Raw genomic sequence first — 72,089 nt, 5'->3', positions numbered from 1 at the left:
CTTGAAGACATTTTATATTTCCCCAGATCACATGAGGCCAGACACTCTTGGATTCTATTAGATTCTAGTTTCATGCTATCAGATACGAGAGGAAATGGCACAAATCAGTTCTTCTATATCACCACTTGACCGATTCTCTGATGAGAGAAATGAGGGGACTAAGTTTTCAGGAAGATCCTGAACACTTGATGAGGAGGATGATGCTTTGGTTCTTTTCAAAAGAGCACTGAAGAGGATTTCTCCCCTACTAGGGCCATGGAGAGCAAATTTCTATATCCTAGGATATGGGCAGGGGAACAGAAGACAAAGTAGACACACTGGGTTTAATTTGACTCTGTTTTAAGAGTAAGGCATTGGGAGAGTGTTGTTTTAACAGACCACATGTCATTCTTAGGTATTCTCCTTGCCTTTTTCCAGGTACTAAATGTCAACCCTTTTTTCTCTAAGATATTTATGATGGTATCACCTCATGGCATTTGTTCAAGTCCTTGTTTTCAGGGTTATATATGACCTCAGGCTACTTCAGAGCCCTGGCAGTTTCTCAAGAATTGTCTCACTCTTCTTTCTAAAGATGGGATACTTGATTTGAGGGGGATTGTTATGGTGTGTGTGTGTTTGTATATTTTCAACATGGATGAATAGCCTTGGCAATGTCTTACATTATGTGCATTTTTGGCAATTGTGACTAGGGTTTATTTATATCTATGTATTTTTTTTTCTTTCCCAGGGATGACGCTGTGTTTCAGAGGAATTCATAAGCAGAATTGAATTTGTTTTAGTTAACTCCTTATTTGATTGGAATATTGTCGACTTAACAAAATAGTAGAAAGAGCATTGGGCTGAAGTGAGAAGATTTGAATTCTAGTCCAAAATCTGTTACTAACCAGCTCTTTGACCCTGAGAAGTCATTTGACTTGAATTATAGTCTTTTTCTTATATGGGAAAGGTGGAGTATACTCAGAGTCTCTCCTAAGTGCTAAGATTCTGTGATTCTATGAAATCAGACCATCAGAGAGGAATACTGCAGTGTTCTCCTGCATGGGTTGTAAATGGTAAGTAGAAGGTTAAAATGTGCTGTCAGATTACTTCTGTAGGATTATATTTATGCTTTACTTTAGAGATTTTTCAGGAATTTGATAGAGAGAAATTTTGGGACATGCCTCAATTTATTGGAGTCTGCTCCTGATTATCCACAGCTATTTGAAATAATTTGAGCTCATAATTCTGTGGAAATGTTTTATGAGTAAATATATTTGATATAGGTATAGATATAGAAATTATAGATAAGTAGGAAGTTATTTGTATAAATCAGATTGTATGTGTGGAGGAAATGGGGGCAGGAGAGAAAGAAAGAGAAAGAGAAAACACTAGTTTATTTATGTAGATTATCTAAGGGAAGAGCATTAACTTAAAAATATGTTGAGCGTAAGATGGGAGCTTAGATGGTATCTGATGAAAAGTTATCTGTAATGTAAGTTACAGCCATCTGTCAAGATACGAACTGAGAGAACAGAGCAGATGGATGGGAATGAATGTATAAGAAGACACAATTCTCACCCTAGGTGAAGGTCTAACAGGGTAGATTCATATTTCAGGCTTCTAGTAATCACTTTGTTAATAAACGAACCATACCATTTCCAAACTTAGAGCAAGACACCCAAGATAGAACAGCTTCACAGACAACTCTAATCTCATTTATCATCCTTGCCATTTGCTGATGAGTCTAGAAATTTGTCAGACCTATTTTGTTATGCCTGGGAAGGCATGGTTTCTTTATCAACATCAAAATAATAGGAAGCCAGTCAAGAGGTTGTTCACCTTTCTCCAGGAAAAGAGAGTTTGGGAGGGAGATATTTTATAAGCATTTTAAAGAGACAAGGGCCTCTGACTATGTTTCTTAATTTGTCCCCAAATAACCTTGTCTACTATACAATCAAGTTTAGAAAACTTATTTAAGGTTTTGAGATTCAAAGAGAATTAAAGGAATGAAAGCTATCTGTTTCTGAAATCATTAGATCTTTAAGCAAACAATTGTATTCAATGGAAGGTAGAGATGCTCTTTCATTTAGATGGAAAATCAAATTATAAAGATCATTCACTACAGGAAGGCAGCTGCAATAAACATCCAACTGATTCAAATGCAGAGATGTAGGGTAGGTAGAAATCCTTCGAAAATTTGATTTCACTTCTTTCTTATGTTCCATGTAGTCTTTAGCTGTAAACACAACTGGACACATTTTTGTAATTGTTACATATCCTATAATAGTATAGAACTGGGATATAAATTGACTATTTGGCTATCTTCTTGATAGAATTGATTTAATAAATTTATAAGAAGCTCCAAATATATAACTCAATTCATTAAGTGTTACTTAGGAGAGAGTGATAAGAACTGTAAAAATAAGGAGAAATTTGAATTTAACTTGAAGGTGACCTTTATGATATTCTAGGATGGATAGTAAAGTTGCCAAAGTAACATCTGAAGAAATTCAAAGTTATAATAATAAAAGCTATTTTTTAGTCCAGATACTGTGTCTAGTATGCCATAGACATAATATTGTTTAGAAGAAAAGGAATCTACATTATGAAGTAGAATTAGTAGGTGAAGCCTGCTTAAGGCAGAGAAGCTTAGATTTGAGATTCGAAGGAACAGTGTAGGGTAGATCTCAACAGGGATTTGAGAAGTAGCATTCTGGATTGGGCTATAGAATAAGCCAAGACCTGCAGGCAAGAAAGAACAGAAGATAAAATATATGTGTGGGAGAAAAGGGGCCCTGGCTGTGACAGAGTGGGAAGAAGGTAGGTACCTAAGATGAGTACAATTAGTCAGCCTAAGGATTTGCTGTTAAGTCTAATTCAAAATGATTTTACAGTATAAAATACCATCTTGTTAGTGACAGACCTTTTGTTTCTCCTTTCTTTTGCTATTTAACTGTTCATCATGAAAAATATATGAGAGAAAACAAAGAATTATAAAACAAAAGATTCTGCTTGTGGATATGTCAATCAGTAGAGAAAGAACAGAAGACAACTCTAAAAATTATCCAGAAATTCATAGTTATTATTTTGGGAGCTCTTTTCTTAACAGTCAACACAAAGGCTGCTGTTTTTTTTATTTTCCTTCATAGCATTGCTCAGTAGACTAGCATTCCCTCAGTCAGGTTGTCTGACTTTTCAGTCACATATTTTGTTTTGTTCTGCCTTATTTCTACCAGGCATTATGTACTGTATTCAGGATGTTAATGTTTTTTTTTCTGGTTATATTTTTTCTTTCCAGAGAAAAAAGAAAGAAGGAGAGCAAAATGACTTAAAGACATTTTCAAGAAAAAAAGAGGAGAGAAGTCACTGAAATGGAAAAATAAACATATTATATAACTATTTATTGCACTATGCAATAAAAACATCTTCAGCAACAGCCACACAAGTGAGGGTAGAGGGTCTGCTTTGAAGAGAGAAAAAAGGCTGCTGCAGAAAAAACAAACCTCAATTCATAATTGGAGCTTTTGTTCTTTCTGGATTGTTTTGTGAAGAACATGCTGCCAAAAAACATTTTTCTTCTGTAACCGCTTCTTTTGAAACTCCATTCTTTTTTATTTCAAGGATGTTTATTATCTACTCATTTCTTTTTATTTATTTTTGAATCATATACCCCAATGTCTAGATGACTGGGACCACTAGGTTTCATATTTCCCAGATGAGATTAGTTGTACAGTTCATTTTGCAGGTTTATTCAGAGCATTTCAATGGCATTTCACCTACAGTTCACCTATATTGAGTCCTAAGAAATTGAAGGTGTTTCTTGATAGTTCTCCTGCTCCATCTTCTTCCAGGGGATTGATTTGGCTTCTTATGTTTTTGTATTTGGTTGCTCATTAGAGATAAGCCTGATTATTTGGCATTGTGTATTTTCTCTGTTTTAAAAAGGGAAAATACAACATGTTATTAATTATTATGATATAATAAAAAATGGAGAGAAGGAAAAAGATTTTCATCCTGACACTTTGAGTCATTTTAAGAATTTTCAGCTTGCTTTGTCATTTGCTTCTTTAAACTCAAGAGATTTGGTTTCTGAATTTGAATAATCTTCAATACACTGCATGCTGATTCACAGGTCTCCAGTAAAACAACTTGAAAAACTAAAAAAAGGATCGAGTGGCATCATCTGTGAATATAATGCCCCAATCATCTACAAATTGCCTTTTAAAAAGAAAAGCCATTTCAAATGTATATGAGCATCATGTAACAAAAATATTAATATTTTAGCTCTGTGCTCATTTCAACTTATAGAAAACACCTCATTCCCCCCCCCCCAAATTATTACTTAGTTCTAAAGCTAGATATATAAAATTTTAGGATGAAACCAGATTGAACAAATTCTGCATCCTTGAAAATACATGAACACTGCAAATAATGATACAAATTCTCAGCATTACAATTTGTTTCTAGCTACTTAATAATGACCTGGATTGAAAATTAAAATAGTAGTATAGATAATCAAAATAGGGACAATGTAGTGCTTTTTCTCTAATCAGTTTAACTGAATAATGCATAGATTCAGTATCCAGAAGGAATATCATCAACAAAATTGCAAAGTTACCAGGCTTCAGGGCACAATAGGACTTAATTGTTTCTGGATATGAAGCTCCTGATAGCATCATAAGAACTTTTAACTAGCATTTTGCTTATTGCAGTGGAAATTTAACTGTACTGTATAGGTATATATCACTAAAAATAAGATGAAAAAAAGACGAGATGGCATATACAGAATCGATAGCCCTCAGACATTTGAATGCAGGATGCAGCTGCTTTCTTGCAGAAGAATATGTGGTGGTATGATTTATGGTCCCCCATTCCTAACAGTTTCTTCTATTAGCCTGTTATTGATAGTTGAAATGCAGTACATTAATTAAGATGGTTTTGAACACAGGTAATAGAAAGTCCAACTCAAATTATTTTAAATGTATTATCCCATATAGAAAGTGCAGCAGTACGGATAGCCATTAATGTTGGTTGATTCACAGGTTAACTGTGTGATCAAGACCAGGTTAACACCATCATTCTGTTCTGCTTTTCTGAGTCCACTTGGTTTTTGGCCTGTCTCATCAATGATGTAGGATGACTTTTTGGGGGGATGCTGGCCTTTGGAACCCAGCCACCTGGGGAAAACCACCAGGTGGGTGTGGGAAAACCCAGGCTGCGTGGAGAGGCTACATGTAGGTGTTCAAACCAACAGCTTCAGTAAGTTTTAGTTGATAGCTAGCATCAACCACCAGAGTGAATAAGCTTTCTACTAAGTCCAACTCCCAGCCTTGGAGTCTCCCAGTTGAAGTCTCAGATATTGTAGAGAAGAGGCAAGGCATCCCTCCTATGCTCTGCTGAATTCTTGACTCACAGACACTCTAAGAGATGATAAATAATTGCTCTTTTCAGCCCGCTGAGTTTTGGGCTGATTTGTTATACAGCAATAGATAACTATTGCTATTGCTATATGTTTCATTGTTCATGTGCAGTGTGTAGGGGGGAGAGAGGAAAAGAGAATGAAACTATGATAAACCATTCTCCACTATGAAATTACAGTCTTTCTGTTCTGTCTGATTGAGTCAACTTGGTCTTATGCCCACTCCTAGACCAGTAGCAGTTATCAGAGAAAGCTGTGCATTGGTTGGTCTGGAATATTTGAGGTCTCTCTCTTGAAGCTGCGAATGGAGCCAGCTTCCTTGGCATCACAAGCTGTTTAGGGGTTAGTTACATACTTGAACCAAATATAGTTAAAAAGGAGAAAGAGGAAATGAAAGGTGAGTTAGGCGAAAATGCCCACTACATGCAAATAGAAAAGGGTTTACAAATGTTAAAGTACCCTGACGATTTTGCTGCATTACTATATGATAAAAATTTAATTACAGAAAACTTTTAGTATTGAAGCATAAATCAATATTTATAGAGTAGCTTTTGTATAGAGGCACTGTAGCAATTTCAAGGAGTTGATGATTAGTTAAACATGAATCTTGCTCTCCAAGAGCTATATACTAGAGTTGAAAAACAAAAAAGTGAAAGCAAAATACAAATTAAGTTACAGGGTAGTTTAGAAAAGAGAGGACTCACTTCAACTTAAGGTCAATCAGGGGAGGCTTTTTGGAGAAGCTGGCCTTTGTCCTGAGAGAATGAGTCAAATTTGGAATTATGGAGAATGATAGAAAAGGGATTCTAAGCAGAAGGAAGAGCACATGCAGAATCGTGGAAATGGGAAATGTATAAAGTCTGAGAATAGCACAGACAAATTAGAAAATACAAGTGGGGCCTTATATTGACTTCTTATAGTGCTTTCATCATTAAAGAAACTTGTATGGTATTAGTGCAGGAAAGGGGAAAAAAAGATCTAATGAACAAATAACCAAACAAGCTAACCAATCAAAAACAAAACAAACAAACAAAAAAAACCAGAAGCACTCATAGAAACATTCCCATATATATGTGGAAACTTGGTATATAATGGAGGACATTAAATTTCAGAGGAGAAAAGGACTATTCAATCAAGAGTGCTGAAACAGTTATCCAAAGTGATGGAAAAGGATACAATTAGGTCTCCATCTCATCTCACACACAAAAACAAATTTCAGGTGGTTTAAAGACCTAAGCACAAACTGTGAAACTTTAGAAGAAATATTGAAGCATCTCTGGATGATACCAGAACAGGGATAGATTTTTTAAAGATGTCACAACAAACTAAAAGAAAACACTGATAAATTTGACTATTTTTATAAACTTCTAAATGAGAGGAGACGTCACAAGTAAATAGACACTGCAAAGCCAAAATGCAAGCCTCAGATGGGAGAATACATGTGCAGAGCATATAACTAAGAGTTGGTTTTCAGAATGTGAAAAGAAACTTTAAAGTCATTGTAGAAAACATAGTCAACTCGAGTGAAAAATAAAAAAATCCCCAAGACGGGCAGTTCACAGAGGAATAAACTGAAATAGCCATTAACATTTGAAGAGCGACCTCACTAGTAAACATAAAAGCAAATTAAAGCAATGAGATTTATTTTATACTTATGGAATTGGAAAAAACCCAAACATCTGATGACTCTATGTGTAGGTGAAAACTACGGCAAAGTGGAACTCTTACACATTGTGGACAGGAGTGTAATGATCAAGAACTACTGAGGAATGCAATTTGGCAATTGTTAGTAAAGTTCAAGATGTACACTCCACATCACATCTGGAAATTCCCCTCATATATATAGGTGTCTCTGAGCCTGGCTCAGACATGTCCACTAGAAGAGTTGAACGAGGATGTTCATTGCAATGCCATTCATAATAGTATGATGGGCCTCCATATCTATCCATAAAGAAATACATACATTATGATTTAGTTATATAATAAAATGCAATAGAGCAATTTAAATGACTGTACTAGATCTACATGTGTTAAATTGGACAAATCTCAAAAATATACTATTGATTGAAAATATCAGTTGTGTGCTCACAATATATTAAGTTTTAAACTTGATACCTCAGCAATATTATATATTGCATATATGTTAGGTAAGGCACCAAAACAAGCATGGAATTATACACACTAACCCCAAGATGATGGTTACCTCTAGGACTGAAGGAAGGAGAGAGCGGAGTATGTATTTGTATGTGTATAAAAAGTCTGAAGTAATTGTGACAAAATATTTATACCTAGTAAATCTGAACATTGGGCACACAGATCTGTTATATTTTCCATATATATTTTTCTATGTTTGAAATACTTTAAAGTGAAAACACATTAAAAAGAATAAAAAGGGAAGTATTTAGATATGCCTTTCCCCTGTCCAAATGGCTATAGATGTACTGAGAAATTCTTTCAGTATAGAACATTTAAAACTACAAAAAAAAAGTTCAAAATATATATAGTTGAGACTGTAAGAAATGAATGAACTCGAACAGAGATAGTTGGCAAAACCTAAAACTGGCATTTCCCCTGGGCCATCAGCCAGACTTTTATAACCTAGAGCTTGAGTTATAAAAGGCTACAAGGGTCATAGAAAGCCAATACTGGATCCACAAAAGGTGGAAACTTGTATAACAGACCCTTACATAAAGGTAGGTTTCCTCAGACAACATCACCACAAATGAATGGTCTAGATATAAACTTGCCCAATAGATGCAATGAGGATTTATGTCTGTCACAGAACTCTCTCAAGTTTAGAAAGAAGGGCAGGAGCCAGATCATTGAAGTCTGATGTGACAACTAACAATATATTCATACAGATTTTCTGGGGGGAAAAAAAGCAAAAGGAAAAAGAAAAACAGATGGTATGGCACTCCCCTAGAGGGAAAGACTTCGGTAGAAGTAGGCATGAAGACACGTGAGTAGGGCAGGGTATGAGATTGAAAGGAGAGGAGAGAGCCAGGAAAGAATGCCACCTCCTTTCTCATGTTTCATATGGCCATCTCTCACTTGTAAGGGCCAGGACAAGAGGCAGAAGTGATGTTCAACCGAAAGAGAATGAAAATAATGCCTTTGTTACTGATCCCCTTCTAATCCTGCCATAGATTCTTAACTTAATCTCTGCTTTTTTCTCCACCTTCCTAAAGCCTACACATCTTCGTAAAGTCTAGCTTAGACTCACTTTCCCCATGAAGACTTCTCAAACAACTCTTCTTTGAATGCTATAGTCTGTATTAAAACTTGAGCATAGGTCATCTTATTTTACAACTTATCATTACTTGGTTTGTGTTTTTCTTGTTTTCCCATTTGGATTACAAGTTGTTTTGCAGTCATACATATCTTATGGAATACCTAACACAGTGTTAAACATTAACAAATTCTTATTAATTGCTAGAAGGATTATAGTTTCAATAATGAGTGGCAAATCTGAGGGGAGAATTTACCTGTAAAAAGTGTGGCCATTCCTGCTATGAGTTCTACCCTTGAATCAGGCATTAACTGCTCTTTTTAACCTCAGTTCTGTTAGTACTATAATGGTGAAATATTGAGTAATAATCATCTGTCATAAGTGTGTGTGTGTGTGTGTGTGCATACTAATTACTTGAAGCTTTTTTTTTTTTTTCTTAAAGCTATATGTTGCTCACCACTATTTGATCTCAGGCTTAACAGTTGAGGTTTGGGGTTACAAAAATGGGATCTATCTATACCTGATTAAGCAGAATCAGATATTAATTGAAGGACTTAGGGTGGCTTAAAGAATCGATGAGGAGTTTGGAGAATCCAAGCTGGACCTGAACCACGGAAGACAAAAACTTGAGATAGAATACTGTATGTTAGAATCTCTTTTGTCGACACTGCTGTTGCTGGACTTTCTTCAGCTTACCATTGGAGTCTATTGCCTATACTTGCTCCACAGCACTGGGCTCTCATCTCTGTGGAATTCATTGGAAGACAGGTTGTGCACCTTTGCATCTCATTCTTAACACTAAAAATCTTGGGAGTATCTGTTTGGGTGGGCTGAAATCGCCCCTTTAAAGGGTTGGGGAGATAATATTAGTTCCCCTTTGGCATCAGCAGTGGAAGGTGCCTGCCATCCATCTTGGAATTCTCTCTGAATATGAAGAGTGCTTAGATGCTGGGAAGACAAAATGAAATGAGGCTATTGCACAGGAAGAAAAAGGGGAAATTAAAATCAAATGCAAAATGACACTTCTAATCCATAAAATATATTAAGCATATTTATAGTGCCATGTTGTTTATAATATCAAATACATTGAAGAAAAGATATAGTTCTGTATGTTTAATCAAGTTTGTAAATTTTGTAAAGGTACTGCTGATTTTGTCATTTCTGAGCAGCAATAATTTTGGCTGTAATTCTTACGTAGGATCCACACAGTTCACCTTTCTATAAAGCAGCAGCGGGATGAGCTCTTTTAACTTGGGACATCTGAAGGCATCGAAAGGGTTAGTTGAGAATGACTTAACATGTCTTAAATGAGAATATATTAACATATACACATATGCATTACTCTTGAGAGAACTCAGGTATACAGATATAGCACTAACTGTGGTTTACAACAGTGTCTCTGTATAAAAATCTCAAATTTCTCCTTGTTAATAAACTCACGACTTGCTATTACCTGTGAGAGTTGCTTTTATTCTGCTTCTCATTGGTCTTTCCCCAGATTCCTCTGGTCTTCTTTTGTGTGTCCCACACTGCTGTTGACACACGCTTGTCCTGGGAAGTGACTTTGTTGTTTCGGGGCACTATTACTATTTCCAGAAATCTTGGAACCTATTTCTACAAACTTCCTTGAAAAGTCTGTCTATGAGCAGTCTTTATTGTTGCTCCCCCAAATAGTGGAATAGAGGCTGTTTATTATACCTATTTTCTCTAGCTGATGCTGTTTATGTTCTGATTCTTTAATCAGCCTTCTGTGTTTGATGTGCTCTTACAGTGATGAAATAGGTTAAATTCCAATTTAATTGCTCAAAAGAATGACTCCTTAGTTGTGATCTTAGCTGAAAAAATATTTTGTGATTGGACAGTTTATCCATATTTGGACTCCAACACCTCCTATGCACCACTGTGAAGCATCCTTCCTGGGTGGGCGTTCACAGTGGAGGCAGTGGGGGCAGAGGCCATGAGGACACTGAGCAGAAGGGCAGCACACCCAAAATTGACTTCGGAGAGGAGGAAACTGAACAACCTACCTCCTAATTTTTCTACGTGCCTATTTTTTATGCTTGAAATTTTGGGGGATGGGGAATAATGGTTCTATAAAGCCTAGGCAACATATTATAGTCACAGAGATCTCAGTGGTTTTTTTTTCTTTCTTTCTTTTTTTTTTAATTTCTGTAGGTTTTGGGGGAACAGGTGGTGTTTGGTTACATGAATGAGTTATTTAATGGTGATTTCTGAGATTTTGGTACACCCAACACCTAAGCAGTATCCAGTGACAGTAATATTCTTTAACACTTAAGTGACTGGCTATCTCCAAACAGTGGACTTTTTTTTGCAAGTAAGTTGTGTGTGACCTTGAGTAAGTCTTCCCACCCCTCTGAGTGTCAATTCTAGAATGTGCAAAATGAGGACACTCAAGGAACTCTGAAGTGTTTTACCATTATAATTATAAATTGAGTGAGTTGTACCCTCAGTGAAAGATATGGCATTGAAAGTTTAAACTTGTTAAATGATCTATAAATCAAATACAATGATAACGTAAGTTTGATGTTTTATTCCTTTATGCAGGTCAACTCTTAGTAAAGACAAAGCCAATGACGTGGAGTAGATGTTAGCAAACCATGACCCCCCACCAGCCAAATAAGCCCTGCTGTCTGTTTTTGTCAACATTTTATTTGCATACAGTCAATCTTGCTCATTTATGTATTGTCTGTGGCTGCTTTTGTGCACAATAGCAGAGTTGAGTGATTGTGACAGAGATAGGGTTGCCGGATAGAATACAAGAAATCTAGTTAAATTTGAATTTCGGATAAACAAAAATATTGCATGGGACGTACACTAAAAAAAAAATTTGTTGCTTATTTGAAGTTCAAATGTAACTAGGAGTGTTGCATTTGTCTTTGCTAAATCTGTCAGTCCTAGACAGAGATGGTTTGGCCCACAAAGCCTAAAATATTTTTCACCTGGCTTTCTATAGCCAAAGTTTTCCAACTGCTGATAATAGAGGACAGATTTCTGAGCTAGTAAGAAAGAAACTCCTGACTTTCAGACCTGGTTTTGTTACTAATTTGCTGTCTAACATTAGATTAGACCTTAGTTTATATATCTACAAGTGAGTCAAATAATACCAGCTTCTCAGGGTTGTTTGAGGATTGCTGACATTAAGGGTGAGAAGACACTTAGAGAGGAACACAAATGGAATGGAGATAGGGTTCATGTTAAAGTTCCAGAGGGCAAGGGTACATTTCCAAACATTGCACTATGGACCCTTAGTTTATACTCCTCCTCTCATTGAACCCTATTGTTTCTGGTCTCTGTATTCTTCCTGGATACAGAGCCAAAAGGAAATAGTAGCATAAAGTATGGTGTAGCTAGAAGGAAGGGTGATAACCAGATACTCTTCACAAAAGCCAGTTGACTAGATGTTAGATGAAACTTCAAACACATCTTTTTATTTATTTGATATAGCTTTATTGTAGATAGCATTTTAATCTATGGATTAGGAATGCGTGTAACTGTTTTTTTCCTGTCTTAAAGAAAATATCGTTATTTAGGAATCAGACATGGGAGTGATAGTTCTTATTCCTCATTTTGACAGCTCTAGCATTAGTGAGAGCAGAGGCTATATTTCAAAGGCATGGTGACCCTAATTTTATTTCTGCACAGAGGCAGAGTGAAACAATGTGACGAAGTGAAAAAAGGAAGGACATTAATGCTACTGTTATGCCACTTTAAGAGAATTATTCCAGTCCGCTTGGAATAATTAATCTGTTGTACAACATTTGATGAGGTGCTCACCAAATTACTGCTACATGCTACAAAATTAAAAATTTTGTCAGCTTTGTTCTACTTTGGAATCCTGTGCTTATGAGAACTTTACCTTAGGCAGAGGTGAGTACTATCTTCTGTGCTCTTATAACACTTTAAATATAGTTTTATTATGGCCTAATAATTTATTGTTTATTTGCTTTCCCAGTGGGTGGTGATTATCTTGACATCAGAAGTTTCTATTCATCTTAATGTCCTTAGCACATAACTTGGTGCTAGTAGACACCACATAGATGGTGACTGAATGAGCTGAGTAAATATGAAACTGATAGAATCACTTTTATACTCTAAAATGCTGTACTGCTTCACCTCAGCTTATGTTATCGAATTAATTTTTTTCAGTGGCTCAATCATTATTTGTTGCATATTTGGAATTATGATATGATTACTATTCCTCATAACTCTTATCTTTCTCTCTTTGGCAATCTGACCTGCCAACGTGGATTCCACTCTTCACTCAATGTAAATCTCGATTGGGTAACTCTAAACCCTCCCTCCTTTCCAAAGTCCAGTCCTGGATACCTCTACCTGGACATTCCGTCACACTAAATATTCCATATGCAAAGTCTACTAAAAATATCAGAGGAACTGGAAGGCAGAAGATAGACAGCTAATTCTAGCTCTTCTACTAACTGGCTGGGTAAACTTGTCAAGTCATTTAACTTCTCTGCCTAACATGAGGCAGTAGTTGCAATAATAGTTTCCAAACTGTTTACAGCGCAGCTTTGTAGCATTCTGAAACAACAAAAGGCATCATAAGCATTTAATATTGGCTATGCATTACTTGTACTCAGTTGTGAAAATATAGAACTCAAAGGAGATTGGTGAAAAATGCATTGTAATTTTTCAAAGCATTTCTCTTAAGCAGTAAAATAGAGGCTTTTTTTCAGAAGACAATCTGTTAGAATTTTGCCACCACAGCTCCACTGCTGATGAAATAGAACCTGGGTATCACAGGAATGCTATGGAAGCCAATGTAAACCACACAGCCAACTCCTCTGGGAATGACTTATATTACTGCTTGGGCCAATTTTAAAGAAAATCCTGTGTCAGCACTTTCTGTGATGGTCACTGGGCCTTGCAGAGCTGCCTCGTTTGGAACAGACTGCTTCAGGGTATATTAATGTCAGAACACACTGCTTCTCATTATAGCTCCCACCAATCCAGGTGCCAAGGCCAAGATATACTAGAATGTGAATACAGGGCCCACTTGGCAAGAAATACATGTTGTCAGAGCAGAGGTCTAAGACTACACTGTCTTTGGGTGAGAATGGGTGGTCTGACTTGAATGGGACTTGAATGGGACTTGGCATCACTACATGGAAAGTTATTAACTACCTGGAGCCATAAGTGGGAATATGATGTGTTTGATAACAAATATGTTAAAATGTACCATTTGTTTTTATGTATAATTTTTTAAGGTCCATTTCCTGATTTTTTTTCTTTAAATAAATGAAATGGAAAGATTTCACTCAAGGATAACTTCAACCTTTCTAAACATGATTCGATTCTTGTCCATTGCATATCTGGTCTTTATTATCAGGCCAATCACCCATGCATTATGAACCCATGAAATTATGAAGGCAGGTCATGAATATACTCTGATGTTCATGGACAGTGGGTTTATAAAATCTCACTTATCTCCTCCTGCATGGTTACCACTATGATCTTAGCACAGCTCCACCCCAATTTCTTAGCTATTATGACTTAAATTTGAAAATGCCTCTGGCTTGAGTGTTGTCCTAGATATGTGGATCTGAGGCATCTGTGAGATCTACAAGTGGGGTGCCCAGCTGGAAAGTGTAGCCATATACTTTCAGTTCAGGAAAGAGATCTGAGCTGAAAATACGAAATTGAGATTAATCAGCACTAGATAGTTATTGAGAGTATTGAAGTAAACGAGGCAACCTAGGGCATGAGTATAATGAGAAGGGTGTCTGAGGAAACTTTGAGAAACATTTAAAGGACTTAGCCTGAGAAGATTGAAGGTCATCCTGAGAAAGGTCTCTCTGTTTCTTCCTAATGAGATGTACACTGAGAGCTGTTCTTCTGCTTGCTTTGTTAATGTGGCATTGACGACTTTTACCTCCTTTGTCCTTAACCACAGCTTTAGATTGAGTCATGTTGAATTTGTCAATAACTCTTGTTGACATATTTTTTTAGTCTATAGATAGACAGTTTTCTCTTTATTGGCCAATTCAGTCATTTGACTGGACTTCAGCTAGTATTTTTTGAGATCTTCCTTAGAGGTTTGTAGTCAGTAGCAGTTAAAAGGACTTTAAATGTGAAAGTTTAAATTTGTCATATGAGAAAACCTGTGGTCCTCAACCAGGGGTGATTTTGCCCTGCATGGGACATTTGTCCAGGCCTGAGACATTTTTTATTTTCGCCACTGTTTATGTGGGGATGCTACTGGCATCTGGTGATGAGAAACCAGGGATGCTGCTAAGTATCTTCCAATGCACAGGATAGCCACCCCCAACAGCAAAGAATTAGCTGGTCTAAAGTGTCAGTAGTGCACAAGAAACCAAGGTGTAAAAAGATGATACTAAAAGATTTTTAAGCAAGGAAGTTGTATTCCCAGGTTCATATTTTAAAGACCACTTTACTCTAAGGAAAATAGATGGGTGGTAGAGGTGGGAAGGGAGAAGAATGGAAACCAGGTAGGATGCTATGGTGGTCTCCTAGACAGGAGCTGTTAGTTACCTGAGTTATTGTGGTGGGAGCAAAGATGGAGAGAAGCAGATGGAATCAAAATATGTTTTGGGGGAAGAAATGTTAGGACTTGTCAGTGATTGAATATTAGTATTAAAGCAGGGGAATAAATCATTCTGAACTGTCAAATTTCTGTCTTGAGAATCTAGGGAATGCTTATTTAATGACTTGAGGAAAATGGGCAAGAAGTAAGCTTGGGGGCTGAGTTAAGTTTCAAGTCTATTAAGTTTGAGATCCTGTGTGAATTTCAAATGAAGCAGGCAGCTGGATTTATATGAGTTAGAAAGTCAGAACATTTAGAATGTGGCTGCACACACCATATTTCTATGTTGTCAAAGAAGATATAACATGGTTGAGAGGTAGATACCTTGAGTAAGAGCTGGTTTCTAGCTCTGCCACTTACTTGCATAAATCTAAGCAATTTACTACTCCTCTATGAAAATACCAGTTCCCCTGTGAATGAAAGAAATATATTAAACTAGATAAGGTTTTTCAACCAATTCATCGCCAGCAATACCTTCTATTAATTTTCTCTCATTGAGCCCATGTTTAAAATTTTTTAATCATCTTAATGTACCACATTCATCATGAAACAATATATTAATTTTATCTGTGCCATCAATGTTTTTTCATTTTAATGTTGGTTCAGATTTTAAAGGCTTGTTAATTATGGCTTATTGGCTATAATAATAAGGGATCCGAGAAATGAAGTTCAAATGCCGACATATGTTAGAACGGCTGACTGCTACTGATAATTAACTTCTGCTCTTTTTCATTTCAGGATCATTTCTATACCAGATATATGCAGTTTGGGTTCTGAGATCTCTTGACATATGATTATGTTAACAAGTATAAACCAGCTATCATGTATAACTAGTTAAAACTTCTGATCACAAATAGATAACTAGCACTGTATTATTGTATTACAATTACAGTATGTGATAAAACAGATTTGATAAAATTTCATGCAAAGCAAATATCCTGACATTTTAGTTAGTCTGATATCTTCACTGTAAGTAAATATTTCCATTCTTCAAAAAAAATTGAAATTAGCTCATGATCACTGTTGTGACATTTATTGATCTGAGACTGAAAACCACTGGACTTGATAACGTTTAGTGCTTTAGCCTTAACACCTTTCGATTCATGTCCTTTTTTATATTGTATTCTGGTTGCTACTCATAATACTTCTAAATTTAAAAATCATGTAGCCATGTACTTGCATTTGCTACTAGATATTTTTAGCATTGCAACTCTTTAGCAGTGGGACCAATCAATAATTTCAAGGTGGTTTGTCACTTTCTTCTTAAGTCAAGGTTTTATGATGTAAAGTTACATAAATTTCTTATGAAGAGAATTACAGAATATATGTGATATATCAAACAGGTATGGAAGAGTTAACTGCAGAGAGATGAGCAAGAATTTTATGACTATGATCTGAAAATAATCATTGCTTGGGGAACAGGCAGGTGCTGGCAAGACAGCAGGGAATCACAATCACAGACCTTGCTGCTGTGAGGAGTCCGAGTAGGTAGAAAGGGAGAACATGAGAATATACAAACGGATAATAGGCAAGCAGGCAGCACAAAGAAATCCCCAAACCAGGTGCTAGGAACATTGAATAGCAGATCTTTGACTTCTAAGTACTACTACCAGATAGGTAGTAGTCATTCAGGGAAGCTGGAGTGTAGTTATGAGGGACTGACCTCTGGGCATTATCAGCATTGGGGTTTTGGCAAAGGAAAACAAAGGAACAGGAATATCAGGTGGCATCTCAGCCTCTGGAGGAGGCTCCACTTAGTAGAATGCAGAGTCAAGGTCAAAGCTGAAGGAGTGAGTGTCATACTGCCAAGTCCCTGAGGGTTAACAGCAAGTGGCAGAAATCCAGTCTAATTTAGTTTAAGAAAAAATGGAAAGTGTAGGGCCATATAATTTAGAAGTCCAAAAGGTTGTGTAGTGGTTTTATTTTATTTTATTTTAGTTATTATTATTATTATTATTATACTTTAAGTTTTAGGGTACATGTGCACAACATGCAGGTTTGTTACATATGTATACATGTGCCATGTTGGTGTGCTGCACCCATTAACTTGTCATTTAGCATTAGGTATATCTCCTAATGCTATCCTTCCCCCCTCCCCCCACCTCACAACAGTCCCCAGTGGGTGATGTTCCCCTTCCTGTGTCCATATGTTCTCATTGTTCAATTCCCACCTATGAGTGAGAACATGCGGTGTTTGGTTTTCTTTCCTTGCAATAGTTTGCTGAGAATGATGGTCTCCAGCTTCACCGATGTCCCTACAAAGGACATGAACTCATCATTTTTTATGGCTGCATAGTATTCCATGGTGTATATGTGCCACATTTTCTTAATCCAGTCTATCATTGTTGGACATTTGGGTTGGTTCCAAGTCTTTGCTATTGTGAATAGTGCTGCAATAAACATACGTGTGCATGTGTCTTTATAGCAGCATGATTTATAATCCTTTGGGTATATACCCAGTAATGGGATGGCTGGGTCAAATGGTATTTCTAGTTCTAGATTCCTGAGGAATTGCCACACTGACTTCCACAATGGTTGAACTAGTTTACAGTCCCACCAACAGTATAAAAGTGTTCCTATTTCTCCACATCCTCTCCAGCACCTGTTGTTTCCTGACTTTTTAATGATCACCATTCTAAGTGGTGTGAGATGGTATCTCACTGTGGTTTTGATTTGCATTTCTCTGATGGCCAGTGATGATGAACATTTTTTCATGTGTTTTTTGGCTGCATATATGTCTTCTTTTGGGAAGTGTCTGTTCATATGCTTCACCCACTTGTTGATGGGGTTGTTTGTTTTTTTCTTGTAAATTTGTTTGAGTTCATTGTAGATTCTGGATATTAGCCCTTTGTCAGGTAAGTAGGTTGCAAAAATTTTCTCCCATTCTGTAGGTTGCCTGATCACTCTGATGGTGGTTTCTTTAGTTTAAAGAAGCTCTTTAGTTTAATTAGATCCCATTTGTCAATTTTGTCTTTTGTTGCCATTGCTTTTGGTGTTTTAGACATGAAGTCCTTGCCCATGCCTATGTCCTGAATGGAAATGCCTAGGTTTTCTTCTAGGGTTTTTATGGTTTTAAGTCTAACATGTAAGTCTTTAATCCATCTTGAATTAATTTTTGTATAAGGTGTAAGGAAGGGATCCAGTTTCAGCTTTTACATATGGCCAGCCAGTTTTCTGTGTAGTGGTTTTAAATGTCTACATTGAAACAAATTCTCCTGTCCTTGACTGTGGGCTGGATTTAGTGATTCAGTTCCAGCGAATACAATACAGTGGAAGTACAGTGTGTGACTTTGGGAGACTAGGTCATAAATGGCTCTGTGACTTCTTGCTTGCTCTCGGTCTCAGATCACTCACTCTTGGGGACTCATGTCATGAAGATACTCAGAGAGTCCTGTGGAAAGACCCACATGTCAATGAACTGAGACCTTATCCTGCAATCTCAGACAATCTTCAGATGACATCTTCGGATGACTGTAGCCTTCTATAACTTTACCACAGTGCATGAAAAACCCTGCACTAGAGCCACCCAGGTAAGCCACTCCTAGATTTCTGACCCTCAGAAACTGTGAGAAGTAACCCACTGCCGTTTTAAGTTATTAAGTTTTGGGTAATTTGTTATGCAGCAGTAGATAACTAATAAAGGAGGACCCAGTTTCAGATATGGCTGGATCCTGGCACTCAAATGTTGTAGTCAACAGACCATGCTATTCTGTTTTCTTATCTCTGTTTTCCCAACTTATTTCTTTGTCCTTGAGCTAGCTCTCTGTATGTGGCATAGGAGATGGCTACAGGTAATCATAAGCTTGCATCCTCATGGCTCATAACTTAGGAGAGGGATTCTATTTTCCCCAGGGTCCACATAGGACATCTAAAGAAAGGATTCTTATCTGACTCCATTTAGTCATGTATCCACCATGTGCACTCTGTCCAGGGAGATATCATAGAGTGACTGCTGGAGTTCACTCTTGTGCTCACCCTTTTGGCTGCATGTGAAGCCTCATTGTCCACAGCCATCTCCCACTGCATGAAATGTGGAGAGAGAATTCCCTCATAGCAGGTACTAATGACAGAAGAAAGGGGTTAGGAGTGCCGGTGCAGAGAAAACAAAAAAAGTCTGGCACAAGTGGAATCAGGTGGAATCTGAAGATTCCACTTCTGATTTTGTTCTTCTAAACTATCCACTCGGAGCAATCTCAATAACTTTAAATAACTGACACATATGTTAAATAATTGTTGACATCAACTTTTAAAATATAGTAGCACCACTGTTATTATCTAGCTATCTTCTCTATCCTAAACAAGCTCAAGAACCAAGAAGTAAAGAGGCACAAAATATAATGGGTTTTATTAATAGATAGGCCCTTTGGTCTTCCTTCTGAGGGCCAATTTTCTTTTTTTATTTTTTACTCTACCACTTTAAGAAGTCGAATGTATAGCTCAAGATGGGATATCCTGGGAACTCACCACACCCACAACCCAGTGCTTCAGAGGAGTAGCTGCCAGTGTCATCTTATGCATAGTTAATAATAACAATGAGTGAAATCCTTTGAGCACATAACTATATGCTCCAAGCCCTGTTCTAAGTGCTTATATCATCAGTCAACATTCAACCAGACAAGCAGAACCTGTAGGAGAGTATATAAATGTTACACACACACATATGCACACACAACACACACACACACACACACAAATTTATTTCAAGGAATTGGTTGTCATAATTCTGGGGGCTAGCTAAGCCAGCCCCAAGTTCACAGGGCAAGTGGTCAGGAAGGGAAAATTATGAGCAGGCTAGAATCCACCAGCATGAGCGAAAGCTCTTATCCAGGTAGGAGTTTCTCTCTTTGTCTCACCAGAGAAAGCCTAAGTTCTGTTTGAAGGTCTTCCAACTGATTAAGTCCACACACCCAGGATAATTTCCCTTTCGACTAATTAGTTCATGCCCTCACAGGATGATCTCCCTAGATTAGTGTTGGAATGAATAACTGGAGTCTGTAGTTCAGCCTAACCAGTTGATGCATCAAAAAACCATCAGTGCTTTAGGTGAATATTCTCTTTTACTTCTTGCAGCGATAATAGCTATTATTATTTCCTTCTGTAAGTGAATAAGTAGGGACCCAGAAATGTTCAATAACTTGCCCAAAGGCTCAGAGTATTATAAATGGCATAAGCAGGTTATCAAACCAGGCCTTCTATCTTCCAAACCTGAGCTCTTTCTAAGATGCTATTTGACATCAATCACATCTAGTTAGATGTTATTTAGAGAGCAGAACTGGAGGCAAAGGCAGCTATCCACAGAGGTGCAATGACTTATGAGGTGGTCTGGTGCGATATCTATGTTCAGGTGGAATGGCCCTAGACTGGTTAGTGATTAACATGCACAGTCAAATTCTCTGTGTTGGGGAGTTTGAAAGTGAGCAGCACAGAGAGGGACAGAGACAGAAGGGTTGTAGCAGCCCAGATTCACTTAAAGAGACAAATGTTAGCAGAAAAATGGGGAGCGATAGAAGCCATGTACAATCAGAACCACAGAAAAAAGAAAGAGGGAGTGGGCGGGTGGTAATAAGAAAGTGAAAGGGAAAAACAGAGTAAGGAAGACAACGAGGAGGAGATTGTGGGAGTTCAGGCGGTGAAGGCCAACTGCTGAAGGCATGGACTGTTGGCGCACTGGCTCACTCCTTGGATCGCATGTATATGTGCTTCCCCTAGCTCACTTTCTATTGGCATGGCAAACACATGATTTCACTTTAAAAGCATGAGTTCTGAGTTTTAGGGAGAGGCCTAAAAGGATATTCAGTAGCTGAAGAAGCCACTGATATCATCTTGACTGTCCTGGGGGCCTATCCAGCATCTGCATAGTCCACAGAGGCCTGATCCAGTCTGTGAAGCTGCACTTTAAGACCTCAAAATGGATGTGAGGCACAGGTAGTATTTATCACTCCGACAGGTGACTATTGAACATACTCAACAGCCTTGCTACCGGGATGGGATCATAGGCATCACCTGGGAGCTTGTTGGCCATGCAGACACTCAGGCTTCATCCATACTTCATGAATTAGAATCTGTATTTTAATAAGAGCCCCAGATAATTTATGTGCACATTAAAATTCAACAGGATATATCATTCAACTATGGCAGGCTACCTCTGAACATGTTCCAAGTCCTTTTTTTTTTTTTTTTTTTTGAGACGGAGTCTCGTTCTGTCACCCAGGCTGGAGTGCAGTGGCGTGATCTCGGCTCACTGCAACCTCCGCCTCGCGAGTTCAAGCAATTCTCTGACACAGCCTCCTGAGTAGCTGGGATTACAAGCACCCATGACCACGCCCGGCTAATTTTTGTATTTTTAGTAGAGATGGGATTTCACCATCTTGGCCAGGCTGGTCTTGAACTCCTGACCTTGTGATCCACCCACCTTGGCCTCCCAGAGTGCTGGGATTACAGGTGTGAGCCACTGTGCCCGGCCTCCAAATTCTTTTACCTGGTGATGATTGCACTAGGGGTCCAGTTTTATCCCATCCACTCTATGAACTCTCATTCTGCCTCCTCCATAGAGAATAGGAGAAGTGGGTCAGAAGAGCTGTCTGTGTGCCCTGGACAATGTTTTAGTTCCTCATGCGGGCTGGCTTTGTGAATGCTAAGGCTTCTTAAATATTTTGTGTATTTTTATATCACCCTCCATTAACTGAGGATCCTGAGTGCATGACTGTTCCTTGCAAGCTAATGGGCTGTAACAAATAGACTGAGTGATTTAATTTGCAGAGCCACAAGGATTGTAACAGCAGTAAATTAAACATGAGAGGAGGGGCTTTTAGAAATACGCACTGGAAGCTGTTGACAACAGACAACCCCAAAATGTAACAATCTGTGCCATTATTTTGTGGGTGAAAATAGCCCCAAAGACCTCAAAGGGATTGGAGGCTGTCTCTGTGTTGTAGAATGTATTATACAATATGTGGTGGTTATAAGGATGCATGAGTCATAAGAGAAAGGTTTAGTTGTCTATAGCACACTGATTAGAAAGGGAGGCAAGCTTAAAATATATGTTTAAAAGATTTTCAATAATATGATGTCAACAGTACGTAATTTAGGGTTTATATAAAATCTCAGCACTATGAAAAATAATTTTCTAGAATGACTCATCTGAGACCTGGGTCTCAGAGTGCAAGACATATTGGAGATGCTCATCACTGCTTCCCACCAAATTCAAATTCATGCTTCAAAGAACCAACAAGTTGAGACGCCATATGAAGATGGGCCTGGGTCCACTAAAGTTTACCAAAACAAGAGAAGTTGGGAGCAGAAAGAAAAAGACATTCAGGCCCATGGACCTGGAGAGTGAAGCTTCTTTTGTTTCCTCTCCCTCATTCTAATCTTTCCTGAGGCCCTATCATATTACCTGCTTTGAGTACCGTGAAATACCTATGTCCTTCCAGAAGATCTTACTATTTTTAATTAAGCTAATTTGAAGAGTGTCTATTCCTTGAAAACAATTGTTTCTTGTTCAAGATAAAAGACTTTAAAATTCATGATAATTCCTAATATTTTAGCAGTAACATGGGACAAAATGGGGTGCAAGGACAGAGCATAGAGAAGGAACTCATCATAACCAGTTGGTCCAGACTGGCAGTAGAAGGAATGAGGCATTATGGTGACTAGATAGGTCCAGGATGCTAGGCTTTACTTTCAGACAGTGGTCAATGGCTGAGGGTCTAAGATGGGCAGAAGGACGCAGGTGTGGGCCTGGACTCAGGATATAAGCTTGGTGAAGACAATAGGCTGAGGGAGGTTTGGTACCGGTCTTACCTGGTTGTTTGGGGAGCAACACTTTAGGATCTGACACAGATCCTAATTACATTACATTCCCAATCAAAAAAGGGGCACAGCTTTGCCCTGATTATAGGAGCTCTTCTAGTTTGCATTGCATAATAAGGGATCCTGCAGGCACTGGTAGTCATGGCTAAGGCCTTGGCCCTCTCAGACCCACCAGAAAAATCAGAAATCATAACTTCTACTTCCCTGATCTTCACTCCTTAGTGGTTGTCTTTGGAGTACAGGCATTTTATTTTCCATCTACTTGTATAGAAGCCATTTATTAGATGGTTAGAGTCCGTTCTGTAAATTTGAACAAAACCAACATGCTGTTTTTTACACCTTTTCCAAAGTACATCTAAAACTTATTTTGGCTCTTTCTGATCCATTTGGTCATACCCTCCAATTGGTATCTCTCAAGCCAGGGCTAAGGATGATCAGCCATTTTTCTAAAATGCTAGAATTGACCCATATAAGTTTTGGGTACTTATTGACAGCCTATTTAAATCAACTGTAAATTGCTTCTGTAAATTCTCAAGTATTTTTTTTCTATGGTGTTTTGCTTAATTCTGAAGAGAATGTGAATGTGCTGGGCGGTGTGTGTATATATGCATTTATTCAGAGAACCCACGATGGTGTGTTTTTAAAAATTTCCCAGAAATTTCAAATTTATGTAACAGAAAATTTAATATATGGGAATGCTCAATGTTATGACATTTATTAAGGGGAAACTAATTTTAGCTTTCTGATGTTCTATTCAGTTCTATTCAGATACTTTAGAATTTTTCTGTCTGCCAATTTTTGACAACATTTATTACTCTGATTTTCATGCAATAACCAACTAGGTTTTGACAGTTTTTCCACATCCTCCTCTTCAGAAGCATATAACTTTGAAGTTCTCTGGCAAACATTTTTCATGTGTTTGCTGTATCAACATCAAATATCTATATAAAAGAGAAAATTTATTAACTTCAATGAAATGGCCTTCCATTTCTTAAATTTTATTGCAAAACATTCATTTATCAAATATAGATTGAACATCTACTATGTTGGTGCTATGTACGGAGACTGGCCAACGAGTATTGAAGTTTGTCATGAGATGGTTCCCCTTGAAGCAGATTTTGGGACAAGAGCTTGTATGCAAGCAGTTTAAGAAGGAAGTATTCTTATGGGAGACAAGTAAGGAAGTTGGGAAAGAAGGCCGAGGAAGCGGAGGAAGCCAAGCAAGGGTGTAATCTCAGACAAAGTTCCACACAAGGTAGCTTCACCCTTCACACAGGAAACCACTCACCCCCCAAAATCAGTAAAAAGACATTTCAGGGGAGCTGGGCAAGGTATGAGTATTAGTCCTTAAAGACTTACAGCTTAAATATGAATGAACAGCCAAGAATATTAGGTAGTAGAGGAACATCTCGAATATGCATGTCAAAGTACAAAGCAAACGAATCAAAACAAATTTAAAAAGAAGGAAACATAGAACAGAAGAAAAAACACTTAATTTTTCAATTAATATCCAAGAGATAAGCAAAGATATTGCATCTATGGAACAGGAACAGTAGGCTATAAAAAGGAATATTCAGGAATAGAAAAGAACACTTTTAAATTAAAAAAAAATAGTGGCTTGATATACTTTGAATGTTGTCTCCTCTAAATCTCATGTTGAATTATAATCTCCAGTGGCGGAGGTCGACCCCAGTAGGAGGTTTTTGGATCATGGGGTTGGATTTCTCATGAATGGTTTAGCACTATCCACTTGGTGCTGTCCCTGCAATAGTGTCATGCAGTGAGTGAATTCTTGCAAGATCTGGTTGTTTAAAAGTGTGTGGCATCTTCCTTCTTCTCTCTTGCTCCTGTTTTTGCCATGTGACATGCCTGCTCCCACTTCACCTTCTGCCAGAAATAAAAGCTCCCTGTGGTCTCAGAAACCCAGTAGATGCTGTTGCCGTCTGTGAACCATGAGCCAATTAAACATTTTTTGTTTATAATTTACCCAGTCTAAGGTTTTCCTTTATAGCATCTCAAGAACTCACTAACACATGGCTCAAACAATTCAGTAGAAGTGTTGATAGGTAAATTTGAAAATGTTTCCCAGAAGGGAGAACAAATAGAGAAATGGTCAGAAAATTAGATAAATCCTGATTGTCTATCATCTAATGAATTAGAATTTTTAAAAATGTGAAGAAATAAACCAAACTTTTAAAGAAATAATTAAGTTAATTTAGAAGAGCAGATAAATATGAGCCTTTATATCAAAAAGGTCTTATGGTATACTTAGACCAATGAATAAAAAGTAATTTACAATACAGCATATCATTTCAGGAAATTGGAGGAAAAGAGAAGTAAAATATTTTTGATAAAATAGAAACGGGGAATAGATCACACACCAAGGACAATGAATAACGGTATTGACCTCTTTATGGCAATGCTGGAAACAAAACGCCAATGGAAAAATGCCTTTAAAATTTAGAGGGAAAATGTTTTCCAGTCTTATTCCAGATAGGACACTACATCTAACCAATCTATCAATCAAGTATAAAGGTTAAAATAAATTCATTTTTACATATGCAAAGCCTTAAGAAATGTGCCTCCAATGTACCCTTTCTCAGAAAGCTATTTGAGCATATATTCCACCAAAACAGCTGAATAAACAAAGACAGAAATTTTTTATCTAAGCAAAGAGTATGCAGTACAATAAAGAGGCTAAGAAAGTCTCCAGGATGTTGGTGGAGAGAAGTTTTGAATGGCAGCTGTGCAGCAAGTCTAGAGAGCAACTGTTCCAGATTGAAGAAGCAGGATAGAAGTTTCCAGAAAGAATGTCTCTCCAAGTAAAAGAAGAAACTCATAGAATGTCTGACATATCTGAATATACTGAAAAGAATCATATTTTTGGCAGAGAATTTGGGGATATTATAATGATAGATATACAGAAAAGCAAGTCAATAACAACAAAAATATGAGGCAATTAATAACTTCAGAAAAAGGCAATTGTACAAGAAAGGAAATATAGTCATTCTACACTACTAGGCTCAGATATTAATAATATTTAGGTATTATTACCTATAAATATATGCATTTGTATATAATGTATAAACTGAAGATGGATTCAACAATAACAAACCTGTGATAACATTATATTGAAAAGACACAGAGAGAATGTGTATATGTCTATGTTTGAGATGGGATGGGGAGAGGAAAACTATCAAATACTTATCTTCTAAAGTGAGAAGTCAAAAGATAATGTCTAAATTGACAAATTCAGCAACATCGTAGTCATTATTAATATGGAAGTAATTATTATACTAAAGAAAGAAGTTAAAGCAGCTGAAAGTGCTTCCTGGGCTTGAGTCAAGGTAGAAAGGAATAGAGCTGGAGACCAGTGGTTTTATTATAATCCTTGTGGTGTTACTATGTTCTGTTGCATTTTACATTTGGTGCACATATTACTTTGGAGCTTAGAGCACATTTGGCCAAAGCAGGACACTGTGCATGGTGATTACCATCATTGCATGGTTCACAGTCCACCACCATTACTGTCCCCACAAATGATTTTAGCTATGACATAGCTGGGAATTGGTTCTCATGTTTCCATAACACTCTGTCATCACACAGAACAGCATTTGAAGTAGTATCCCCTCTCCATTTGCAGGATCTTCTTCCTACCTTTCATTAGAGCTGAGAAGTTTGGACTTCCCCAGCTCAAATTTACTGTTAGAAAGGGTTGCAGTTTTGAAAGAGCAGATGCTTCAGGAAAAGTCTGGCTCTGGGAGGAAAGGGGCAGGAACTTAGGGAGGAAATGCTGGAATAACAGCTTTGTGATGAGAAAAGGAGCAAGACTGGCTGTGCAGAAGCCTGAGGGGGTGAGGAGCCAATTTCGGGATAAAAAGAAAGGTGAAGTTTTTCTTCTCTTCCTTCCTCTGCCCCCAACTTCCATGCGCCTCCTTCCTTTCTCCCTTCTTTCCTTTCTGTGTTTGGATGAGAGAGGCAGAGAGACCTTAAAGTGGTGTCAGAATGGGGCTTATCCTCCTTTCCTTTTTCTTTCATCTAACTTGGCAACAATGAAGTCAGCAGTAAGTGGGAGTTAAGGGTTGAGCCTTGGTGCCTGGAGAGGGAAGCATGGGGGTAGTCTGATATGAGAGGGGTGTCCCCTTCCTACCACTTCAAAATTACAAGTCTTTTCATCAAGAACAGCTGGATGACAGAGAAGAAAGATTTGATGCTAACTTGACTAGAGGGACCTGAGGACTGCCGAATTTGTATAATATGCAAGAGTATGTATTTCCTCAGCAGCTTGGCAACCATCAACAGGTGGTGAAGGAAAGGCTATTTCTGGTTTTAGCTGTCAGATTGGGATATACCTTCTTACATAAGCAAGGTACCTAAAGAAGAGGTAGGAAATGAAATATTATGTCTCTGAACTCCTCTTCTCCATCATCCTTCTTCTCTTCCTTCTTTAACCACTGATGATAAGGGCACATTCCTGAGTTCTTCATATATGGTATCATGTGAAATCCCAGCCTGGATAAAGGTATTCCTCTTCTTAAAGTAGCTTCCAAAATAGAGTACACAAATCATATGTCAAATTCTCAGGCAGGTCCCAAACACCTAGCAGCTTAAGTTAGTTCTTTTTTTCTCTTCAACCCCATGCAACCGGAAATTGTTAAAATATTAAACACTGTTCTAACTCACAAAGTATTCCATTTTTCCTTCCTCAGCCTTTGTCTCCCAACTCTGGTTTCATGATGGGGGTGGTATGGAGGGAAGGTGTATTGAGGTAGGAGGTGCAGGCAGTCTAGAATTTGATATTTTAAGTGTTCGGTATTTCAGAGTATGGTGCTCCCACATCATGCTACTTCCTAGTCCTACTCAGCTTGTGTAAGAGTCCAGGGCAATTCCATGGCCATAATGGAATTATGGGGTGGAAGAGAGATAGTGTGCAGGCTTCCTTTAATGGACTGCAGATTGGTTTCAAAGTGTGTTTGCAAGTGCTGAAGAGTAGGGATAAAAATTTGAGATCTTCTAGGGCTGATTTTTTCTGTGTTTGAATAATTTGATCACAAGCATGTGTGCCCAGATACTTTCAGGCAGGAAGTCATTGCTTTGGCTGTGCCTCCTGTACCCTACCTTCTTTGTGGTGTTCTAGTTTTCAAGGGGTCATGGGGGTTTTCTGACAAGACATCCCCTTCAAAATCAAAATAATAATTTTAAAAAATCACATTTCATGTCTCCTACACTAAGAAGGAGGCACAATACTTGATAGTCTTCCTTGGGTTCTGGAGTCAATGTATTCCATTTTTGGGAGTGGATTTGAGTAGTACTTATAGAAGAACAGTGCTCGGCAGCAGGTGCAGCATGTGGTTCCAGCAGCACTGCCTTATTGACCTTATACACTGCAGAACCTCTTGTGTTAGAGATGTCTTTGGTGACAGAGATGCCTGGGGATTATGGAAGCCCCAGTGGAAGAAGTGCAATATAGATCCTGTGATTCCAGAACAGGACCATGTCATTTGCACCAGGCAGTCACTTATTGGAAATACAGCTTCTGGACATGCCATGGGGCCCTTGTAGAGAAGGAGCATGGGACATTCAGTGACAATGTGGCCCAAACTGCCCATCATGAGCTGAGTTCTAACAGACCATGTTGTAAGTTCAGGCAGGCCCAGCAGAACCTACTGTGAGGTAGACTTGGTACCTCCAGGATAGGGATAACCAGGAAGAAAGGACATAATGAGCTGCACGAGCAGGTGGCCCAGGCCCTTTTATCATTTACCATAGTCTTGCCGGCCCTCATTGCCTTGCCCTCAGGTCACCTCAAATCAGGAGCCTCCCTGCTGACAAGCTGTTGGGAATAACAAAGGCTAACCTTGGCTCACAATGGATAGGCTTGCTATGTGGGTTGTACAAGTGAAAGCTGACTGCTGCTGCATCTCATCCCCTTGCAGGAATGACCCTGAAGCAAAGCGGTTGATGGGAATCTTCCCAGTGTGTGCTGGATGAACTGTATGTTCAAACCATTTGATTAATCATGACATTTTACGGGCCAATAGAAGAAAGTGTATGCATCAGGGGTTGGGATTTGGACAGGTCATTTTTGGAGGAGAGTAAGAGGATGGCAAGATGGTGCCAGAAGCTGCTGTAACTGAGGCGGTTATCTGTACAAAGAAGTGGTCCAAAGGGTTTTGGAAGTAAATTTATCTTCCTTCAGTATGCTGCACATGGCCAGCCCTTTAACATAGGGCTGTTTATTACTCTAGCTCCCCTAGGTCCTTTTGGGAAAGTGTAGAGATCAAGGTAAAATATTTTCCTGCAATGGCATATGTCATCTGAAGTTAGGTACCTTATGAAACAAAAGATGCAGGAAACACAAAAACAGTTATGGCTACTTAGCAAAGAGGACAGGGCATAATGGAGGAAATGAGAGAATTTAAAAAGAGAAAGAGAAAGGAGAAGAGAGCAGAGGAGAGAATTTGGGAAGTATTAGGTTGGTGCAAAAGTAATTGCGGTTTTTACCATTACTTTTAATAGCAAAAACCGCAATAACTTTTGCACCAACCTAACATGTAGCACTCAAATGTGTACCTATATGTGGTATTGATTAGATCTTATTTGGAAAGATCTCAAAAGTTTTCAAGGTTTTTGTTTTTCTTTCTTAAGAGAACCAATAAAAAGGAAGAAAATCATTTTTTTGAAACGGAGGTAGCAATATATTGGAAGTCAGGAGACTTGTCCTTTCATCTTTACTTTGATACTCACTGATTTTGTGACTTAAGGTGATTCCTTTTTGGCCTTGGTTTTACTGTTTTTAGACTAACCAGTGGATTTAATGAACTCTGAGGTTCTTCCTAACGTTTGCTTATTTTCCTAACTTCTTTGAATAAAGACTCTGGAACAACGGAAGTACTGAAACAAATAACAATGAAAAAAGTGGGGAAAGTAATTGATTAAAAGGAGGAAGAACACTGCACAAAGAGGAAAGACCCATGAGAAAGGGGGAAACTAAGAACTTTTAGTTTTAAAAGTTTTTTCTAATTTTGATAGATTTAGGAGGTACAAGTACAGTTTTGTTACATGGATACACTGTGTAGTGGTGAAGCCTGGGCTTTTAGTGTTACGATCACCCAAATAGTGTAAACTGTACCCAGCAGTTAATTTCTCATCCGTTGTGTTTCTCCCACCCTCCTGCTTTTTCAAGTCTCCAATATCTATTATTTCACTCTGTCCATGTGTATACATTATTTAGCTTCTGTTTATCAGTGAGAACACATGACATTTGACTTTCTGCGTCTGAGTTATATCGCTTAAGATAATGGCCTCCAGTTTCATCTATGTTGTTGTTTCATTCTTTTTTATGGATGAGTAGCATTTCATGCTACATATAACACAACATTTTCTGTATCTAATAATCCATGGGTGGACATTTAGGTTGATTCAATGACCTTGCTACTGTGAATAGTGCCGTAATAAACATACAAGTCTATCTATCTTTCTGGTAGAACAATGTTTTTTACTTTTGTATATATACCCAGTAATGGGATTGCGCTGTAAAATGGTAGTTCTATTTTTAATTCTTTGAGAAATCTCCATACTGTTTTCCATAGAGGTTGTATTAATTTATATTGATGTAAATTACATGATGTACATTGATGATATTCCACCAACAGTGTATAAGTCTTCCCTTTTCTCTGCATTGTTATCAACATTTCTTGTTTTGTGACTTTAATAATGGCCATTCTGCCTGGTGTAAGAGGGTATCTCACTGTGGTTTTAATTTGCATTTATCCGATGATTAGTGGTATTGAGCATTCTTTGACATGTGTTTTGGCCACTTGTATGTCTTCTTTTGTAGAATGTCTGTTCATGTCCTTTGCCCAATATTTAATGGGTTTTTTTTGTTGTTGTTTTCCTGTTGAGCTGTTTGCACTCCTTGATTCTGGATATTAGTCCTTTGTTGGATGCATTGTTTGCAAGCACTTTCTTCCTTTCTGTAGGTTGTCTGCTTACTCTGTTGATTATTTCTTTTGCTGTGGTGAAGCTTTTTGGTTCAATTAAATCTCATTTGTTTATTATTGGTTTTGTTGCACTTGTTTTTGAGGTCTTAGTCATAAATTATTTGTCTAAGCCAATGTCCATAAGAGTTTTTCCTCGGTTTTCTTCTAGGATTTTTATGGTTTCAGTTCTTACATTGAGTCTTTAATCCATCCTGAGTTAATTTTTGTATATGGTGATAAGTAGGAGTCCAGTTTATTTCTTCTGCATATGGCTTTGAAATTTTCCCAGCACCATTTATTGAATAAAGTATCCTTTCTGCATTATATATTTTTGTCAATTTTGTCGAAGCTCAGTTGGTTGTAGATATATGACTTTATTTCTGGGTTCTCTATTCTGTTCCATTAATCTATGTGTCTATTTTTATACCAGTTCCAGGCTGTTTGGGTTACCATAGCATTGTAGTATAACTAGAAGTTGGGTAATGCGATGGCTCCAGCTTTGCTCTTTTTGCTTAAAATTGGTTTGGCTTTTAAGGCTCCTTTCCAATTCAGTATGAATTTTAGGATTGTTTTTAGTAATTCTGTGAAAAATGACATTGGTAATTCAATAGAAATAATATTGAATCTGTAGATTGCTTTTGGCAATATAGTTTTTTGCTTTTTTGTTGTTGTTGTTGTTGTTTTTTCAATGATGTTGGCTTTTCCAATCCATGAGCATGGGATGTTTTCCATTTGCTTATGTCATCTACAATTTATTTTAACAGTGTTTTGTAGTTCTCTTTGTAAAGATCTCTCTCCTTCTGGGTTAAATGTATTCCTGGGTATTTTATTGTTTTATAGCTATTGTAAATGAAATAGACTTCTTGATTTTGTTCTCAGCTTGATCATTATTGGTCTCACGCCTGTAATCCCAACACTTTGGGAGGCCGAGGTGGGCAGATCATGAGGTCAGGAGATCAAGACCATCCTGGCTAACACAGTGAAACCCATCTCTACTAAAAATACAAATATATATATATATATATATATATATATATATATATATATATAGCCAGGCGTAGTGGCCCACACCTGTAATCCCAGCTACTCGGGAGGCTGAGGCAGAATAGTTTGAACCTGGGTGGTGGCGGTTGCAGTGAGCTGAGATAGTGCCACTGCACTCCAGCCTGGGTGACAGAGTGAGACTCCATCTCAAAAAAGAAAAAGAAAAAAGGTACTAATTTTTATACATTGATTTTGTATCCTGAAACTTTACTAAAGTCATATATCAACTCTAGGAGTCTTTTGGAGGACTCTTTAGGGTTTTCCAGGTATAAGATCACATCATCAGTGAACAGATCATTTGACTTCTTTTCCAATTTTAATGCCTTTAATATTTCTTTCTCTTGTCTAATTGCTCTAAGACTTCCAGTACTATGTTGAACAGGTATCGTGAAAGAGGGCATCCTTGCCTTGATCTGGTTCTCAGAGAAAATGCTTTCAAATTTTTTCTATGCAGTACAATATTGACTATGGGTATGTTGTATATGGCTTTTATTATTTTGGAGTATGTTCCTTCTAGGCCTAGTTTGTTGAGGGTTTTCATCATGAAGGGATGTTGAACTTTGTTAAATGCTTTTTCTGTATCTATTGAGATAATTACTTGGTTTTTACTTTTAATTCTGTTTATGTAATAATTCACATTATTTATTTGCATATGTTGAACAATCCTTGAATTCCTGGAATAAAACCCATTTGTTTGCAGTGTATTATCTTTTAGATGTGTTGTTACATTCAGTTTGCTAGTATTTTGTTGAAGATTTTTACATCTATGTTCATCAGGAATATTGGCTCGTAGTTTTCTTCTTTTGCTATGTCCTTGCCTGCATTTGGTATCAGGATGATACTAGCTTCACAGAATGAGTTAGGGAGGAGTTCTTCTGTCTCAATTTTTTGGAACACTTTCAGTAGAATTGATGCCATTTCTTTGTAAATTTGGTAGAATTTGGCTGTGAATCTGTCTATGCTTTGGCTTATTTTTTTGGGAGGAGAATTAAAATTACCAATTCAATCTCACTACTGATTAATCATCCGCACAGGATTTCTATTTTCTCCTGGTTCAATTTTGGGAGATTGTATGTTTCCAGGAATTTGTCCATTTCCTCTAGGTTTTCTAGTTTGTGTGCATAGAGCTGTTCATAGTAGTCTCTGATGCTCTCTTGTATTTTTGTGATATCAGTTGTAATGTCTCTTTTTTCATCTCTGATTGTGCTTATTTGAATCTTCTGTCTTTTTTTTCCCTTGGTTAATCTAGTTAGTAGTCTATCAATTTTATTTATATCTTTTCAAAAAGCCAACTTTTTGTTTTTTTGGTTCATTGTATAGTTTTTTTTTGGTCTCCATTTCATTTCTGTTCTGATTTTTGTTATTTACTTTCTTCTGCTAGCTTTGGGTTTGGTTTATTCTTGTTTTTCTAGTTTTTGGAGGTGCAGTGTTAGGTTGTTAATTTGTAATTTTTCTATCTTTGTTTTTTTGATATAGTCATTTAGTGCTATAAACCTCCCTCTTAGTGCTGCTTTTGCTACATCCCAGAGATTTTGGTATGTTATAGCTCTATTTTCATGTGTTTCAAAAATTTTTTAAATTTTCATCTTAATTTTGTCTTTGACCCAAAGATCATTCAGGAGCAGGTTGTTTAATTTCATTGTATTTGTATAGTTTTGAGTGTTCCTCTTGGTATTGATTTCAAGTTTCATTCCACTGTGGCCCAAGAAGATAACTGATATAATTTTGTTTTTTGTTTAATTTATCGAGACTTGTTTTGTGACCTAACATGTTGCCTATTCTGGAAAATGTTCCATGTCCTGATGAGAAGAAAATATATATTCCATGGTTGTTGAATAGAATGTTCTGTAAATGTCTATTAGGTCCTTTTGGTCTAGAGTACAATTTAAGTCCAGAGTTTCCTTGTTAGTTTTCTGCCTCTATGATCTAGTGCTGTCAGTGAGGTGTTGGAGTCTTTCACCATTATTATATTACTGTGTATCTCTTTTCTTACATCTAATGTAATTTGTTTTATGCATATGGGTGCTCTGGTATTGGGTGCATGTATATTTAGAACTGTTACATTTTCTCATGGAATTGATCCCTATATCTTTATATAATGGCCTTCTTTATTACTCCATTTTCACACAGCTAGAAAGAACTACCTGAGACTGGGTAATTTATGAAGAAAATGGGTTTAATTGACTCAAAGTTCCACAGGCTTTACAGGAAGCATGGCTGGCAGGCCTCAGGAAACTTACAATCATGGTGGAAGGTGAATGGAAAACAAGCATGTCTTACCATGGTGGAGCAGGAGAGAGATAGGGAAGGGGGAAGTGCTACACACTTTCAAACAACCAGATATTGTGAGAACTCATTCATCATCATGAGAGTAGCAAGGGGAAAACCAACCCCCATGATCCAATCACCTCCCATCAGGACCCTCTCCCAACACTGGGAATTATAACTCAGCATGAGATTTGGATGGGACACAGAGCAAGACCATATCACCTACTTTGTCTTTTTTTTTTAACTGTTATAGTCTTTTTTGCATTTTCTTTTAGCTCATCAGCTATCATTAGTGTTAGTGTATTTTATGTGTGGCCCAAGACAATTATTTTCCTTTCAATGTTGCCCAGGGAAACCAAAAGATTGGACACTCCTGATTTCATCCATTCACATTCAAGGTTAATGTTGATATGTGAGGTTTTGTCCCTGTCATAATGTTAATTGTTACCTAGTGGCTTTGTAGTGCCAATTGTGTAATTGTTTTATAAGACCTGTGAATTATTTTGTACATTCATTTGTTTTTACAATAGTGAGCATTGACCTTTTGTTTCCAAGTTTTGAACACCTTAAAAACATTTCTTGTAGGACTGGTCTAGTGGTGATGAATTAGTTTAGCATTTGCTTGTCTGGGAAATATTTTATTTCTCTTTCTTTTATAAAGCTTAAATTTAGGAGGATACAAAATTTGTGGTTGACAGTTTTTGTCTTTAGGAAGTCTGAAAATAGGACCCCAATCTATTCTGGCTTGTAAAGGTTCTGCTGAGAAGTTTACTGTTAATCTGAAGGGATTTCCTTTATAGGTGATTAGATGCTTTTTTCTTGATGATTTTAGAAGTTTTTCCTTCATATTGACTTTAGAGGCCCTGATGACTATGTGCCTTGGTGAAGTCCATCTTGCAATGCATTTTCCTAGAGTTCTCTGAGCTTGTATCTGGATGTCTAAATCTGTCTCTCTCTCTTTTTTAGGTTTTGGGCTCTTTATCTTGCATTCAAAATTGATGATGAGAAATATCTATGAATGGCAGTAACCTGAAGAGGCATAAATGACAAGGAGTTGATCAACCCTGAGTTTTCTGATTTTCATTATGTAAAGTAGCATAAAAAGTTTTTTTTTTTTACTTTTATTTTAAGTTTAGAGGTACATGTGCAGACTTGTTACATAGATAAACTAAACTTGTGTCATGGGGCTTTGTTGTGCAGATTATTTTATCTCCCAGGTATTAAGCCTAGTGCTCATTATTTATTTTTCCTGATCCTCTCCCTCCTCTCACCCTCCATCATCTATTGGGCCCCAGTGTGTGTTGTTCCCCTCTATTTGTCAATGTGTTCTCATCACTTAGCTCCCAATTATAAGTGAGAACATGTGGTATTTAGTTTTCTGTTCCTGTGTTAGTTTGTTAAGGATAATGGCCTCCAGCTCCATCCACGTCCCTGCAAAGAACATGATCTGAGTTTTTTTTATGGTTGCGTAGTATTCCATGGTGAATATGTACATCATGAAGCTGAATTTAGCAGAATACAAAATTTGTGGCTGACAAGTTTTTTTACACATTTTAAAAAAATCTAATCTATCATTGGTGGGCATTTAGGTTGATTTCATGTCTTTGCTATTGTGAATAGTGTTTCAAAGAACTTTTATGTGCATGTGTCTTTATAATAAAATGATTTATAGTCCTTTGGGTATATACCCAGTAATGGGATTGCTGGGTCAAATGGTATTTCTGTCTTTAGGACTTTGAAAAATTACCATACTGTTTTCCACAATGGTTGAACTAATTTACACTCCCATTAACAGTCTATAAGCGTTCCTTTTTCTCCACAACCTCTCCAGCATGGATGTCTAAATTTCTACCAAGCCTAAGGAAATCTTCCTTAATTATTTACTCAAATAAGTTTTCCAGACTTTTAACTTTCTCTTCATCTCCCTCAGAAATAGCTATGACTTGTGCATTTGGTTGTTTTACATCATTCCATACTCCTCAAAGGCTTTGTTCATTTATGAAATTCTGTTTTCTTTATTATTGTCTGACTGGGCTAATTCAAAAGATCTGTCTTTGAAATTCTTTTTTCTGCTTGGTCTAGTCTATTATTAAAGCTTTCAACTATATTTTGTAATTCAATGAATTCTTCATTTCTAGATGTTCTTTGTGTGTGTTTTTTGTTTTAATGTCTACCTCTTCAGCAATTTTTTCATTGATGTCTTGAATTGTTTTTCTAATTTCTTTGTGTCGGTTTTCAATTTTCTTTTGTATCTCATTGAGCTTATTTAAAATCAATATTTTGAATTATTTATCTGGTATTTCAAAGATTTTCTTTGGATTAGAATCCATTGCTAGAGAGTTAATGTGATTCACTGGGGTGTTTTAACACTCTGTTTTTTCATATTACCAGAATTTTTCCTCTGGTTCCTTCTCATCTAGATAAACTATCTCTTCTTCTCTCTTTCTTTTTTTTGAATTTACTTTCGTTTGGAAAGGAATTTTTTTTCTCCTTGAGGATGTGACTATGCTGTATGCTGTGTATGGTTATTTTACTTTGGTTCTGGATGCTTTCAGTGGCAAGGATTCTATGTGTGTTCCATGGTTGTAGATAGCTTTTGTGTGGTGGCTTTCTCAAATGCTGGTTGTAGCTACATACTGGGTGGGTTTGTGAGCAGGCTCACTGCCTCCTTGGGTATCAGGATAGAGGAAGTCTCAGGAATCTTAGCTCATTCCTCACTGTTGTGCGCTTGTGTCAGCAGGTTTTGTATTACACTGTGCAGTTCAATCTCCAGGCCAGTAGGTGGCATTTACAGGTAACAGCTGACTATCTGCAGAAGCAGATGGGCATATACTTGATCTTTGTTTACTGAGAGAAGCTCTCTTTTGCTTCAGCCAATGGGGCTGTTCTGTGGACCACCCACAAACCTGGGTGGAGCTGGACTGTCAAGCTCAACTTTGACCTCAGATATCCCAACGGTAAACACGAGCACCAGACCTGACTGGGTGGTTGAGGGAGCTCCTGGTGAAATGTGCTGAGGTTTCTGCTGAGGTTTCTACCTCAGCTCCACGGCCTGGCCAGGTAAGAATGCAATTCACCTTCCTGTCATGTTTCTGTCCTGGCACTGCAGACATTCGGATCAGACAGACCTCACTATCTCCAAGCTGCAGTGAATCTGAGAGCCATGAAATGTTCCTGCTCTGTGACTCTCTACCAATGTGGTTATGGTGTGGAACTTCTTTTCTCAGCCCAAAACGTAAAACTTTGAGGCTCTCCTCTTCTCTGCTTCAGGAATGCTGCTGCTCTGTGTAGAGAGTGGGAAGGGCCCTGCCTTTTGTGCAAGCCTGGGCCTGGTAAGCACACTGCCAATGGGGTACATCCACCCCTAACAGTCCTAGAATGACCATCCACCAGCATGCCTATGTCAGTCTCCTATGCGTGCAGCCATGGCTGTTTCTGCAGTAGTTGTGGGGAGGGTAGAAAAAAGAGGTCTCCCTCTCCACAGCCATGCTCAAGCACTGGGGCCATATGGCCACTGGGGTGGAATGTATTCCTTTCCCACAGAGCTGAGCATGGCATCTTTGTCTCTGCTGGAAGAGACACAGTCACCTTTACCCCACAAGTGGAAGCTCTCAAGCACAGGAAAGAACGTGCTCTGGTTTCCTTTGTCCCAGGGAAGGGGTACTTCCTTGGTGGGCTGCACTCTCTCTTCCCTTAGGAGCAGCACTCCCTGAGACCTGGGCCATGGGCATTCTGCAGCTTCTCTAGGTCCAGTCAGGCCTGTGTGGCTGTCACAATCCCAGCTGGTGCTGGGGAATGTCTGTGGGAGATCTGGCAATGTGGAGACACAAGGGCTGAGGTTACCTGGGCAGAAAACAGTCTCACAATTGGTGTGCAGCAAATATGGCACCTGCTACCACAGCTTGGGTCCAGGAACAGGGTGAGTGACTGTGTGCAAGTTGGTAGTCTGGTGTAATGTCCTCAAAAAGTTACCAGATCACCACCCATACTAGTGCTTGGGTTCATGAAAGCAGAGGAGACCTCTAAAGTTTGGAAACCAGCAGTCTGCTGCAAGGGTGAAGGGAGCCAAGAACATTTACCTTTTTGATGAAATACCAAGTCCCTCAGGAGGGTTTGATCTCAGCCAGCCTTTTGCTTCTCTCTTTTTCTGTATGGTAGCTTCTTCCTGTGAGTTCTCCAATATTTCCAGCACCCTCTGTTTAATATTCTATGTGAGTTTTGATTATTCATCTCTACGTTCAATTCTTCTTTCTGAGGAGAACTTACATGTGACCTCTCTAGTCAGCCATCTTGAAATTTATAAAACCTGAATTTTAGTTTTTTATATTATGGAAAAGTAATATGTTTATAGAAATGTTTTGATGTGTAGAATAATATTTATAGATGTAAGTAAAGGATATTTAAAAGGATTTTTTTTCTATGTGACTGTACCCAATTTGTCTGAGAAGGCAGCAGAGGGCAAGTACTTTCCCATCCAGCACATGCTGTGAGATCACCTGTGCAGGATGTTCAAGTGCAGTAGAGAAGGGCTGATTTTATGACATTTATCTCAATATGCACTTTGAGCATAAGAAGGATTGATATTTAAAGAGAGGATTTTCTGTGTACTGGGAGTCTGCCCTCACTCCCAACACCAGAAAAGTGCTGGGTGCTTCACTCTCACTTCAATCTAGTGTAAAGTGCTGCAAGGTAACCAATCAGGAATCTTGATGTGTTCCTGGATTTGGAGGGACACAGTAGTTTACTGTCTGTGTACTATGGAAGATAATCTTGAAATGAAATATTGGCTGAAGCCATGTATGACGGTGGGGAAAGAGCTAAGGCTGCACTTTCACCATTTGGCATGATGTGAAAGCTGGAGCCTCTGAAATGAATTCTGCAAAGGCAAGGGGGCCCTGGAAGCATGAGAATGTGGGGTTGGTTGCAGAGGCAGGAGCTGATGAGGAGTAGCAATTGGTCAGCTAAAGAAGATACATCAGGGACCTCTGAAGAATTCACAATCATATGCTCAAGAAAAAAGTCAGCTTTGGTCACACCACCAAGAGCATCAACACTGAGCAAATCAAGCAGGTCTTTTCCTGCTTTCTTTTCTTTTGTTTCTCTCGCCTTGCAATCCTGGGGATTTGGGTATAAGGTAGAAAGAAGCTGACAGAGAAAGAAGATGTCTGCTTTCTTTGTTTTCCAATGTAAGTTTCCAAAGGAGGCCCAATCTGGAGTAGGGAGAAATAGTCAACTTAAAATGACTTGTGGAGTTTTAACTATTACAAGAACCTGTTTGAATTAGTGAAATGAGACAGTTCTTGCAAGTAGAAATGACTATAGAATTTTTAATTGTTCAACAAACAAACAGAGAAAATCTTTTGTGCTCCTTAACATTTCATCCAGGGGCAGGGAAAAAAACCTAGCCACACCCCGTAAAGCAGGTATTATGGGCTGGCATTGAGAAGGAAGGAATTACAATGCTCAATGACTTTATTTTTTAAAGACAGGTTTACCCATGATTATTGTGTAAATACATTTGCAATCAAATGCTGTTTGCTTACATGTTCAAATGATTGTTTTCTGTGAATTATCAATGTTAAATTAAAAAAACCAGAAAGCATTTAGCAAAACCATTTCAAGGTTTATTTATACTATTTTTAAAAAAATTCTGGCTGCAGTTTGAAAAATTGGGGGCATTTCTTGAAGATGAGATTTTAAGAAGTTTTTAAAGAAAAAAATCACAGGAATAAGTGTAGAAACTTAAGGTGGGAGAAGGTAAATGCAATGCAAGTAGAGAAAATGAATAGGTGGCTTTAAGAAAGAATTGGAAACTGGAGGGATATAGGAGGAATTCGAGAGAAACAAGTGCATGTGTGTATGTCTGTTGCTCATAGTGGTGAGGGTATAAGCATCCTTCTCCCTAAATCTAATCTTTCTCTTAGACTAACAGGTGCCTTGAACTTTAGGAAAAGTAAAATTTGAAAATGTATCTTCGCATTATTTAGTGATCTTTCCTTCCCTTAACATGTCTTTTTTCAGAGCTCATCTCTGTGGTTTGGCATGGCTACAGTTCACTGTCCTATTTTAAAAGACAATCCCAGGTTATTATGAGGAGGGTTAGCTGAGGAGACAGAGCAGGACTGTCTCTCAAATCTTCCTCTGGAAGGCATGAACCGAGCATGTACAAGCAATAAACCTATTTCCACAAGCTTGTCAGTGTATTAAGCCACATACAACATTGATATATTAGTGCTAAATCTCAAATTAGCTACTGGATTTTTAGAACTAGGGGAGGAGAGCCAAACAAAGAAGTTTCTTGTGAATCTATAGCAGCTCCAGGCAGCTGATGAGCTACCAGCCGCTAGTCCTATGAACAGATATTCTGGGCTGTCTATTTATAGTGCCATCTTGTCACATGGGCTGGCATTGTTGTCTGGCGTTATTCTTTACTGTCAGGGAGCTTTACTTTTGGAATAGCCAACTCCTTTCAGTAGACTAAATGGGTTTTTAAGCAGGCCAGCACTGAATCCTGGACTGTACAGCCAAAAAGGTGTAGAAGTTCTAACTCCCTCATTTTTTACACAGGGAGAAATTGAGGTCCCTAGAGATTAGAACACTGCTTAGTTACAGAGTTAGAAATACACCCCATGCCTCTTGACTCCAAGTCTAGTGCCTTTAGCAAAAACTTAAACTAGGAATTTTGTTTTGTTTTGTTTAGATGAGGGTGAGTTTTGGATATGAGGGGGCCAAAGATTTTTTAAAAATTCTTAAACCATATAATTAAACAAATTAACATTTTGTAGTGTCTGAGGCTCCTCTATTATTTGCATAAGCAAAGGAAGAAAAAGAGATGTGTATTCTTTCAACATTTGCCACTGATAATGGTAAATATACGTTAACAATGGCATGATCTGAATAACTTCAAGAGAGACTCAACCCTGCTTATTTAGGTGCAGGCTTAACACATGTAGGTGTACTCAGTTGACCAATGGTATCTGTGACCCTGCATAAGGCACTAAGCAGTCCTGAAAATGTTTCCTTTGCTGTTAAAAAAATTGACCCAGACTTGTTTACATGTAAAATTTTAAAAATTGTAAAATATTTATGAGGATAAAGTATTAAAATTATTTTTTGTAATTGCTACATTGTAGTTATAGAAGTGCATCCTCTTCCGTATACACCTGTTACCAGGGCAACTGCATGGATAGTCTATGGAGTTGTACTCCAGGGGTGCAATTAACATAGACTGCGGTGCAGGTGGTGGCCTCACTGGCTTTGAATTATGCAAGGGCCCTGCTACCATATGTGATTATATCTTTTTGTTAAAAATAATTTTTTATTTTTTATTTTTGTGTGTATATAGTAGCTGTATGTATTTATGGGGTACATGAGATGTTTTGATACAGGTATGCAATGCATAATAATCACATCATGGAAATGGGGTGTCCATTCCCTCAAGCATTCATCCTTTGTGTTATAAACAATCCAATTATACTCTTTTCATTTTTTTAAATGTACAGTTAAATTATTATTGACTATAGTTACCCTGTTGTGCTGTCAAATACTAGGCCTTATTTATTCATTCTATTTTTATGTACCCACTAACCATCCCCTCCTCCCCGACACCTCCCAATACCCTTCCCAGCCTCTGGTAACCATTCTTCTACCTTCCATCTTGCTGGACTCTCAGTATGTACATTGTGCAGTGCAGGATTGCTCTTCAAAACATGGCCTTGGATAGCCTTTTCCTGGTAGAATGCCTCTTGGACTTTATAACTTCAAACAACATGCTTAGTTCTTAAATCAATATTTTTGACAACGTTTATAAGAAATTATAAGCACACTTCATTTCATTGCATTCACTTTATTGCACTTTTCAGATAGCATATTTTTTTACAAATTGAAGGTTTGTGGCAACCCTGCGTCAAGCAAGTCTATTGGCACCATATTTCCAACAGCACGTGCTCACTTCATGTCTCTGTGTCACGTTTTGGTAATTCTTACAATATTTTATACTTTTTCATTATTATATATATTATGGTGACTGTGATCAGTGATCTTTGATGTTAATAACATAATTATTTTGGGATGCCATGAACTGCACCCATGTAAGTTGGTGAACCTAATTGATAAATATGCATGTTGTGACTGGTCCACTGACCAGTCATTCCCATATTTCTCTTCTTCTCCTTGGACATCCCTATTTCCCAAGTCACGACAATATTGAAATAGACCAATTAATGACCCTACAATGGCCGCTCAGTGTCCAAGTGAAAAGAAGAGTGGCAGCGCTCTCATTTTAAAGCAAAAGCTAGAAATGATGACGTGTAGTAAGGAAGGCATTTTAAAAGCTGAAATGGACAGAAAGCTAGGCTTCTTGTACCAAACAGCCAAGCTGTGAATGCAAAGAAAAATTTATTGAAGGAAATTAAAAGTGCTACTCCAGTGCACACAAAAAGAAAGAAAGCAAAACAGCTTTATTGTTGATATGGGGAAAATTTTAGTGGTCTGGATAGAAAATCAAGTCAGCCTCAACATTCCCTTAAGCCAAAGCCTAATTCAGAGCAAGGCCCTAATTCACTAATTCTCTAAAGGCTGAGAGAGATGAGGAAGCTGAAGAAGAAAGGTTTGAAGCTAGCAGAAGTTGGTTCATGAGGTTCAAGGAAAGGAGCCATCTTTGTAATCTAATTGCAAGGTGAAACAGCAAGTGCTGTTGGAGAAGCTGCAGCAAGTTATTCAGAAGATCTGGCTAGTTGATTGATGAAGGTGTGTACATTAAACAACAGATTTTCAATGTAGATGAAACAGCCTCCTCTTGGAAGAAGTTGCCATCTAGGACTTTCATAGAGAGAAGTCAATACCTGGCCTCAAAGCTTCAAAAGACCAGCAGACATTCCTGGGGCCTAATGCAGTTAGTGACTTTAAGGTGAAGCCAATGCTCATTTACAACTCAGAAAAACCTGAGGTCCTTAAGAATCATGTGAACTATACTCTGTCTGTGCTCTAGAAATGGAACAACAAAGCCCAGATGATAGCATAGCTATTTACAGAGTGGTTTCCTGAATATTTTAAACCTATTGTTGAGGCCTACTGCTTAGAAAAAAAGATTTTTTTCAAAATATTGCTGCTTATTGACTATTCATCTAGTCCCCCAAGAGTTCTGATGGAGATGTACAAAGAGATAAATTTTTTTTCATGCCTGCTAACACAACATCCACTCCGTAGCCCATGGATCAAGAAGTCATTTTGACTTTCAAGTCTCATTATTTAGGAAATATATTTCACAAGGCTATGCCTGCCATACATGTGATTCCTCTGATCAATCTGGGCAGAGCACATTACAAACCTTCTGAATAGGGTTCACCAGTCTAAATGCCATTAATGACATTCATGATTCATGAGAGGAGGTCAAAATATCAACATTACCAGGAGTTTGAAATACATTGATTCCAACTCTCACAGATGACTTTGAGAGGTTCAATACTTCAGTGGAGGGAGTAACTGCATATGTGGTGGAAATAGCAAGAGACCTAGAATTAGAAGTGGAGCCTGAAGATGTGACTGAATTCCCATAATCTCATGATAAAACTTGAACCAGTGAGAAGTTGCTTCTAACGGATGAAGCAAAGAAAGGGGTTTCTTGAGATGGAATCTACTTCTGGTGAAGATGTTGTGAACATTATTGAGATGACAACAAAGGATTTAGAATATTGCATAAATTTAGTTGTAAAGCAGCAGCAGGGTTTGAGAGGATTAACTCCAATTTTGAAAGAAGTTCTACTGTGAGTAAAATGCTGTCACATAGCATCACATGCTACAGAGACATCTTTCATGGACAAGTCAATCAATGTGGCAAACTTCATTGTTGTCTGATTTTAAGAAATTGCCACAGTCACCCTAGACTTCAGCAACCAGCATACTGATCAGTCAGCAACCATCAAAATCGAAGCAAGACTCTCCAGCAGCAAAAAGATTATAACTTGCTGAAGGCTCTGATGATCGTTAGCATTTTTAGCAATAAAGTATTTTTTAATTAAGGTATATACTTTTTAAAGACACAATGCTATTGTACATTCAATAGACTACAGTACAGTGTAAAGATAACTTTTACATGCACAGATAAACCAACAAATGCTTGTGACCCACTTTACTGTGATATGCATTTTATTGTGGTGGTCTGGCACTGAACCCACAATATCTCCCAGGTATGCCTGTGCATTTATATTCTTAAAATTAAAAAAAAAATCCTACTTTTTCCAAAATGGTAAAAATTACTGTGGAAACTTCTTGATTTATATTTCAAATTCAACTATTGGAAATCAAAATCACATAAAGACAAAGTTTGAAAATGCACCAAATGTCAGCAAGGGGAGCTTGAAGGTTTTAAGAGATACATTTGTATGTTCACGGTCCTAAAAGAGTTATCTCAGTGTCATATTTAGTGCCATGTGCTATTGTGTGCTTGGCTGGTCCTGAGCACATTTCCACACTGATTGACATTGCAAATGGAACAAATTCTGCTCTTAATTCCTCTGCATGCAGTTTTTCAAGAGCTCCATGACAACCTTTTAACCCATCTTTTGAAAACCAGCCTGCTTTGCAAGAGCAACAACTTTCACTTTGGCTTGAAATCCCTCTTCAGTCTTTGACATAGACCACAAATTACAGGGTTAGTTTCTTACATGTACCCTTCATTTTGGTGTGAAAACTTTTTCCTGTTATTTCTTGCTGAACTCTAGAATTATCCCTCAGTTTAAAGTATTTGATTCTATTGGCTGTAGAAACATGCCAAGCTAAACAGCTAAATTCTTAAGCCTCCCTTGCCGGTTTTGGGTAACCGTATGAGAGAATTCCAGCCAATGAGCTATAAATGGAAGTTGTTGGGGAGTCTCTTCAAAGGGGAAGTATGTGCCTATTTGCCCTACCTGTTCTTTCTTCCTTTTGTCTGAAACATGTGTAGGATGGGTGGAGCTTCAGTAGCTATCTTGAGAACATGAGTGTCATGCCCAAAGGATGGTGAAATAGAAAACTAGAAAGAACCTGGATCTCCAATGACATCGAGGAGTACCACAACAGACCTAGCTTAGCTCCCTTTGGACTTCTTTTATACTGGAGAAAAATTAACCCTGAATATATTCAACATAGTATTTTGGGGGGTTTGGAACACAATTTCTATTTTTAAAAAATCTTTTAAGTTCAGGGGACATGTGCAGGATATGCTGGTTTGTTACCTAGGTAAACTTGTGTCATGGGGGCTTGTTGTGCAGATTATTTCACCACCCAGGTATCAAGCCTAGTACCTATTAGTTATTTCTCCTGATCCTCTCCCTCCTCCCAGCTTCCACCCTCTGCTAGGTCCCAGTGTATGTTGTTCCCTTCTATGTGGCCGTGTGTTTTCATCATTTAGCTCCCATTTACAAATGATGGCGTGTGGTATTTGGTTTTCTGTTTCTGTGTTAGTTTCCTAAGGATACAGGCCTACAGCTCCATCCATGTCCCTGTGAAGGACATGATCTCATTCTTTTTTATGGCTGCATAATATTCCATGATGTACCATATATTCTTTATCCAGCCTATCACTGGTGGGCATTTAGGTTGATTCCATGTCCTTGCTATTGTGAATAGTGCTGCAGTGAACTTTGTAATATAACAATTACATGCATGTATCTTTATAATAGAACAATTTATATCCCTTTAGGTCTATACCCAGTAATGGGATTGCTGGGTCAAATGATATTTCTGTCTTTAGGTCTTTGAGGAATCTCCACACTGTCTTCAACATTGTTGAACTAATTTACACTCCCACTAACAGTGTATAAGCATGGAACACAATTTCTAAGTGATAAATAGATCTTGCCTATTTTTATCCAACATTCTCTGAGATCATTCCCCAACTCTAATTTGGAATGATCTTACCTACTCCAGCCAAGCCAGACTCTCCATTTCTTTCAGGGCATTTCTCAGACTCGCATTCTATAAGAAATCTTCTTTTACTCATCTCCTTCTTCTCTCAACAGTCTTTTAATTAAAAATGATTTAAAATTTTTGGTGTTTGAGTCAATCTCTCCTACATGTAATATTCTTTTTTTATATGGTCCCCTTTCTGTGTTTCCTGTCCTTCAACATGGAAAGTCATTGGGACTAGACATCTATTGTAGTTCCTTCTGCAATCTCCCATTATGCTGCAGCAATTGGGCCTAGCAAAGTGGTGAGCTCCTCTAAAACTCCATGGTTATTAATTGAATGAACTTTGTAAAATCTAGAGAAACATGGGATGTGAGGGTCTATAATTGAGCAGTTTTTCCTCTTCCTTATTCATATTAATCAGGCTTGGATCGTGGAGCCACCTCATCCTACAACTGGTTTCAACATCCACATTTCTTACAGAAGGAGAAATGAGGTCTCCTGACCTTTCTGGAGTATTCACTTCAGTCTGTCTCTGGGCTTCTCTCAGAGGTTTTAGGTCACTATTTTTCCTTTTCTCTTCCTTCCTTCCTCCTTCCTTTCCTCTTGTTCTCCTCCTCCCCTCCTTTTTTCTCTCTTTTTCCTCATTCTCATTTGTAAAAAAAATTTTTTACAAAAATTTTTTAAAAACAACGTTTGAAAACAAGGGTTCCAAAATCTATGAGAAGTTAGTTAAAAACCTGACCCTTTCCTACATTTTTTCTGCCTGGTAACAAACCCCTTTGCTTGAACTTATTCACCATCTTGTTCTTGTCATTCAAGTGGTTCCTCAGATTCTTCTTTTCCAGGAAGTCTTCTTCAACAGACTGGCAGTGTGAGGCACAGCCTATTCAACAATTGTCTGTTCAGTGTATGTGTTGAAATCTACTATGTGCTTACTGCTCTGAGATGCTGCTAGTGAGTGGGAGCCAAATGTAAAATCAAGTGTGATTTTTGACTTGAAAAAATGTATAATCTGGTGAATTTTGGAATTCACACTCACAGAATTCAGTAAGGGTATTCACCCTGTCATACAGAGGTTTAAGATTAAGTTCATCCTCTCTGTGTCTCCCCACATTATCTCTGCCTCCTATCCCATGTCAAAGTGGCAATCAGTGAACTCATGAAGTGCCTACTCAATTCCTTCCTTACTAGTCAGCTCACCTTCCACAGTTACTCTTCAATTGCTCATAATGTAACTTCTACACTACTCAATTCAGGCATTTGTAATTCAATTATTTTTTCAAATATTAATACATCAATCAAAGAGCAGGGAATTAGCACTTACTGTTACGTAGCTAACATTGGTTTAGATATTTGGGGAGTGCAATAAAGTCTGACTATAGGATATTCTCCTGCTTCCTTTCTTCTTCACTTCTTCTAAGAAGTCTTTGCTGATTCTACCCTATTCCTGGGAGAGTTATTCATTCTATGTTTCCATAGCAGTGATAATGATGATTAATATGGAGATTTAGTAAGTGCCAGACACTGTGATAAGTACTTTTCTTAAGTTTTTTTAATTGAATCCTCCCAACAAACCTAAAAGTATTACTATTATTTTTCTAATTATTATAGATAAGGAAACTGAGTTTCAATTAACCAAACTAACCAAGGCTCTGCAACTAGTAAATGTGAGAGGAGAATTCCAACATGGGTAGTCTAGTATGATCATCTCTAATCTAAAGGGACAGAAACTGTCTCAGTCATCTCAGGCGGCCTTAACAAAAAAAACACAGATTATGTGGTTTAAACAACAGAAATTTATCTTCTCACAGTTCTGGAGGCTGGAAATTTCAAGGTCTGATAGAGGGTTTTTTCTGGTGAAGACTCTTTTCCTGGCTTGCAGATAGCTACCTTCTCACTGTATCTTTATATGTAGGAGGGGGAGCAAGCTCTCTAGTCTCTCTTTTTATAAGGGCACTGATCACATCATGGGGCCCTACCATCGTGATCTCATTAAATCTCAATTTCCTCTCAATGATCTCATCTCCAAATACCACCATGTTGGGGGTTAGAGCTTCAATATATGAATTTTGGGAGGGTACAAACATTCAGCCTATAATAGAAATAAGCCTTAGGAAGATTAGATAAAATAGCCAAAGTCAGAGTTACTAGGTGGCAGAACAAGGACTGAATCCCAGATTTCTGGAGAGCAATGTTCTTCTATGTTACACTGAGTCAGGAAGGCAAAGGGGTCAGTAAGAGCAAGGAGGATCCTTGGTACTTCCAAATGTTCTCAACTCTTAAACAGCATTGCAGGTCAGGGCATCTTAACTTCAATAATTTTCAAGGTATAGAGATCCCTTTCTGGTTTGCTACATTATATTGGTAATATTTTTACTCACAGAGAGAGAAATAGATCTTTTTCCACCTTATTCAGAGACAATGAGTAATTAACCCACCATAAATGAAAGCCAGGTCTTCAGAAAAGAGCTGTTTCTTGTAGTTTTTGAGATTGTATCTTAAATAGGGATTTTATATAATCATCATGTTTTGGTGAGGCTTGTAGATTCTTGTCAATATTTTCAATATTGTATCAGTGAAGATTTCAACAGGAAACAGACGGCACATTAAGATTGGGTAATTTGAACCGAGTTTGATAAAAAGACTATTTACAAGGGTATGGACATGGCTTAAGAAAAGCAACAAGGGATGGCATGTAACCCTGTGTTGATATGGATTCTTAACACTGGGAGGCCTGAAGGGACAAATAGAAGGAGAGGTTAGAACCCGGAGGGGGAGCTGTATGAAGGGCTGTGTGACTGGTGCCAGGGCCCTCACTGGGGCAATGTGGCCACCCATGGCCCAGCATGGTGAGTCTGAGGAACAATCAGCACCCTCACTCTCTTCCCACCTCTGATCACTTGACACTGCTCCTCCAGAGCCAATGGCAAGAGGTTAAATTGATGTTATCCAAATGTGACAGTCTTCTGGACAGACACCAGGGTTGAGAAGCGTGGAGGACAAACTAGAATGATAAAGAAAGGCTATCTAGAAAAAAATACCATTTTCAATGAAATGGTGGCTGGGGAAGTTCTCTTGACTGTCATTTAAGTTGTTTTGCCTCTTTCTATTAAACCTTGTAGGTGGTAGACAGTCTACTGATTGGCATGGTTTATTTTAGTATATATAATGAAGAGAAAAAGACAGCATGAATTTAGATATCTTACTGAAAATGAATTGAGAAATATCTTATTTAATCATATTGTACTCAACAACTGGGGTCAGAGTTGTTATAAATCAACAGTATAGATTTGAAAACCAAATTTTTGATTGATTGGACTACGGTGATACTTAATATCAAGTTATTGATAAGAAATTCAAAGTGGTTTCTGAGAGAATATTTTGTAGAAATCATTCTGACAGCTGATTGAGGAGACTTCGTCTATTAAATTGTAGCCTCTATTTCTGCACTCCCAGGAGGCAATAGTCCCTAGAGACAGGGAATAAAAGGTCAAGGTCTAGCTGTACCACTCACTAGGGCACAGCCAGGGATCATCTCAGCCAGGTCTCAGATGAAGAGAATCATATCTCCCTCCGCTGGTTGCCGAGAGACATTTTGCGTAGTGGCTGGCACAGAGTAAGTATTCCATAAATGTTAGATATTCTAGTTTGAGCGAGTTGGAGAATCTGGCCTGCAAAGAGCAGACAATATTTTTCTAAATAAGGAAGTGATACGTTCACTGGAATGTTGGCTTTTTAAAAATGAAAATGAGGTTTCAAAGGGAATATGTGCCTTCTCCAGAAAATGATTAACTATCCAGTCTGTGATACAACACAATTAATTAAATCAAAGTTTGCCTGGAGTGTATGGAAACTGAGACTCAAAAGTGCATTGAGGTATTGAGGCAAGATAGATGTTAAGAACCAAGGAGCAGCAGGGGAGGAGAAGAAGCTGCTCTTTTCTGACCAAGGGAATTTGTTAGAGCTGTGGCAGCCAAGGGATGCCTTGAAAGTCAAATGCAAAGAGGGCATGCATGGCTATCACTCTCTCCCATGACCCAGGAGATAAATTTCCCTTTTTAGCTGCCAGATACTGATATGCTTTCAATAGACTCGAGAAGTAGAGTCATGGTCAAATGGCTCAAACCCTGTGACATAATAAGGTGGCTGCTCAGCATGGAAAAGAGAATTCCACAACCCCCACACCTTTTTTTTTTTCAAATAAATAAAGAGAGATCTTTATTAAAACAACTAATTTCTTTTTCTTTTTTTTTTTTTAGGTACCTCCTAATTTCTAAACTTTATTTCCTAGTTCTTTACAAATCATTCTGCAGTAGGGTTCAGATCATAACTGTGCTTACATGCCTTGTATTTCTTTTCTTATATTTTACTTTAAGTTCTGGGATACATCTGAAGAATGTGCAGGTTTGTTATGTGCAGGTATACATGTGCCATGGTGGTTTGCTGCACCTACCAACCTGTCATCTAGGTTTTAAGCCCCACATGCATTAGGTATTTGTCCTAATGTTCTCCCTCCCCTTGCGTCTCACCCCCTGACAGGCCCTGGTGTGTGATGTTGCCCTCTCTGTGCCCATGTTAAAACAACTGATTTCAATAAGCCTCAAAACTTTAGCCAATAAAAAATAACAATACAATGTAAAATCTTTTGCGTACGTAGTATCTCTGTTTAAGTAACTGTTAACTATTCCTAAGAACTAGTCCCAGGAATACTTGTTCTCAGACCCAAAGTGGGCTTTTCCCACTCTAATTTCCTCTTTTTATTAGGTCTCAAAGACTCTGGCAGCTTCCTTTTTCTTTGTCCTTTGACCTTCTTATCCCATGTTTGAAAGTAATTGCTTTCTGACTCTTGATAGAAGTCCTCTTCCTACTCACAGCCTCCTCTTTTATTAGTACCACTTCCAAAGCAATCCACCATCATGAAGACACAGGCAGATGTTCTTTCTTTCTGATTACTAAATTCAGATGCAATTCTCTTATAATAAAGTCTTCCCTTATCCTTCCTTTTCCCAAATTAAATTGGTCAATTTACTCTCTATAGAATGAGTTTCATTATTTTCTGTGTCTCATTTCTTTTGTAGAGATTGCTTTTCTGTAAAATGAGGATCTTAAAAAACTTCATGCATTTATAAAACAAAACTAGAACAAGGTTTTCACTGGTTTCAACATCATATACCTTCTGAAGTTGTTCAAAATGAAGCTTTGTTAAGCCTGTACAACGGGGAAAGACATTTTGAAAGGACTTTCCAAATGGAGTAGCACTGAGAAACTGAAGTGTCCACTTTTATACATGTCTTGTGCCAAGTAGGTCAAAGGGCAAATATCTCCCATGAATGGAACACCTGGTTGAGAATATTATATCACTTGTGGTGCATCCTGGGAACTTGAGGGAAACATTTCCTCCTTCTCATGGAGGTAGTGAGATTCTGCCTTTTAAGAGAAGATGCCTAAGAGACAGCAGAATTTATTTGCACTTCTTGCTGAGATGTAGAACTGCTGTCTGGGGACAGTTTGAAGAGAGTCTTAGGGATGTCAAGGGTAGCTTAGTAGTTGGGCTCTACGAAGTGAAATTTCAAGCCTACTTTAGCACGTAAATTTGTGGTTCATAGCTTTAAAATAATATTCTTGTTTTTTTCTTTCTTAGTTCAATGGATTGAAGAAAATGTTCACTGAAGGAAGATGATTAATTGATCCAGAGGGCCTGTAGCAACTCTGTTTAACATGCTAGATGAGCCAGTCTTATTCAATGATGACTAAGGATCTGGAGAAAACTGGTGTCAGGTTGGTCTTCTTCTTCCCACCTACTTTCAGCTGGCCTGCAGTGCCTAGGATGTGTATCGTGTATGCTGGTCACCGGAAGATAGGTAAATTTTTGCTTTGTTGCTAGTTCTGGGACAACAGCCATGGTAAGACCACCTATATACCTAATAAGATCCTCCACAACTTAGTGGCTTAAAACAATAACTATTCTTTCTTTCAATTCTGTGAGTGGGCTGGGCTCTGCTGATTCATTTTTCTCTTCCATATGCTATCAGCTGGAATCCTTACATGGCTGCACTCTTCTGGGGTTTGGTAATGAGGCGAGAAGGCTTTACTCATGTTATTTGGTGGTTGGTTCTGGCTGTTGGGTGACATTTCTCCCCACACGTCATGTGTCTGGTTGACTAGCAGAACTTCTTTACATAGTGGCTCAGGACTTCAAACAAGAATGAAAAGAGAAACTGCCTGGTCTCTTAAAGCCTGGGTCCTGAACCAAAGTGGTGTGAATCATTTTTGTCATATTCTATTGGGCAAAACAAATCACACAGCCAACCCACATGCCAGGGGAGTGGAAGAGAAATAGTCTTGAACTGTGATGGGCATGTGCCTATAAAAATGGGAATATCTCTTGTTGGCTGTCCTTGCAAATCACACACCACACCACCCGTAGTATGCAAATGACATCAGAGCTGGTAAGCAATCACAGCACCTCAGATACCAAGGCACAGAGCCAGAGGCACAGGTATACTCACATTCTTCTGAATTCCATAAGCACAAATATTATCTTTTTGCCTCACAAAGATTGCCAGCTCAAGTTTGTAGGTGATTTGATAATCACATATGCAGAGATCTTTTTGACTCATTCTACAGAGTAAGATGTCATAGAGAAAAAGATAGCAGAGGAAATGCACAAATAATAATTTAATGACTCCAGGATTTCTTCAGCTCAAAGTAGCAACCAAAACTTTGGCCACTGATTTCACGGTTAAAGAAATTTGGTCATAGTGGGAAATAGAGGGCTTTGGAAAGTCATACCTGAAGTTTAATCCTGACTCCATGACTGGGAGCTTTGTGATCTTGGCAAATAACCTAATTCTCTTAGTCTAATTTTTCTCTTATATAATAGGGGAATGTCATCACTTCCCTCACAGAGTTGCTAAGGATGCAAAGTATCTTGCACACTGCTTCTCACATAGTAAATGCTTAGTAAATATGAACTATTATTATCCTTGGATCATCTTACTAATTTGGCTATCAAAATATGGCCCTTTAGGGTTGTCTAAGGAGCAGGCAGCCTCCCTATACTCACCCACTTTCAGTTTATGGAAGAAATTTTGGAAGAGTATAAGTCTTCCAAGTCCATGGGTACCCAGGTGAATCCTGTTCCTGGCTTGTTGCTAAGTGAAGAAAATCTGAGTCATTTCCCTTCTTTTTTTTTCCTTCCTTTCTATCACCAAATTTACTATTTCCCAAGTTGAAACTTTAAGAGTTTAGCAACTATATCCATGGAGGCATGGTTACACATAGAGTATATCCAGTGACACTTTTCTTTGTCTCTATTCTACTCTTTTTGGGGAGATAAGCATTAACTAGTAAGATATAAAAAGTAGAGCCATAAACTATTCTGTTAGAAAGGGAAGCTATGCAATTTTTAACACTAAACATACTGAATTTCCTGGGACATGACTGAATTGAATTGTTTTTCTCTAATATAAGACCATTTTTTGGACCATGTATCAGTTTGTCCAGGTTTTGGGATGTGGAAATATGGACACCATAGACATTGGGATTAGGAAGTGAATTTTCTTACCATGCATTTCTTGTTATGCCTAGGAAATATTTTTTCCTCCTGCCTCAAAGGCAGTTGAGAGCTCTACCTTCTCTTTGTCAATTTTTTTTTTTGCTACTAACCACTACTTGATTACCTTTACTTACTGAATCAGCCTCTTGTGTCTCTCAGCTCCAACATCATAAACCATCATGTTATTTTGATATTAAATAGGTCTTCCTTTTTAAAGCGGGGGAAGAGATTAAGATGTTAAATGAAAAGGAGAACCAACCATACTCCCTTCTTAGGATTAGACCAAAATTCTTCTTCTGTCATGTTATCTAATTCCAATAGCCAGCAAGCAGCTGGGGAAAATTTATTTGGATATTGTGCATTTTTCCTTTTTTTGGAAGAATAGATTTTGCTCCTCTATTTGATAAAAGACAGAAACTGTACGTCTTGAAAATAAAGGCATTGGCATTTTAAAGTGATCAGGAGTTCTTGCAGAATTCCAAACATGCATCTTCTAGAAAAAGAAACCCTGTAAAGATAGAGATAAAACATAGGTTTTTCATTTGCCCCATACTGTATCCATATGAATGTTTTACTTTTCTGTTTGATCTTTAACTGGCTGGGGAGAGGACCTATTGTTTTTCTTCCCTACTCCCCAAATCACTTCTCTGCTTTCTCAGTCTCTCATCAATGTTCATGACACCTCAGACCTGGGCAACTGGATTCTTGCCCAGGGTCCTGAACTTCAGAGGGGTCCATTCTATTCTTCCTCTAGCTTTGCCATTCGTCAAGCGGGGAGGAGTCTGAATGGCAAAAGGGATGCCCCCATCCAGGGTCTGCATCTCTCCCAACTCCACTTTCAGCATGTGAGACCCCAGGAAGCCCTGAGCTTTCAACCCTAGGCCACAGGGTTGGCTGAGGGGCAGCTATTTGAGAGGATGGGTATAGTCATACCTGACTATACCCACAAGTATCCACATGACACCCCTCATATGTAGGACAGTGAGGGAGGGTAGGAAAAACAGAGCATTTGAAAGTGTCTATTTATATTTATATCCTAGGACCCGTAAATGTTAGAGGCCTGCCCTGTTTGACAGCTAGTCATAATCCTTTTTTACAGCTGCAGAAATGAAGAAAACTGGGGGACTAGTCTCCAGTTATAGAGAGGCATGGGCCAGAGACACGACTAGAACTCTGGTTATTGCCATGGCCGGCTGCTCCCCTCACTGGAAAATATTTACCAGCTGTAGAGGGCTAAGCTTTTCCTCAGAAGCTTTGCTTCTCTGGAAAAATAAAGAGAACAATTCTTGCCCCTTACTCTGGAAAAAGGTGCTGTAAAAACTAAAGATATTATAGTATAATCCTCAGAACACTAATCCTAGAGGTCAGAGAGCAGAGACTTGAATCACAGGTTCTGCTGGCTTGCTCAAATGCCATGTTTAGCATCCAAATTCTCTATGATTGATAGGCCAGTAGTAGCTTAAAGATTATAAGCTTTTGTAAATGGGTGACTAGCTCCTGAAGAAAGCCACAAATTTCACCTGATAGTACCCAAGTAAAATAGTTACTGTGAATTTTAGAAATGTTGCCAGAAATAAATTGAAGAGTTTTATGTCTTGAAATTTGGTGCTGTAATTTCTTTTCAGCTGTCACTGCTAAATCCCCTGTTAACTGAAACACCTTCCAAAGTTCTCTTTAGGTTAACTCGGTATTCTAGGCAATCTATAACTGGCGTCTTCTTGCTCCTGAATCACATTTCAGAGCAGACTTCACACAAAAAAGATGATGATGTTAGGTGATCTTCAATTAATATTCCCTTTAAATTTACTATCTTCTTGGTATCTCAGTTTGCTGGTTTCTTGAAGATTTTCTATTTAAAGAATGAGCAAATAATCTAGAATAGCGAAGACATATGCTCTGTGAAATATAGTCTTTGCTTCATCTAAATAGAAATAGCCATGCATTCTGTTCTATGTCTCACTCCCTTGACAAAGTTGGACTAATAAAAATTCAGTTCCAGAGACTATGTATATATCCTGTGCATGTATAGGCAATTAAGCAAATATTTGCCCCAGAAATTATTTATTATTGGAAATCTATATTTACTTAAATGAGCAGATCATAGATACTAGATTCAATAATCTCAATTCCACTGGCTTTGTGATCTTAGATCACTTGACCTTAGCTGCCTTCAGTTTCTTCATATATAAAATAGTGACTGATAGTCCCTGTCCTATAGTTTTTAAAAAATATCAGATGAGATTCTGTATGTAAAATGCTTATTATAATACCAGGCACAAAGTAAGCCCTCAGTAATTCATAGTTATTTGCTTCAGTAAACAAATCTTTGACACAGAGTGCATTGCTGAAAAATAAGAAGGCTTCTTGGTGACCACAAGGTTAGGGACTGCTGGATTCAATAACATCACATATGTCCTTTGATTCATATGTACATATTTAGGTGCTTAAAGTGGAAAAATTCATAAATCATTATAATTCTCACTGATTCTTTCTGCCTATTTCCAGATGACTTCTTGGCAGTCATTTGCAGACTAAGGTAGCTTTGAAGGTGAAGATTCTTTGTGTTCATTCTCATCCTGATGTAAAAATACTACCTGAGATTGGATAATTTATAAACAAAAGAGGTTTAATTGATGCACAGTTCCTCATGCCTGGGGAGGCCTCAGGAAACTTACAATCATGGTGGAAGGCAAAAGGGAAGAAGGCACCTTCTTCACAAGGTGGCAGGAGAGACAGTGAGGAAGTGCCATACTTTAAAACCATCAGCTCTCATGAGACTTCACTCATGATCACGAGAACAGCATGGGGGAACCTTCTCCCATGATTCAATCACCTCCCACCAGCTCCCTCCTCGACACGTGGGGATTACAATTTGAGATGAGATTTGGGTGGGTACACAGAGACAAACCATATCTATCAATTCTGAATGTTTAATACCAGTATTATTAGAGGAGGATCTAGTCCCCTTCAGGACATAAGGATCTATGATCCTCTGTCAGAACATATTAGACCCTTTCCTTTGGCTATAACCAAAAGATTATAAACATACATCCAGGAATAAAAATAATATATTAAAATTTTGTGTGTGTGTGTGTGCGAATGTAAATTTTTTGTGCCAAATCTAAAGACTCTTTACCTAGTCCTAAGGTGTCTTGAAGATCTTCTGCAGTTTTTTTTCCAGAAATTTTATACTTTTATGTTTTACATTTAAGTGTGTGATTCATTTTGAGTTAATTTTTTTTGTATAAGATGTGAAGCTTAGGTTAAGGTTCATGTTTTTGCCTATGGTTGTTCAATTGCTCTAATAGCATTTATTGAAAAGGTTAATGATTTATTTGTACTTCTGCCAAAATTAATTGATCATACTCATGTGGCCATACTTCCACTTTCTCTGTTTTATACCACTTAGCTTTGTCTATCTTGCTATCAATACCACACTGTCTTGATTACTGTAGCTATATATTACTGTAGCTATATAGTAAACTTTAATAAAAGGAAGATGAACTTTCTTCTTCTTTTTTCAAAATCGTTTTGGCTGTTTAAGGTCTTTTTCTTTTGGTATGCATTTTAGAGTAAAAGTACATACTTCTATGAAATACCTTACTAAGCTTCTGATAGGAAATACGATAACACTGTAGAACAGTTTAGGGAGGACTGGTATCTTTACTAAACCTTCTAACCCATAAACATGATATTTAGGTCTTCTTGTCTTTCACCAACATTTTGTAATTTTCAACATGTAGATTCTATACAATTTTGTTGAGATTATGTCATCTGTGAATAAAGACTGTTTTATTTCTTTTCCAATTTGTATGCCTTTTATTTTTTTGTGTGCTTGTTATAATGACTAGAACTTCCAGTAATACGTTGAATAATAGTGCTGAAAACAGATTTCCTTGCCTTGTCCCTGATCTTAGAGTGAAAGCATTTAGCCTTTCACCATTATGTATTACATAGATATTGTTTCTTTTTTTGTGTGTATAATTTCTTGTTACGAGATTAAGGAAGTTCCCTTCTATTCCTAGTGTATTGAAAGTTTTTATAATGAATGGGTGTTGAATATTGTCAAATGCTTTTTCTGTCAATTGATATAATCATATGACTTTATTGTTTAGTTTGTTAATATTATGGATGATAATGATAGATTTTTGAATATCAAACTGTCCTTATATACCTAGAATAAATTCCACTTGGTCATGGTATACTAATATTTTTATACACTGATGGATTCAATTTGCTAACATTTTATTGAGGATTTCTGCCCTGCTTTTAAGTCACTTTTGTTTACCTCTTTTTCTGTGTAGCTTAAAGTTTGGCAAGTGCCTGAAAGAGGAATTCTTCATGCAGAGCTCAGGTTAGATTAGTTATCTGCTTGTAACTATGATCACTTTATCTGAAGAATCACACAAGTAAGTAACTGTGACAGTTTCCCAAAGGCATGCAAAATGAAAATGATGTAATTGGAAAGATAAAGTGTTACTTATAGAAAGGTCAACCTATAGATTTTCCTATTCATTTATAGGCAGGGTTTTAAGATTCAAATTTGAATACATGTTACATGTGAGACCATGATATGACTATGAATGATAACCCATAAAGCTTGGGTGTACATGAATTTCTTACAAGGGTGATTTGATGCAAAGAGCCATTCTAAGAGCACCAAGTGTGAATCTTTTAAAATAATTATTCTTTATCGTGCAGCAGATGGAAATTTCCATGGCCATTGGAATAAGGATATGTCCCACATGTGTTTCTTTGCACAAATAAAGTCCTGTAAATACAAGGCCCGATTGAAACTTTAGAGACAGATTCATTATTTCTTTGGGGTATCTTGAGAGGAGAGTGCTACAGGAGACTCTTGATCTGAGCCACGTCACAAGAGTAAGGAGTTGATGGAGTCTTTGCAGGCACTTTAAAGTGAAGGAGACAAGGCCTAGGGAAAAAAGGCCACATTTTTATGATCTTCACTTTACTGGGCTGGCTTTGCCCTCATTGCTTGCAATTCTAGGTCACAGGATTTAATGAGCCTCTATATATGAATAGGAATCCATTTATGCAAACAAAACATCTCTTTGGGGGCTGGATGATTTACTAGGCAATTATCTAAATTAGCTCAAGAAAATATAGGTTTTTGGGTGAATTGCTGGTCATTAAAAGAATTCTATTACTGATTATTCATGGGAACATTTTGTCTTTAGGAGATCTGATAAAAAAGAAACCATGTTTTTGCTTTTGGTGCAGCTGGACCTGTAACCACACAAAGATGTAGACTTTTCAATGATAGATATTTCATTGATTTGAGTAATATCATCCTCTTAAAAACACTGCATCATTCCTAAGTAGAACAGGAAAAAATAGGTTTGGCTATACTCCATTTTTCAGGATAATTTTCATCAAAGAAGATTGATTTCAGATGAATTTGAAAGCTGTTTTCAAAGTGCTCTCGGCATAGTCTCTTTAATGTTCATGGAAACAATATTTGGACTATGTCTGACACTTTTGTACACTACTCACAATGCTTCTACCATTAAAAAAATGTGCTCCAGGCTTATGTTCTTGAGATTCAATATGTGTATTACATTTTTAGTAGCAAGAGTAGATTTTCTTTCGTATTTAATGACTATCAAAAGAAGACAATCCAGAGACAAAACAACAACAAAAAACAACAATCGATTAACTTAGGTTTTCCCATGGTGAGTCAATGCTTTAATTTCTATTTATGTTCCTCTACCTACCAACTTCTGCTCTAGATTCCAAATGATAAAGTAAAAGCTTTTGATTTACTGGTGATGAAAATTAAGATCACTCAGGAGGGCCTCATTTTCATAGGTGCACTTGAATTTTCTGTAGATTTAGGTCTCTTCATAAATTTTTAGTGACGTTATTCCTGCTACCTTACAATGAAGTGAGCATTCTTACCAATAACACTTTCTACTTGTTTTTAGGTTGAGTAGTCCGTTGGAGACTTGCATTTATAAAGAGACTTCCACAAAGAGACGCTTATCAAAGCATTCACCTTCCTTTTCTAAGGAGCCAAAGATGAGTGCTTCTATTCATTTTTAAAGGTCTTGAGGTGTTTGATAACAGATGTTCTGTCTTCAACTGCAAGTACAGTTTTCTGTGGAATACTGATTGATACTTTTATTCCAATATCAAGGGCTGTCACCACACATATTTATTTGCAGCTATTGCTATTTGCACTTATTATTTTAAGTACAAAGGAACACATAAGAACCTTGCAGGCTCATGTACTATATTCAGAATGATACGGGTACCTTGGATAAATATGCTCCCATCCATCCATACAATAGAAATTAGGTGATGCTAATCATTCACCCTTCTCCTTTTCTGGTTTCCCTTCAAATGAGAGATATAAACAGAAATGTAATTACAGATTTAAAAATAGAATTAGATTTATTTATGAACTAGGCAACTTTCCTCAAAGTGAGAAGTTTTCTGGTAAAGCTGAATTGTAGAATAAAGTGATTTATTGTCTTACCTCTAAGACAGAGTTCAGTTTTCATACCCAACAGTTATCTTGATAGCTGAAAGGACGAGTGAGGCCTGTTTAAAAAAAATCTAATTATTTTTAGAACCAGAAGCAACCCACCTTTTTAAAAAAGTGCTGTGATCCTGTGTGTAGGTTAATTTGGCTATGACTAGCCAAGACTATGGCTCAGACTATGTTAGACTTTCTTTGGTCTCACCAGTTAGGCAATCCCAGAGGAGTGAGGAAAAGATGGGGGACCAGAAACATGAATCCTACTTCGCTTCTCTTCACCTATGGATGAAAAGGAGATCACTTCCCTTCAGTGAAATCAGGAGGAGTATAGTGGCCATAAAATGTGCCCCTTGGGTTTCCCACTGCAGTTTTTATGTACATGAAAAAGTACCCCATTGGCTCTGCTTTAAAATTTATCACTACATTTATGCCTACTTTCCAAAGGCTGTTTTTAGCCAATGACTGAAACTTCCAGGGATACAAAAGCAGGCCCAGAGGAGACAGAGAACTCCTCTGACAGGTGACTTTGGCTCAAGGGAGACTCCATGCTAGCCTTGATAAACTTCCTTAGAAATACTGTGCAGTCTAAGATCTTCTTTCCTCCTTCCTTCTCTCCCTCTGTATTAGTCCGTTTTCACACTGGTATAAAGAACTTCCTGAGACTAGGTAATTTATGAAGAAAAAAGGTTTAATTGGCTGACAGTTCAACATGGCTGGGGAGGCCTCAGGAAACTTAGAATTATGATGGAAGGTGAAGGGGAAGCAAGACACATCTTACATGGTGGCAGGAGAGAGAGACATTGAAGGAAGCCACACACTTTTAGCTATCAGTTCTCATGAGAACTCACTCACTATCACGAGAATAGCATGGGGGAAACCGCCCCTATGATCCAATCACTTCTCACCAAGTCCCTCCCTTGACACGTGGCATGGGGATTACAATTCCAGATGAGATTTGGGTGGGGACATACAGCCAATCCCTCCCTCCCTCCCTCCCTCCCTCCCTCCCTTCCTTCCTTCCTTCCCAGGGGTCAGCCCTGCATTGCAGTTTGATGTTTTTGGTGTTCTCCCTGCCTTCCCCTTTCTCAGTTTCCCTTTCTGACATTGCCCCAGTAAATCTCTTTTATTTTCAAACTGTCTTGTGGCCTGCTTCTCAGAGGATCTGGAAAAAATCATGTAGCAAAGTTATAAGCTATCTACCAACACCAAATATAGATACATATGAAATAATGTGGAGAAGTGCAACACTTGATGAGTTTGCCATATGAAAAGCTATTCCTCAAGACAAAACTGGATCTTCTAGAGTGGAACTTTTCAAATTAACAATGGCAAAGGACACTTTCTTTTTAACTTTGCAATTCCTTGTAGACTCATACTTTTGTAAAATACGAGAAAAAAATGCATGACAAAAATGCCATAAAAGACATCAAATAAAGTCACGTTTTTAAGAATAAACAGATATAATGCTTACTATCTGTAGTTATCTCATGGTAGACTGGCAACAGTTCTCAGCCTGGCACTAGTCCACGGACCACACTTTGAGTTACCCAGTACTAAAGGATATGAAATGGAATTATGTCTAACTGGCACTGACTCAAATGGTAGAAAAGTTGAAAATTCAAACAGTCAACTTTCTGCTTCTTGAGGCCCTGAAGTTTCTATATAATAGAGAGCTGGTTTGAGAAAGTCAGTGAATTTACTGGTTGCACTGGGGGAAACTGTGTCTACAATGCTGTGGACTTGAGAAAGGGGTTAGGCTTTGGTCACAAAGAAATAGCTGGCTTGTGGTTGACCACAAGTATATTTCTTAGTCTTTTAAGTTGCATTTGGGACAGAAACATCAGATTTCCCTCCACTTCTAGCAATTTCAGAACCTGGGGTGGAGAACCCTGACCCTGGATTCTCCCCCCTTTATTTCAGTTCTTCCTTACCCTGGTCCCTTCCTCGGAGTTGAAAACATTGTAAATTTTCTGTTGAGAGGATCCTAGAGTTGGGAGAACCCTAAGTGGCTATGTGGCAGCTTAGGAAAACACACTCTTGCCCTCCTTCTGCTTTTGCATTGGTTTTTGAATTTTAGTTAAGTGCTAAATACAAGTTATACAAACATGCAATTTTGACTTTCTACCTTGTGGTTAACAAAGCTGTAAGCAGAGACATATGAAAGCTTATTCATAATTTTAAAGCATTAGAATGCTCTTGTTGGGGCCTTGTCCCTGCAATGACAGAAGCTTCTTTTGCTTCCCTTATGATTATATCATTATTTTGAGTGGACTCAGCATTTGGAACATGTTATATTTTTATAGTTCTTTGCAGTTACTTTTATTAGTGTTTATCCTTTGTCTAAGAGTAAACTGATGTGTCAACTGTCATCTCCTGCTGTATCAGTTGACTAGCCCAAGTACTACAAACCCATCATATCTAGATGGGCAACATAAGCAAAATAAATAGAGGGATGGGGGAGGGAGTGGAAAAAAGGTGGGTTATGGTGGGGGAGTATTTGATTAGAAAGAAAGAAAAACTGGTATCAAATTGTTTCCCTGCTGTGGAAAGGGGCACAGACACAAGAGTAGTCAATGACTGCAATTTTCTTTTGACCTCTAATGTCTGTAGGAGTGCACTTCTTCCTCAGCACCCTGAAGAGTTCATGGCAGCCTGGAGCTTGTAACTTGCAGTGCAGGATCCTGGATTCAGAGAGCTGATCTCCATTAAAAAGCCATTTAGCCATGTGAGGTCAATAGGCAATTTACAACCTAGACAGTCGGTTTGTTTTGAAGCCCCTGAACTTTGGTAGACTTTGCCCTCTGTATGCTTCTTCCATAAAGATCACACAACTGGATAATAACAACTTTTTCATCATATACAAATAGCCAATGCCATTAAGATGCCTGTCTCTTTCTTTTATCATTTTGGTGGATAGCCCTATAAAAATAAATTAAACCAAATAAAAAGTAATGCGTCTAGATCAGTAGTACATCCTGAACATCTGGGTGAATATATTTCATTTGTGGATTCTTTATCATCAGCAGTGATAACAGGAGCCTGGTTATTACCTTTATAGTCTTTCATTGAGGGTCTCAAGAAGAGTTATCTGAATTCAAAAAGAAACGGGAAGAGGAGACCTGAATAATTTCCTGGCTTGCTAGCTCAGAGCATCTGTTTCATATTTAACAGAAGTTAATCTGTACACTGTAGCAACCTGGAGATATCCATTTCCAAACAAAACTAGGGTTAATGCAATAACAGGTTATAAATAGGTCATATCCCAAAACAAATTTGATGTGAGACATCCTTAGTGGAGTATAAGCCATTGTGTTTTACCTTCTTTAAAATTCAGTGTTTAAAAGACTACACTGTGTCTATTAAGTGTATATATTCTGCTTAAGCTTTGGTTTTCTCTATTGCCCTATACGTAATGGGCTGGGTGGGTTGGATATAAAGACTGAACAGCATTTTTCAGTGACCTTATAGGAAACGATGGTAAGAACAACACACAGAGACACTGCATTTAAGAGTTTTATTTCTAAACAGTCTCCTCAAATTTCTGGTATTGGGAGATCAGATGTACCAAAGGAATTGTAGTATGTTGCTGTAACCTGAGTATAAACTGCATATGGTCAAAGAGTCTGCTTTGAAATTATTGTTTTAAACCTTACAGAGGAACCACAGATGAAGTCTTTGAACAATGACAAAAAGCACCCTGCCCACAAATATCTACCTGCTTCCATGAAGGCTTCTGCTTGCTCCTCTTGACATCTCTGACCCCATGTTTTCATCCCACCAAAGTGACTTGGAGGTTCTTAGTTGCTTTGGTTTTCTGCCTTCAAGTCACTGCTTCATGCCAATGGGGTGTGATTTGAAAAACAATCAAAGCTTTGGGAACTGGTTAAGCACTCATGAAAATCTCAATACCAACTCAATGAATAGTAAAATTAAATAGGACAAGTGAGGCCGGGCGTGGTGGCTCACGCCTGTAATACTAGCACTTTGGGAGGCCGAGGTGGGTGGATTACCTGAGGTTGGGACTTCAAGACCAGCCTGGCTAACATGATGAAACCCTGTCTCTACTAAAAATTACAAAAAATTAGCTAGGTGCAGTGGCACGTGCTTGTAATTCCAGCTATTCAGGAGGCTGAGGCAGGAGAATCGCTTGAACCTGGTAGGCGGAGGTTGCAGTGAGCCAAGATCATGCCACTGCACTCTAGCCTGGGCTACACAACAAGACTTCATCGCAAACCAAACCAAACCAAACCAAACCAAAACAAAACAAAACAAACAAAAAAAACACAGGACAAGTGACAAGTGAGCAGCTGGTAAATCAATAAAGACTAATGTGAAAAGTGATGTTTACATAAATAGCAGCCTAATTAATCCCTTGAAATATGAATGTAAATACTTCAAGATGTTTACAACCTTGGATGTGTCAAGTCCCAGGTATTTCAAGGGCTTCCAGCATCTTTTTCATGTTTTACCCCCAACATCTTTTAAAGCAGGAAATAAGAGAATCATTTTCTTTCTCAAGGTGAGATTTAAAACTGCGCTTAGCTCTTGCTTAGAATTGGAATACGTGTTCTTCTTGACCCAGCACAACAACTATAACTCTCCAAAAATAACAAGTTGTTTTCTGGCAGCTCCTAGAACAAAACTCAATCACATCAGAAAGTCTCTGAAGAAAAGGCTTCAGAAGGCAGTCTTGGAAATAAGCAGAAATGTACTTGATAATAAGAAAAGGAATGGAACTGGCGTAACGACATACAACGTGTGTGTGCATATGTGTATTCCCCTTCTTCTTATACCACACCTTCTTTTAAAATTCTCAGATTCATTACACATTAATTGCCAATCTTCTATTTGTGATGAGAATAAAGTTTGTGTGCTTTGATGTAAAAGTTTGATACTTGAACCCTAAAATTATTTAAAGAATAACATCAGCTTCAGCAGACATATCTTGGCACTGTCATAATTTTAAGTTCTGTGTTTGCAACTGAAAAATTCAGAAACTGACCCATTTTGAGGTGGGAGGATAGGGTTTGCATCAAAGAAAGGTAATTATTTGCCCTCTCTCAAGTTCAGGGAGCATGCTAGACCCTACCAGAAGCATAGGTAGATAGTCAGAGAGGGAACTTGACTTCACCAAGCATTTTTGTGTTCTTATTGGTACAACTGTTCATTTCCCAGACTTTCTTAGATTTGCGACAACCACGTGACTAGTTGTGGTCAATGGGGTGTGGGCGGGAGTCAGGAAGGTCACCTCCGGGCCTGGCCCATAAGTTCCCTCAAAATCGTTCATGCTGTCTCTTCTCTCATCTGCCAGCAGAATACAAAAGATTAAATGAAAGGCTCTGGAGCCCTGAGGAATAGCAGTTACTAGACTGAAGGAACCTGAGTTTCTAGATTGCGATGTTGAGCAGAGTCCCTGCTAACCCAGGAAAACTCTGATGTGAGAAAGAAGAAAACCCGGATTGCACTAACTCACCGAGATTTCGAAGTTTAGTTGTTCGGCGATGAACTTGTCCTGAACAACATAGAGGAACAGTGGGAAATATATGGAATGTGCTTATGAAAGCTATGGTAGGCAGATTTCAAGATGTCCTTGTGATCTCTGCCTCCTTGTGTTTCTCCCATGACTATGTCATGTTCCACAGCAAAAGGGATTTTGCAATGTATTAAGGGTACTGAACGGTTGACCTTAAGATCGTGGGATTATCTGGGTGGGCCTAATTTCATCACATGAGTCCTGTAAAAGAAGTGAATTTTCTCTATTTAGTAGCAGAAGAGGCAGAGACATCTGAAGTGTGAGAGGGATTCAGTGCTGAAATGGAGAAGGTCACATGGTAAGAACCTGAGAGTGGCTTCTGGTAGCTGAGAGTGGTCCTTGGCAAGATAATGGAACCTTAGTCCTAGAGCCTCAAGGAAATTAATTCTGCTGACAATCTGAGGGAACTTTGAAGCAGATCTTTTCCTAGTTGAGCCTCCAAGTAAGGATTTAGCTAGCTAGCTGGTACTTTAATTTGAGCCTTATGAGTCTCTGAGCAGAGGACCCAGGGAAATAAAGTCAGGCTCCTAATGCATGGTGATGATGATGTGATAAGTGTGTTTTGTTAAGCTACTAAGTTTGTGGTAATTTTTAATGTATCAATAAAAAACTAATGCAGAGGGTGAAAAGTGCTGTGTCTAAGATATGTGGCAAAATCAGGGTTAGTCCATGCTGGTGTCACCATCCAAGGAATTGGATCTGGTGAGCAGAATGTGGCAGCAGGAGGCAGTGTGATGGTGACAGTCACAAGGAGATGGGGTCTGGGGCTGCAGTTTGAGGGTTGAAGCAGCTGCTGTGGATTTAAGGATCTGAAAACTCAGGCACAGAAGAGGAGGTCTGGCAAAATCTGGGCAGATTTTGCCCAAGAAATGGCCTGGGGTCAGAGATTGAGTCTAAATCTCAGTGTCAAGAACTGAAGTTCACTTAATTCTTTTTTTTAAAGAAACTTCTCATTTAATGAACTAGGCTGCTGATTTTGAGATATTTACTTATTATTTTTTCATGGTTCTTCAGAATTATCTCAGAGGGGTCTGAGAGGCTGAGCAGACATAGCCTTGGTGTCCCATTTCTGTTTTAGCCAGGGCAGCCCTGCATGTAGGTATTTATATTTAGGGTTCCATATGACACTGCTCTTGGAAAAAGACCTTCATTACTAAGACTGTTAGAAAATGCCTAATTTAGGGAAAAGCCAAGTATCTTTGGGAAAATGTGGGGGCTTCTCCTACATAAGGAAGCAAGGCTAACTCTAGACCCCACAAGAGAGGGCTTGGTTCTCATTGGCTCAGGTTCTGGCTGGAATGAGACTGAAGGATAAAATACCCCAGGCAAGGCTGGGCAATCAAGGACTGGACAAGATCTTGCTTGGCTTTAAAGGATCCCCTACACAATCCTCAGAGATGGAAGCACAATAGATAAGGATATGTAAAAATATTATATACAATACACATTATACATATATATATACACATATATGTATATGTATAAAATATGGATTTCCTGACCTGCTCATCTAATCTGGCTCATTTTGTGTCAATTCCAGAGTCTTCATTTCTAATAAACATTTATTAAATACCTGTGTGTGCCAGGCCTTGAACTTAGACCTGGGGATCCAGAAGTAAGAACAAGAAGGGAGAGAGAGGGAAACAAGACAATACATGATCACATCAGGTTCAGACAAGAAAACAAGTTTGACTTTCTGATTGTGGCAATTCCATGGGAAAGGAGCAATGCGATCTCCAGTTTGACACAGGGCTGCTATGCAGGAACAGCACCCTGGAGTGACCAAAAATAAAGGCAGCAAGCACCTGGAAGCCCAGGCCTCTGTCTTTTAACTCAGTTAATGAGATCTTTGGCATAACCATGTATACACATGAAATTTTCTCCTCCTCAGTCTCTAATTGTACGAATTTAGTTGCCATTAAGATTATTAGCATAATTCTACTTTAATTACTGACAACTGTACCTGGTGCAATGAGTGAACCTCCTGGGCAACTTCCTGAAAAGCACAGTTGCTCCATCACTGCTGGGTAACGATGATCATAAGCTTTGCCAAGCAGAGAGACAAAGTGACACTCTGCCGACGCAGCCTCACTTGCAGTCTTCACCTCCCAGCAGCACCATCATGCTATTGACCCCATCATTTTCTTGGGCTAGTTTACAGAAGCGAAGACAAAGGGAGAGAAATCCACCTGTTGAATCAGCCACTGTCTGAACCAAGGCAACAATTCCCATTGATCTGACTCACTGCCTGGAAGAAGATGGTGGTCATCTCATCCCATTAACTGTTTTTCTGCAGTTTCAGGGGACAGTGTGTTCTGCTTTATTGCTTCAAGTGATAAAATGGGTAGAATTTGTTACTATGCAGTGACAAGTAGCCATGAACTTAAGCAAAACCAAACGGATGGTAGGTTAAATCATATTTGAAAAGCATATAATTTTCTCTTTTCGGAGGCAAAAGACCCAGGTCTTAATGGAGGAAGAGCTATTTTTAGCTTATCATGCATCCAGGTGTTCAATGATTTGAAATCTTATATCAGGCTTTGTTTCTGAATTAGTCAACTTCCCCCGATTACAGTGTTTTAGTTATTTATTGCGGCATAACAAACCACCTCAAAACTTAGTACCTTAACACAATAATTTGATATTATCTCTTAGTTCTTGCTTGGAGGTCTCCCATGTGGTCACCTTCAGTTGTCAGGTATGGCTGGAGCCATCTGAAGGCTTGACTGGGCCAGATGTCCAGATGGTTTCTACATTCACAGGTCTGGTACTCGGGTGAGTATAACTGAACAATTGAGCTTAGCTGAAACTGTTGACTTGAGTGTCTACACATGCCCTTCTCAGCTTATGGTCTCAGTGTGCTCAGGCTTCTCACGCAGCAACTCAAGGCTCCAGGCAGGAGTTGCCAAGTCTCTTTTAATCAAATGTCAGAAGTCAGGCAGTGTTATTCCCTGCACATTCTATTAAGTGAGTCACAGAACTAGCCCTGGTTCAGGAGGAGAGAACTACAAAAGGGCATGAACGTGGGAGACATGATTCATTGAAAGGAGACACCTTTGCAAAGTAACTATCATATTAGCATCTTTAGCATTTTATATGAACTCAGGTAAAAACCTGAGGGATTGTAAAATCCCCAAACCTTATTGCGAGTAAGCTGATTATGAGGGTCATTTAGTATAAAGTGCCCATGCTAGCTGAAACCTCTCTTAATGAAACTGACTAAACTTTGTCTGTCAAGCTTATGAACTTTACTATTTCTGGTTGAGCCCCTACCTTCTAGGAAAGTAGACAATTTATTCTGAATTGGAAAAATTTTATCTGTATTTTACTTGAGCAACTTTTTCAACAATAAAATCCCAATGATAATTTTTAAAAATAAAGAGCCAAGAGAATCACAATTTCCTATGGCTACATGAGTGACTTCAGATTTGACTTTGCCAGTTTGTCAAACTACAAATGTTAAGGAGGGCCTCGTGTATGGTAAGCAGCCCCTCTGTGAGGTGCTTGGGAGGAAGAAAGGACACTTAAGCATGGTTCCCGTCCTGGATGAGCAGGCAAGTCCTGAACCCAAAACTTAGGAGTAAGGATTTCTCTGGCAGCCTAAAATTTAGGTGAAAAAGCAAAACATTGCATATACAGAAGAATAGAGTAAAAATTGCTACATAGTGGAGTACATGTAGATTTTATGGCTTTCCAATTATTTTTCAACTTTCAGTTTTATATGGGAAATAAGCTTATTGGATTTTTTTTCTAGTTGTTGCTGTTTCTGTCTCTCAAGATAACTTTTAGGATAAAGCATTTGTCCTTGACATCTTCATTTATAATCCAGTTGAGTTCTGGTGTGTAGCCAAGTTTATATGTAAAATTGATACCTAGAAGAAAAATAACTATTTAATGTCAGAATGACTTGTTCTAGGCTGATGGTTGTTGACAGAACACAAAACATTCTCTGCCTACAATTTGGACAATGCCCAGAATTATTAGGCAATAATTGAATCAAAAAGAGAATTAAGCTCCTCCATGTGATGAGTACTGTTAGCTCCTTGGGTCACAAAAATAAGTAAGAATCAGTTCCTGCCCTCAAGAGAGTCAGCATGGAGAAAAACACAGGTAACACTACTAAAGTTCATGATATAAAGAGATATAAACAAAGTGCCGGAGGGAAGAATGACTTAACTAGAAGGGTCACTGATGACCTCAGAGCATAGTAACATTTAAGCAGTTTCTTAAAGGCTCAGTAGGATATTGTCAGGCAATAAAAGAAGATTATGCCAGACAGAGGAGATAGCATGTTTAGGAAAGGGATGATAAAAGGACCCAGAACGTGTAAAGAAGAGTTAGAATCATGGGAGCTACAGTGTGAGGTGCATTTAGAACTGATGATAGAGGAGGCCAGAGAATAGGCAGGAGTCAGATGGGATATATGGTGTGTTTGCTTGATAAAAGTAGGGTTTGGGTAGTTATGGATTGACTAGAACATAGAGGCCTGAAGAGTTAGAATAAGTCCAGCTGCCAGAAAATATAACTTAGGCCAAAATTCTTCAACTGATCTCATATTGTTCCACATCTGACAGATCAGTATAAGAGAACAAAGGACAAGCAGGATGCAAGCACCTCCAGACAAAGGTTGAAAATGAGCACGAGATCAGGGTAAAAAACAGAAGCTCAAGAGGCAGGAAAATAAATCTGTCAGCTGCCTGCAGTCCCATGGGACTAGACCTTAAGAGGGGGAATTGGCTCGGCGTGGTGGCTCACGCCTGTAATTCCAGCACTTTGGGAGGCTGAGGCAGGCGGATCACCTGAGGTCAAGAGTTCGAGACCAGTCTGGCCAACATGGTGAAACCCCGTCTCTACTAAAAATGCAAAAATTAGCTGGGCATGGTGGTGGACACCTGTAATCCCAGCTACTCTGGAGACTGAAGTAGAGAATTGCTTGAACCCGGGAGGCGGAGATTGCAATGAGCGGAGATCGTGCCACTGCACTCTACCCTGGGCGACAGAGCGAGACTCTGTCTCAAAAAAAAAAAAAAAAAAAGAAGAGGGGGAATTATGTCCCTCTAAGAGAGTGGGGCTACTTGGCAGGGACTTGATCAGCCAGGAACAATCCAAGAGTCTAGGACCTAGGCATCTGATTTGGTTTGGCTCTGTGTCTCCACCCACATCTTATCTTGAAATGTAATCCCCACCTGTCAAGGGAGAGACCTGGTGGGAGGTGATTGGATCATGGGGGCAATTTCTCCCATGCTGTTCTTGTGATAGTGAGGGATTTCTCATGAGATCTGATGGTTTTTAAAGTGTGGCACTTCCCTGTTTGATGACTCTCTCTCTTGCCATCTGCCACGTAAGATGTGCCTTGCTTCCCCTTCACCTTCTGCCAGGATTGTACATTTCCTGAGGCCTCCCCAGCCATGTGGAACTGTGAGTCAATTAGATTTCCTTTATTTAGAAATTACCCAATCTCAGGCAATACCTTCATAGCAGCATGAGAATGGACTGATACAGCATTCAAGAGCCAGTCAAGTTGATTATGTGGTGATCCAGTGAGCCCTGATTTAAAGCTCATTCATAATCCCTACATTGAAAGACTGGCTCTGAGCTATGTTCAAAGGCTAAACCTAATAAGAAAAATTAAAAACCCCAAGCTTCAATGGCTAGAAGTATAAAAAGACCTATAATAAAGCCTAGTTTTTCATAGGCAGCTATGGTTCTCCAAGGAAATAGAGCCAATAGGATGTGTGTATAGATAGAAATTTTATTTTAAAGAATTAGCTTATACTATTATGAAATTCAAAATCTTCAGGTAGGCTGTCAGGCTGGAGACCAGGGAACTGACCGACATCACAGTTCAAGTACAAAAACTGTCTGCTGGCAGAATTCCTTCTTACTTGGGAGAGATCTGTCTTTTGTTCTATTCAGGCCGTAAGTTGATTGGACAAGGCCCATCCACATTAGCAAGGCAATTTTGTTTACTTAAAGTCCACCAACATAAATGTTAATCTCACCCAAACACATGCTTGTGGAAACATCCAGAATAGTGTTTGACCTAATATCTGGGGACTATGGTCCAGTCAAGTTGACAAGTAAAAGTAACCAATCATGACAGGTGGAGGCTGATGGATGTAAGTAAATACTAGAGAGTTAATATTTTATAAATAAAGTTTGCACATGGGTAATAAAAACAGAATTTTAAAAATTTAAATTTATTTGCTGGACTGTTCTTCATTCATCCTAAGGTCATATTTAGTAGAATATGAATTTACATCTGTGTGTATGTGGTGTGTGTGTGTGTGT

At 38.2% G+C, this 72,089-nt stretch overlaps 2 long non-coding RNA genes across 2 annotated transcripts; both read left to right on the top strand.

The window, feature by feature from the left end:
* Positions 1-501: 501 nt before the first annotated feature.
* LOC129397773 (uncharacterized) lies at positions 502-3,985 on the top strand. The gene is made up of 2 exons (XR_008625376.1): positions 502-1,052; positions 3,278-3,985. It is a non-coding gene; the product is annotated as an uncharacterized LOC129397773 (long non-coding RNA).
* Positions 3,986-36,104: 32,119 nt separating this feature from the next.
* LOC130541516 (uncharacterized) lies at positions 36,105-57,957 on the top strand. The gene is made up of 3 exons (XR_008955573.1): positions 36,105-37,376; positions 51,847-52,108; positions 56,269-57,957. It is a non-coding gene; the product is annotated as an uncharacterized LOC130541516 (long non-coding RNA).
* The last annotated feature ends 14,132 nt before the right edge of the window (positions 57,958-72,089 follow it).

Source organism: Pan paniscus, chromosome 4 (assembly GCF_029289425.2).
Source record: "Pan paniscus chromosome 4, NHGRI_mPanPan1-v2.0_pri, whole genome shotgun sequence".
Taxonomy (NCBI): domain Eukaryota; kingdom Metazoa; phylum Chordata; class Mammalia; order Primates; family Hominidae; genus Pan; species Pan paniscus.
Note: the sequence above shows the minus strand (reverse complement) of the source record. Positions and strands in the feature narration are given on the sequence as shown.